This window comes from Herpailurus yagouaroundi, unplaced genomic scaffold, assembly GCF_014898765.1.
Source record: "Herpailurus yagouaroundi ecotype Mexico unplaced genomic scaffold, PumYag 250, whole genome shotgun sequence".
NCBI classification, from domain to species: Eukaryota; Metazoa; Chordata; class Mammalia; order Carnivora; family Felidae; genus Herpailurus; species Herpailurus yagouaroundi.
The window spans coordinates 14,382,307-14,435,207 of NW_024412467.1; the positions used below are offsets into that span (position 1 = coordinate 14,382,307).

Sequence of the window (52,901 nt, forward strand, 5' to 3'; positions counted from 1 at the left end):
AAAAAAAAAAAAAAAAAAAAAAAAAAAAAAAAAAAAAAAAAGGCAGTTAAACTGTCAGTATCTGTTTTTCTTTTTCTTTTGTTTCTCAAGGATACAACTGATTTTTAGCTGACCCAGGGCCACCCAGAATACAAACTACATTTCCCAGTCTTTTTATATCTAGGCGCTTGGACGTGATTACATCTCGATCAGTAGGATACAAGCCGAAATGTTGTGTGCAGGTGTGTGCGACTCCAGGGAAGAGAGAGCAAACCCAAACAGAGCCAGCTAGCCAAAGTGGAGGAGCTAGCCGAGTGGAGGAGGCAGAAATCAGTGTTCCAGAAAGCTGACGTGGCCGTGGTTTGTGAATCAGAATACCGAAGAGGGAGCTGCACACAGAAAGAGTTCCAGAGTTCCACAGAGCACGGCACTTGAGTCATTTGCTGAGTTCTGTCCTACATATGGATTCTGTGTCTCCCTTTCCCCGCTCGTGCCCTGTCTCTCTCTCTTTCAAAAATAAACAAACATTGAAACTTAAAAAAAAAAAAAAAAGAAATAACACAAAATGTAGGATTCAAAAATGTCCAAATCCAAAACACCTAACATTCAACCACAATTTACGAGGCAGGCAACAAAACAGGAAAATATGACCCATAGCCAGGAACAAAAGTTGATCAGTGAAAGCATGCCAAGAAATGACAGAGATGATGGACTTATCAGATAAGTACTTTAAAACAGGTGTAATAAATAATTAAATATTATAAACATTCTCAAAGATGTAAAGAAAAGCATGAAAACAATGAGAAAAGGAATAAAGCAACGAAGGCCCAAATGGAACTTCTAGATATAAAGAATACTTATCTGAAAATAAAACACACTAATTTTATGAAAGTCACGATCAAAAATACACTGGATGGGATTAATTAAACTATGCCTTCCTCCTAAAAAAAATTCAGTGGGTTTGAGGATATAGCAATAGAAACCATCCACACTGAAGCAGAGAAAGAAAAAAAGATTAAAAAAAAATAAACAGAAGCTTAGTGACTTGTGAAAAAACATCAGGAAGTCTCTTATATGTATACGGGTTCCTGGAGAAGCAGGACCATAGTGGGAAAGGGAGCAAAAAAAAATTTTTTTTTCAACGTTTATTTATTTTGGGGACAGAGAGAGACAGAGCATGAAGGGGCGAGGGGCAGAGAGAGAGGGAGACACAGAATCGGAAACAGGCTCCAGGCTCTGAGCCATCAGCCCAGAGCCCGACGCGGGGCTCGAACTCACGGACCGCGAGATGGTGACCTGGCTGAAGTCGGACGCTTAACCGACTGCGCCACCCAGGCGCCCCGGGAGCAAAAATTTTTAAACAAATAGCTGTGAAAAATGTTACAAATCTGATGAAAAATGGAAATCTATAGATGTAAGACTCCAACAAAAACTGAAGTAGAATAAGCCTAAAAATAATTACATTAAGCACATCGTGCGCATTTATGAAAAAACAGCGATAATGAGAAAAATCATACAAGCAGCCAGAGAAAAACAAAGGCACATAATGTGCAGAGGGATAAAGATCAGAACAACAGCTGAATTTCAGAAACAGTGTCAGCCAGCAGGTAGTGGAACAACATTTGTGAAGAACTGCAAACCCAAAATGAACACCTATCGGAGTAGAAATTTAGAGCCAGTAAAGAGCAAGCCGAGAAGCTACTTCCCCTATCCAGCAACCCACCTGCAAATCAGGGGTGTTACTGCATAGAAACGTGCCTCTGTCTCTGTCTCTAGCTGCAGAGCAGAAACACAGAGGTTTTGCCCAGGGGAGAGTCAGACCATAAGAAGAGACAAGCGCTACAGCTCTCATTGAGGGAACTGACTTTATCCAGGAGACTCAAGCCTAAGGGCGCTGTTGAAATCAACACGGATTTTGGTGGTAAGCAGTTAAGAGGAGGAAGGGAGCCCCATGATAGCAACATCCAGTTAGAAGTTTCACAGAGAGAGGCTGGGGAAAGAAAGACCTAACAAGAACCCTCCTGGGGTTGAACAAGACTCAATGCCTGGGCTTGAATACTCCTGAAAAAAAAAAAAAAAAGGCCTGAATAAGAACGTGGAAAAGTGTGTGACCCCAAAAGTTGTGGAGAACAATAGAATAATCAGCCAGAAAGTGGTGGAGGCTAACTGCTGTTGTAATGTCAGTAGAGGCAGACAAACCGGAAGCTTAACAGGGAGATCAAGGAAGAGACACCTTCAAAAAAGAGAGCCCTGCTAAACCACTGTCATCCCAAGGTGACTGAATGCATGCCCAAGGCTGCATCCTCTGAGAAATAGCAGAGGCTGCACAGTGTAGAAGAAATACACTCCACTGAAAGGGTCCAGCCAAATCAATAAACAAATAAAGAACTAAATGAAACAACAGAAGTCCTGGGGGTGGTGTGGTAGCCAGAGTTGCCAAGGTATAGTGTCTAATCTGTCCCACGTTCAGCGAAAAATTACAGGAAATGCAAGGAAACAGGAAAACTGTCACCCACACTGAGGGAAGAAAGAAGAAAACAGAAACTGCATTTGAAAGGGTCCAGATGTCAAAAACTTTGGAGCAGTTATTACAAATACGTTCAAAGAACTCAAGAAAACCACACTTAAAGAAGTAAAAGAAAGCATGATAACATCTCAGCATATAGAGAATAAAAATAAGAGGATAGAAATTATTATTATTTTTTTATTTTTACTTTTTTTAGAGAGAGAGAGTACAAAGAGGGGAGAGAGGCAGAGGGACAGAGAGAAAGAATTGGAAGCAGGATCCACACTCAGTGTGGAGCCCGACACGGGGTTTGATCCCACAACCCTGGAATTATGACTTGAGCCGACATCAAGAATCGGATGTTCAACCAACTGAGCCACCCAGGTGCCCCATGGAGGATAGAAATTATTAAAAAGAACAGTAGAAATTCTGGAGTTAAAAAATGCAATAGCCATAATGAAAAAAATCCATTAATTATTATTAATGGCAAATGCAGGAAAAGAGGGAATAGAACTTCATAGAAATAACATTTCTATATCTCACTGGAATTATGTTAATAGAAATCTAAAGTCAATTCTAATAAGTTAAGATGTATAAGCCTAGAGTAGTCACTAAGAAAAAAGCTCAAAAAATGTGAAAGATTATGAAAGGAATCAAAATGTTACACTAAAAAATAATGCAAAAGAAAGTAGCAAAAGAGGAATAGACGGGTAAAACCAGAGAAATATAGAAAATGAAAAACAAGATGGCAGATGTAAATAGCAAAATGTAAGTATCGACAATGACATTAAATGTGAATAGGATAAACAATATAAGTAGAGATTTCCAGACTGGATTGAGAAAAAAACAAAACAAAACAAAAAAACAACCCAAGATCCAACTATTTGGTGTATATAGGAGACACATGTTAGATTCAAAGATACAAACAGGCTGAAAGTGAAAGGATAGGAAAAGGGAACATCACACGAATAGTGACCATAAAAGAGCTGGAGAAGCTATATAATTTCAGACAAAATAGACTTTAAAACAACCTATGTACTAGAGATTAAGAGGGACATTAACAATGATAAAAAGGTCAATCTATCATGAAGATATGACAATTACAAAAACATATGCCCCTAACAACAGGGCCACAAAATACGTGAAGCAAAAACTGACAGAATTGAAGGAAGAAAGAGTCAATTCAACAGTAATAGTTGGAGCTTAACTATTCCACTTTCAAAAATGGAAAGAACAACTGGGCACATGATCAAGGAAATAGAAGACTTGGAATAATACTGTAAATAAACTAGATCTAATAGACCACCCGACAACAACATAGCATAAATCTTCTAAAGTATGCATGGAACTCCATTGTCGATGGGATTTTAACATGGTGCAGCCACTTTGGAAACAGCCTGGAAATCCCTCAAGAGGTAAAACATGGGGCTACGAGGTTAGCATATGGTCCAGCAATACCACTCCTATGTAGGTATCCAAAACATATGTCCATACAAAAACTTGCTCATAAATGTTCATAGAAACTTTGTTCATATTAGCTAGAATATGAAAATAATCCAATAGAATATAGTCCATCCATACAATGAAATATTATTTGGCAAACAAACAAACAAACAAATTGAAGTGATGATTTGTGTTACAAGATGGATCAACCTTGAACACATTATGCTAAGTGAAAGAAGCCGGTTACAACACAAAAGACCACATGCTGTATGATTTCATTCATACGAAATGTCCAGAATAGGCATATTTATAGAGACAGAAAGTAGCCTACATCTTAGGGAGCTGGGAGGAAATAATGTTTACAGAGTCTTTGGTGTCGTGATGAAAATGTGCTAAAATTGACGGTGATGACGATCACACAATTTTGCGAGTGTACTAAAAACCATTAAATTGCACAAAGTGAGTGAATTATATGGCATTGAGTGATATCTTAATAAAGCTGTGAAGAAATATTTAAAATATCTTATTCTCCTGGACCAGCCTTATGATGAGGTATTGGCTAACGAGGTATAAGGGGTTTCTTGTGAAGGACTTTATTCTCAAATAAAATTATAAAACTCCTTCAGAAGAAATCCCGTTTCCTCTAAGACTTTTTCCCTGCCTTGAATTTTTATGTGATAGCACAAACTGCAGCAGTCACCTTGTAACCATGAGGCAAGAAGCATGACGATGAAAGCCAACCCACTAGAGATAGTGGAGGAAAAGTGTAGAACCTCAATGAGTAGCCTCAATGAGTAACCGGGCCAGAGCCTGCTACCTATCTCCATTCTACATCTTGTTATGTGAAACCATCCCGAAGCTGGTTTTCCTGTTAGTGGAAGACCAGTGCATTCCTAGCTGATAAGAGAACAGAAGGTAAAAGGTTTATGTAAGGAAATGGGTAATACCCACTGAATAACTCCATTAACCATATAAATAAGAAACTAACGTTTCCTCGATTTGGACTTCATACCAGGGACTTTTATGTATGCGGAGGTTGTTCTATTTAAACTTTACAACAATCACATGGAGTAGTTATAAATATCTTCCATTTATAGATGAAGAAGCTAAGGTCCATAGGGATAAATAACTTGTAGAAAATCATAGCAAGGAGCAGAGAGGAATTTAAACACTAGTTTGTCTGACTCTAATGGCTATGCTATTTCTATTCTTGTATACTTTTACTTTGTGCTACTGTTAGGCTTTGTTTTGTGCACAAACCAAGGTCTCATCACTACTATGTTCACCTCTCAATATTTATCCGTATTTTCTATCAGGAATTTTTTTCTTTTCTTTTCTTTTCTTTTCTTTTCTTTTCTTTTCTTTTCTTTCTTTTCTTTCCTTTTCTTTTTTCTTTCCTTTTCTTTTCTTTCCTTTCCTTTTCTTTCCTTCTCTTCTCTTCTCTTCTCTTCTCTTCCCTCTCCCCTCCCCTCCCCTCTTCCTTCCCTTCCCTTTTCTTTTCTTTTCTTTTCTTTTCTTTTCTTTTCTTTCTTTTCTTTCCTTCTCTTCTCTTCTCTTTTCTTCTATTCTCTTCTCTTCTGTTTTCTTTTTTTTTGAAAACCCTCTCCAAATTTCTGCCTCATTTTTAGTGTCTTAGCTGAGTCATATAAACTGGTAAGTCAGTACCTTAGCAACCAGCTCTACCACAGAATCAAATATAAGATCACTTATGTTACAGAACTTTGAGTATTAAAAATATTCGCTTCCAGCAGAAAAAAAAAATTTAAAATTCACCATCTCTCCTAGAGGAGACTATTTCCAATTAAAATTTAAACGGAAATTGTGGCTTTTGTGACTCAAAATTTGATTTGAAGGCAAATTTTATTTTACTCCAGAAAAAATTAATCTCTTTATTAGACATAAGTAAGATAAACTCCTAGAAGATTTAGAAACTACAAAAAGAGTAGTCTAAAGAAAAGGTTTACTCAAATTTTCACCTCTAACAAATAATGTTTGTTTTTTTTTTTTCAACGTTTTTTATTTATTTTTGGGACAGAGAGAGACAGAGCATGAACGGGGGAGGGGCAGAGAGAGAGGGAGACACAGAATCGGAAACAGGCTCCAGGCTCTGAGCCATCAGCCCAGAGCCCGACGCGGGGCTCGAACTCACGGACCGCGAGATGGTGACCTGGCTGAAGTCGGACGCTTAACCGACTGCGCCACCCAGGCGCCGCTAACAAATAATGTTTTAAAATATTTCCTTCTCATCTTTTTGCTCTGCCATGCTTAAATTTGTATAGCTGTGATCCACAATTTTCTAACATTTGTACAATTTTGCACGCCACTTTATTACTGTTTATTATTTGTCATATCATCGGTATGTTTATACATGGCAAGTTTATACAAGATATCCATTCTTTCTTTTCTTCTTTTAAGCTGCCAAAACACTTCCTAAATATTTAAGAATGAATGGTAGTCTTCAAAATGCTTGTTAAATAGGAATACTTATAAATATTTACTTATTGACCACAGCTGATAAACTCCTCTCTCTGAAGCTTAGATATTTTTAGGCATCCTTTTTGTTTAAATGGCTTTGTATATGTTACAAAGGAGAAAACAGAATGTAAAAAAGGAAAAGGAAAATGGACAGTTAACGGAGATTTCTCCTGCGGTAACTTTGAGTACTCCTTCCCACAAGTGGACCCCAGGATAATCACAGGAAAATGGTTGAGGCCGTTTTACCTATTGCTAGAATCACATAGAAAGGACAACAGAAGGTTGAGTCACAAAATAATCCTTCTTTAGAGTATGAATCTTCCTCCATTACCCCAAAGCATGTAGATTATAATTTAGTCATGGTGCATAATGTTGAATAAGGAACATTATGATTTCCTAACTGGTGTGGCATGACGTTGTGGAAATTTTCAGAATTTTTTTTTCTTTTTTTTTGCAGAGCGAGATGTTTCTAAGCAAACTGGAAAGAGGATTGAATATGGATTGTGTTTGTATATAGGTGTGTACGCATACCTGTGGGCATTCCTGCACGAATTGATTTGAATGCCGTAGGAAGTGGTGACGGAACCCCCTTTCTTCTTTGGCATTCACATGTGGGTTATAATCCGGAGATGAATGTTAATAACATTCTAGAACTTACCCTTTCAGTTAAGAACCTTACATACATACCTGTGCATTTTTCTAGATGTCATTTTTCTAGATATATACACACCTATATATTTAAATATAGATAATTACACACATAATTTTATGTGTATTATATAATATGTGCTGCATGTAATTCATGCTATTTCAATTATATCGTACTGAATTTTAAAAGTTAGTCATTGCTACCCTGTCGCAGAATCAAATTAATTAACATGCAGAAATTTGGGGATAGACATGATCTTGACTTACTCATAAACAAGGAAGTACTTGATGGGAGTATGGCAAGTCAGGCTGAAGAAATTGGGTGAGGCAATAAACCCTAAAACAATAGATATTATTTATTAAACTGGTTTTTAAAGATTCATTCCTGTATCTTTATAGTTACCATGGCCAAATAATCTTCTGAATATCTGCAGACTCCGGGCAGATAAAAGGCAAGGGTAAAGAAAAGTTAATAAAGAATAACTTCCGGCTGCTCAGAGAGGAGCAGTTGGCAGAGAGTTTTCATCACATGATTATTATACTCAGAAGGTCCATGTTCCTTGTCAGCATTCCCACTGAAAGGGCTAAACATAAGGCAGGGCATGGGAGGGAGGAAGGAAGTCCTCTGTGCCATACCATCAACCTCCACCCATTTCCCACCTTCCTCCATGATCTCCTCGTGTCTCGTGATGGTGATTCACCTGTTTCTGGTGGGCACTCCCATAGTTTTGCTTCAGTTTTTTTTTCCTATCTTCTACGTATCAACTTTCCCCTTAGAGGTCTGTATCTGCTTCTACTTCCAAGGTGGGTAAGTAGTTAATGGAATACACATATCTGCATTGATCTCTTAAGGGGACTATGATGGCGAGATTGCCTCCTGCCTCTCATCATCTGAATTTGAAACCAGTCCCAACTCCTTTTTCCCTTTAATTATCCTCACCCTTGATCGTTCATCACATCTTTTTAAAATTTCTCTTGACCTTTCCTCTTTCACCATGGCTTGTTTAGAAGTGCGTTGTTTAGCTTAGGGCTCTTACATATTTTGATATCTTGTTTATTGATTTGGGTTGATTCCCTTATGGCTAAAGAACACACCGTGTGTGATTTCATGGTTTAATCACCTCCCATTCATCCCATTGGTGAAGGAGGGACTCCTGCTCTAGGGTTAAGTTGATAGCCAAACTCATGACACTAGACACTGGACGGATGAGAAGGTGAGATTGACAGCAGTTTGTTAATCACATATACTCACAGCCTGGAGGAGGAGGACACTGGGGTTGCATTCAGGAGCAGTGTAAACAACCAGTGGCTGTGGGAGGCAGGCTTTGTAGTATCAAGAAGATGAGGTGCTTCCCACAGAAGAATGTGATTGATTGAAAGTTATTGTTTGAATAATTCCATGGTGGGCAAGGAACTGAAACCTGCCACTCAGGGATATGCAAGAGCTGCAGCTGTTCCCCTTGATAAGAATGGTTGTTTGGCTAGGCGATCTTATCCACAATAACACAGTGGGGAGGGGAACTTGTGGTTAGGCCAGATGAGGCTTTCTTGATTTCACCAGATGTCAAAGCAGAACAGAATATTGGGCCTTAATTTTAGTCCTGACACCACATTTTGATTACATTTGTTGAGGTCTGTTTTATGGCTCAGGACATAGTCTATCTTGGTCCGTGTTCCACAGACACTTGAGATGTGTCTTCCACTGTCATTAGGGGAAGTGTTCTATAGATGTCAATCAGATTCTGTTGGCTGATGGTCGATGGTATTGCTGAGCTCATCAGTATCCATGCTGGTTTCCTGTCTAGTTGCTGTATTCAATGTTGAGATAGAGGTACTGAAACTTCTACTTACAACTGTGGATTTGTTTCTTTCTCTTTTCAATTCTATCAGTTTTTGCTTTACATATTGTGCAGCTCTGCTTTTTGGTGCAGACACATTTAAGATTATTATGTCTTCTTGGGGTGCCTGGGTGGCTCAGTTGGTTAAGCATCTGACTTCAGCTCAGGTCATCATCTCACAGTTTGTGGGTTTGAACCCCGTATTAGGTTCTGTGCTGACAGCTCAGAGCCTGGAGCCTGCTTTGGATTCTGTGTCTCCCTCTGTTTCTGCCGCTCCCCTGCTTGCTCTCTCTCTCTCTCTCTCTCTCTCTCTCACACACACACACACACACACACACACACACACACACACACAAACATTTAAAAAAAGATTATAATGTCTTCTTGGTGGGTTGAAACTCTTATCATTATAAATATCCCTTTCTGTCTCTGGTAAATTTATTTTTTATTTTTTATTTTTTGCTCCCCAGTCTACTTTATATGACATTCATATAGCTACTTCTTCTTTTTAAAAATATTTACATGATAAATCTTTTTTCCATTATTTTACTTTCAACATGACTAACACAGTTATATTTGAAGTGAGTTTCTTATAGGTAGCGTATAGTTGGGTGAAGTCTTTATTCATTCTGCCAGTCTCTGTCTTTTAATTGGTAGACCTTGACCATTTACATTTAATGTGATTGTTGGTAGATTAGGGCTTCAGTTTGGCATTAAATTTTTTGTTTTCTGTTTTCTCTCTCTCTTTCATTTCTGTGTACTTTTTTCCAGATTCCTGTGGGAATTGAAACCTTTTTTTGAATTCATTCTATTTATAGTATTTATAGGTATGTCTCTTTGTAAAGTTTTTTTTTTTTCAGTGATTGTTCAAGGTAGAACATTACACATATAAAACACATAACTGGCATCACCATCTTACCAGTTTGAGCGAAGTGTAGAAATCTTCTTTGACATTCCTTTACCCATCCCCATTTATAATATAATTATCATAAATATTTCCTCTACAAGTGAAACTGTGCCATAATTTTTGCTTCAATGCCCAAACATGATTTAGAGGACTTAAGAGAAGAAGTCTATTGTATTTGCCTCTGTTTTTACTTACTGCTTTCTTTCTTCCTCCCTGACATTCCATGATGCCTTTTTTTATTTGCTCTTTGTTTAGACAGTTTCTTTTAGCCATTCTTTTAGGATAGGTCTGCTGACAACAAATTCTCTTAGTTTTTCCTCAGCTGAGACTGTCTTAATTTTCTTTTTATACCTTAAAATATTTTCACTAGAGATAGGATTCTGAGTTGACAGTTCTTTACTTTCAGCACTCACAAAATGTGCCAATTCCTTCTGGCTTCCTTAGTTTATGGTGAAAAATGTACATTCATTCCAATTGTGCTTCCCCTGTAGGTAAGGAGTTGTTTCTCTTCTTTGGAATCTGTAGGTTTATGTCTTTTGCCAAAGTTTGAAAACTTGCAGCCATTATTTCATTGAGTATTTTTTCAGTCCCACCTTATTCTCTTCTCTTTCTAGGATTCCATTGCCACACATGTTAGGTCTCCTGTAATAGTTCCACAGATCCTTGCTTTGCTCATTTTTTTTCCCCTCAGTGTATTTTAATGCTTAAGATAGGGTAATTTCTTTTTTATATTCAAGTTCACTGACTCTTTCTTATGTCCCTTTCATTCTTCTGTTGAGCCCATTCATTAAGTATTTCTTATTGCAGTTACTATATTTTCTGTTCTAGAATTCTCCATTTTATATCTACTTTATATCTCCTGCTTCTTTGCCGAGACTTTCTATTTCTCTGCTGATACTATTTTTTCATTTGTTTTAAGCATGCACTTAATTGCTGGTTGATAAATTTTTATGATGGCTACTTTAAAAACTCTGTCAAATAATTTTAACATCTCTGCCATTTCAGTGCTGGAATCTATTGATTGTATTTTTTTTTTTTTAATTCAACATGAGAGCTTTCTGGTTCTTGGTATGATGAGTGAATTTATATTGTAACTGAAAGATTTGAGTATTACGATATTAGGGATCTTTTTTAAACCTTTTATTTTAGCTGGCTTTTTCTGACACCACTTTGGAAGGGAATGGGGGGGTGTCCCTTGTTACTCCAGGTGGTATAGAAGTCCATGTTTTCCACTCAGCCTCTATTGACACCCAAGGGAAGAGACTTCTCATTATTGCTGGGTTGATGGGAGTTCTGGCTTTCCGCTAGTCTTCTACACATACCATTTTGGTTACTAGCTGAGAGGAGAAGGAATGCTTCATTACTGCTCCCCATGAGATTTCCACTGCCACCCTGGATGGGAGTAGTCTCATTAGCGCTGGGTGATAGTAAAATCCTGACTCTTATCTGGGGCTCCCTCTGACACCACCCTATAAAGAAGGAGGAGAAGGGGCGCCTGGGTGGCGCAGTCGGTTAAGCGTCCGACTTCAGCCAGGTCACCATCTCGCGGTCCGTGAGTTCGAGCCCCGCGTCGGGCTCTGGGCTGATGGCTCGGAGCCTGGAGCCTGTTTCCGATTCTGTGTCTCCCTCTCTCTCTGCCTCTCCCCCGTTCATGCTCTGTCTCTCTCTGTCCCCAAAATAAATAAAAAACGTTGAAAAAAAATTAAAAAACAAGAAGGAGGAGGAGTGCCTTGTTACTACAGGATAGGATTGGAAGTTCAAGTTCTCCATATGGTCTACACTGGCACCTCAAAGAAGGCACTCACTAGTGACCATTGGGGATGAAAGTTCTGGCTCCCTACTAAACCTTCTCTGCTATGACCCTTGTAGGTTGTTGGAGCATTTCACTATAGCTTGACAAAGATGGAAATTTAGGTTCTCAACTTAGCCTTTTCTGGTGGGTATGGGGTGTGGCCACAGTTTTTGTTCCACCCTGTGGTATTTGGCTATAGTAGAGTGGTTTTTTCCTAAAAGTTTTCTATATTGCTAGAGTACCTCTTTTCTGATCCTTTGGAACAAGAGACTAGGATTTTGTTGGGGCTTCAACAATTTTGTTCAATGACAGTCCTGGCTAATTGGCTTTTCTAGTGCCCAGTTTGGGACACGTAGGGCACAAAGAAAACCTAGGGAACTTACCATCATGTCATTTCTCAGGTCCTGATTCCTAGCTAGTCTGCCTCTTCTCTCCACCTTCCAGAGTCTCCTTATGTTTGTTTCATATATAACGCCCAGGGGTTTTAGTTGTATTTAGTGGCAGGAAGAAAGAAAATATGTCTACTCCACCTTTGGGGGGGAAGCATCCCATCAAGTCTTTCTGATTCTACCACCTAATCACAGGAAGTCTTTGATTATCACAAGCATTTGTACGAATTCCCCAGTTCTTGAGTACATAATAATTATAAACACAGCACACTATCAAATATATCTAATATTTTAACATTTGAAGTATTAGGTATTATATATAACATATTTGTATTAGATACAAGACACCATAAAATGTAGTATCTATTCTTTATTGCATATATATATATATATATATATATATATAATAATACAAAATCCACTATTGTGGAAGTCATGAAAAGGTGTTGCTGAGGTGTTCTGCACCCAGACAACATGATATCTGAGGGACCCCACTGATTCCCTCTGAACCCACTCCCACATTTAAAACCAAGGCCATGTTTCCCGTAGGCTGCTCCCAGACATTGATTGAGCACATGGGGGATACTAACCAATGCAGACCCATTCCTGTGATACTTGGGACTCTCCTGACTGGTGACGTTGACTCAAGGAGTCCTTATCAGCCTGGCTGAATTTTTCTTGGAACTTTGTTACACTCTGAGATTCTTCTTACTCGGTTTGCCTTCCTTCCCTCTCGCCTTCTCAGGTGTCATACCTGCACTGTTGGAAGACTCTGCCTGTCCACCCTCGTTCTTTTCCCCTTTCTTGTTCACGGACATTTCCATCATGCATCCTGGCATACTTTTTTTTTTTTTTTTGAAGGACTCTGATGTTTTATATACCTAGATCTAACTCTATAATCTAGGGGTGCTTGGGTGGCTTAGTTGGCTTCTGACTCTTGATTTAGGCTCAGGTCATGATCTCCCGGTTCGTGAGTTCAAGCCTGGTGTAAGGCTTTGCATTGACAGCATAAAGCCTGATTGGGATTCTCTCTCTTCCTCTCTCTCTGTCCCTCCCCTGCTTGTGCACTCTCTCTCAAAATAAATAAGTAAACTTAAAAAAAGTCTATAATCTAAATCTAGATGTAGGTATAGAAATAGATGATTTCTACATACATAATACGGCATAATACATAATACTGTGTGTATATATATATATGTGTTATGCAGGACAGTTCCATAATCACCAGTTATCATTGAGATGACAGTTTTGGAGGGGGCAGCAGGGACCATATAGCTCACCGATAGCCAAGCAACTACTTCTCGTATATGAAACCACAGTATGGTTCAAATTAATGCTCCTACAATACTACAAATTCTTGTGTCATCAACTTCACAGTTAATCATAAAGTTTTGAAACAACAAAGGCCTTCCTAGCTTTGCCCAATAGAAATTCCTGCAAATGTAGATACATCCTTTATCTTCACTGCCCAGTAAGGTAGCCACTAGCTAGGTATGGTTGTTGAACACTTGAAATATGGCTAGTGGGGCTAATGGAATTTTGAGTGTTATTTAATTTTAATTCATTTCAATTTGAATTTAAGTAACCACACGTGGCTCATGGCTACCATACTGAGCGGTGAAAGCTGTGGTATTTCACGGATACTTACTCTGCCTCCTTCCCAGTGATCACCGACTGAGGTCAAGGCCTTCATCCACACACGCCTGGACCATTCAACATAGTAGCTTTGTAAATCTTGTCCATGTTTCCCCTCTCCTAATGCCCACTTAGTTGCCAGTAGGGTGTTTGTTCTAAAACCCCAAATCACGTCACTTCCTCAATACAAAGCTAGGGATAGCGGGCCTTACTCAATTGCTGTTTTCTCTCCCTTTTTGCTACACCTGGGACTATACACACCCGGCAGCTGTTAGGCCTGATAAATGTCTGTTGGGAGAAGAATGAACATATTTTAACAGCAGGGCATTCTGGAGATAGCTTGCCTTAAATTACCTTAATTTTGGGGACTTGGGGACATGTGGCAAGATAATGAAGGTGTCTTTTTAGCAGGTGATCCAAACAGGTGCCTGCCTCCAGTGCCCTTACGCTCACTCTCAAAGGCAGAATCTTTATGTGACTTATTACATTCTGGGGAGCAAATCATCTTCCCCAGCCTCCCCCAACTGTCATCAACACAACGGTCAGGGGGAAAGACAGGAATTTCTGGACCTCTCCCAAAGTGACCCTCTGTGAAACACCACTGTGGTTAAATGCTAACAAATAAGATCCTCAAGGAGGAAAGATCACACTTGTGAAACATTAGATGCCACTTTTCAACCCAGCGAATCACTGTATTAACAAATCCACTGTTTTTCTTAGTAAAGCTCTTTCCTTTCTTCCCAAGGCAAAACATGACTGGAAGGAAAATCATCACGAGCAAAGCTTATTTAATTCAAAGGTGATCTTTGTCATAAGAAATATTTTGCGTATTGTCAGTATTCCCGCGTCTCAGAGACAAACACACACACCCAACCAGCTTTGAGCGTCTGTTTGAACGTAGCAGGTCTCAGATGCGCCCATGCGTTTTTCTCCCCTCCTCTCCTCCCGCAGCCTCCTGTTTTCATGCTATCAGTGGATCTTCCCACCAGACAACACTCCCTCCCTCCGATCACAGTCTCCTCTATGGGAGATGCACTTGGTTTCTCAGCTCAGTGAACTCTCCCTGTTTCGGCGAGGAAGATTTAATTGCAGGGTTTCACATTTTCAGAGAAAATGTTTAGACTGGGAGGGATCAGCCATATTAGCGAAATGTGGTTTGCGCAAAAATAAGTGGCATAAACCCCCTGCCTTTTGCTGGCAGCAAACTCAGGAAGGAACTCTGGCTGTTATTGAAATAATCCGTAGGTGATTACTTTTTTTTTTTTTTTTTTCCAAACAAGTGCTCGATTCACTTGGAATCTAGTTGTTAGGCTTGATGCATGGTAAAATGAACCTGCAGTCGCATTTGTGGTGCCCATGCATGTGATAAGATAATCCCATAACTTACTTGCTGTAAAGTTGGCCCCTATATATTTTTGCACGCAGCAATAACCTCAAATTATTTCGCGACTTGCCGTTAGGACTCCGACTATTCTGAATCCTTGGCCTTGCGTTACCATCAGGGACAAAGTCGTACTGTTTTAATTCAGCTTAGACATGAAAGATGATCTGAGGATGATGACGATGCTTGTCCTTTCCTTGACCAGACGCTAAGGAAGTCACTTGTCTAATAATGTGAACTACCAACTACAGGAAGTAAGATATCACCTGCAGTGGCCTGTTTATGGGGAACACATACCATCTGCCATCATACAGCAGGCTTTCATCTTCCGTGCTGGTCCATCAACATTGTGTGCACATCACCACCCTTATGCTTCAGTTCAAAGCACAGAGTCCCCCAACTTGGTTTCCCACCGTCCTTTAATTTCGTATCGTGGCTGCACAGCAAAGCCCAGGTTCTCTTCTGCCTTTAAAAAGGCCCAGTGGATGTTCCTTTCCTCCTCTGTTAGAAACCGGATGTGCTTATTGGCAGGCTGAAGCATATAATGCAGCCATGTATACATTTATTTCCGACGTGAATGTCTTTACTTGGTGCGTTTTGAAGAGAGCAAACTGTTGCACCGGGCAGATTAATGGTTTCCTTGTCAACGGGACAGTGATGTAGAAGGTTTGTAATAAGGGCAGATGCATAAAATCTCTGCATAGTTGAAAAAAGCCAGATACGAGAGTCACACTCTCTGATTCCATCTGTACAGAGTTCAAAACGAAGAAAAAAGAACCCCAAGTGTTGGAAGTCGGGGTAGTCGCTCCTCCTGAGAGGCTAGCCCTGGAGAGGGCATGGGGGAGGGTCTGCTGGGTACTGAGACTGTCTTGTTTCTTGATCTGAATTACAGTCACCTGGGCGTGGTCATTTTGTGACAATGTATGGAGCTATACACTTACCCTTTGTGTTTTTATGATGCACTTTTAAAAATTGTTTTTAATTTTGTTTTAACGTTTATTTAAACATTTTGAGGGAGAGACAGAGATAGAGCGCAAGCGAGGACGGGCAGAGAGAGGAAGGGAGACACAGAATCCGAAGCAAGCTCCAGGCTCTGAGCTGTCAGCACAGAGCCCATTGTGGGGTTTGAACTCATGAGCCGCGAGATCAAGACCTGAGCCGAAGTCGGACGCCTAACCGACTGAGCCACCCAGGTGCCCTTTTATGATAACACTTAAAAAAAAAAAAAAAAAAAAAAAAAAAAAAAAAAAGTTTATTTATTTATTTATTTATTTGGGTTTTTTAATTAAAAAAAAATTTTTTTTAATTTTTAAAACTTACATCCAATTTAGTTAGCATAGAGTGCAACCATGATTTCAGGATTAGATTCCTTAGTGCCCCTTACCCACTTAGCACATCCCCCCTCCCACAACCCCTCCGGTAACCCTCCCTTTGTTCTCCATATTTATGAGTCTCTTCTGTTTTGTCCCCCTCCCTGTTTTCATATTATTTGTGTTTCCCTTCCCTTATGTTCATCTGTTTTGTCTCTTAAAGTCCTCATATGAGTGAAGCCATATGATTTTTGTCTTTCTCTGACGGATTAATTTCGCTTAGCGTAATACCCTCCAGTTCCATCCACGTAGTTGCAAATGGGAAGATTTCATTCTTTTGGATTGCCGAGTAATACTCCATGGTATATATATATACCACATCTTCTTTCTCCATTCATCCACCGATGGACACCTGGGCTCTTTCCATACTTTGGCTATCGTTGATAGCGCTGCCGTAAACATGGGGGTGCATGTGTCCCTTCGAAACAGCACACCTGTATCCCGTGGATAAATGCCTAATGAGAGTGCAGGCTGGGGAGGGGCAGAGACAGAGGGAGACAGAGAGTCACAAGCAGACTCCACGCTGTCAACGCAGAGCCTGACGTGGGGCTGGAACCCACCAAGCGTGAGATCATGACCTGGGTGGAAATCAAGAGTAGGACGCTTAACCACCTGAGCCACCCAGGTGCCCCTCTTATGATGTACTTTAACCAGAGTTGACATTTACACTAAAACATACCAAAAATATGCTGCAAATGGTCTCCGTCCAGGTCATCAGAATAGCATTTGTGGCTTTGACTCGAAAAGGGCCTGGGTTCGGAGCCCAGGACGCTATTGCTGTTTTTGACTGCTGAACATAAAAATGCGACACTCCGAGTGACCCGTCACCGTACTTTTTCTGAGAACATGAGCCGATTGCTTGTTTTCCTGGCACAGAAACATGAATAAAATGCGATGAATTCTCTAAAAAGTACTCTACGGCTCAGATAGCTCCAGGAAGAAACACCAGGGCCTCTGCCTACCAAGAGAGCCATTTTAAAGAATACGTACAGCCACCCTCAACCCAACTGCTACCAAACAGTTGAGCTGGAGGGGAAAAACCCACGCGCACTGCAAAACCCAAGAGCAGGAAGTCACAAAGCATGGGTAATGATATTTACTCAGAGCCGGATTCACATCCTACTTAACTCCACGGGAATTCTCAACAGTTGGTCTCGACAACTCCAGCAATTTTGAGGCTCATTAACCTATTTGCAGGTGCTCGGCTCTCTGAGCCGCCTGCGTTCAGAGAAATAACATTCTCAAAATTCTCTGACGCAGCCTGCCATCTCAGTCCAGAGGTAATCATGACGTTTCTCAGGCCTCTTAGCCGGGAAATGAAAGCTCTGGGTGATTCTGAAGTGGCGAGTTTTAAAATGAGTAATCCCATCTAACGTTTCATGTGAACCCCCACGGTAATCGGAGAGGAACATGGGTAAATAGTCCTCTTGAATGATTGGGTAAGCCATCCTAGGCTTTACTGAAAGAATTAGGCTGTGCTAAAACCCCCAAATATCTAAACCGTTTAGGGTAGACGAAAGAGAATTGGAGCATTTCATCATGTCCGTCTTTATTTCTTTAGGACACATGTCTGTGTTTTCCTGCTGAATCGCAAAGTGGGATCCCTGCGTTAAATTGTTCTGCCCAATCAGGCTAAGCCCTGGGGAGCCAGGCAACTCTTGTTCAGTGGATTCTATTACGGGTTGTCTTTGAGAATCACATTATTTCTAAAATGCAAGGGCTGCAAAATATTTTGCTGGGTCCGCTCCTTTTTGAGACATTTTAGGATTTGCAAATTTCTCTAAACCCCTTTTGCTACAAACAAAGCCTTGAATTCACCCTTCATGGTGGGGTCTCTGCTGCACTATAACTTTGTTATAACAAAGTCTTTCCCAGGATTCACAGGAATGAACTCCCTGGGCAGAGGCCAACACCAGCCGGCCTTACACGAACGTCCATGCTGCCCAGGGAAGGGTTGGAGGCAGTCTCTTGAATATTAATCACCATTCTGCTCTGTTTACAAGTCCGTCCTTTCTGAAAATCGCCTTACAAATAACCGTTCCCTCAAGATTATTTAAGAGCTAACTATTTTGATGTATTGAAATCTAGAGTTTGACCTGAAAATATATGGGCAGAAGTTTAGAGTATCCAGGACAAATCATTGGGCCATATTTTTGTGGCCTGGTAGGGAGGGTGGTCAACCATACTGTCTTTTCTTGTGGGGGGGGGAAAGAGGTATTCTCTTTCTTAGCTGAGCAAGACTGGGGCGTAGGTCTGCTGATGTCTTTCTGGACATGCTGCCACCAGCTCCGATCCCGCCTTGTCGCACACTTACTGTGGCAACTTCTAGCGCTCTTCTGGAAGTAAATAATTGACAAATCTGGGCAGTCACAGGGTTACCGAGGTTAACTGCAGTAGTACATATAAAGGTAGCATTGTATGCAGTCTTACAGACAATGCTCTGCTAAGATTCCTTGCTGGATTAACAGAAACGTTGAGAAGCTATTATGCCTTCATGTTGGTTTTCTTATTCGTGTAATACTGAGCCTACGTCCTGTACAGCTTTTAATATATTTAGCAGCACTAATTAAAGCAAAGGAGATGGAAAAATGTTTATCGCACTAAGAGAGATAGCTTTTGTTTTGTTCTAGAGGACAGTCTGAAATAGATTTCATCCAGTTTGCATCTTATTGGGTAGAATTGGACGTTGATGGTGCGAACAGAGATTCCGTTAAGCAGGGTGAAGCTCAGGATCCATGCCAAGGCGAAAATGACCACGTATATAACAGGACTGCCCCGCTTAGGAAGACAGAGAAATGATGTACGTGATATTGTAACTGAAGATGCTACACCCAAGGAACAGAAGAACTGAGGCTACCCACCTAAGCACCCAAAGACGTGCATGGCTGAAGGAATCAGCATTCCTGTCTACCAAACTCACTGCCTCCTATGTGGCGTAAATAGAACGTTTGAGTCTTTGGCTACTTGTAATGTAGACTAGTTATTTTCTGTCTATGGGACCCTCTGAGTATGTGGACCTATCTGAAGTAGGGGTACTCTGCTAGATAAAAAGTAAACTAATCATTGCCCTCAGATGAAATAACTTTGGCTTGAAGCTAAAGCAAAACCTCTCAGGCCATAAAAAATAAAGACTTACAGGGGGCCCCTGGGTGGCTCAGTCAGTTGAGCACCTCTTTGTTTTAGGTCAGGTCATGATCTCCTGGTTCATGAGATGGAGTCCTGCTTCAGGCTCTGTGCTGAAAGCAGAGAGCCTGCTTGGGATTCCCTCTCTCTCTCTCTCTCTCTTTTTCTCTCTCTCCCTGCCCCTCCCCTGTTCGTGCTGTCTGTCTGTCTCTCTCTCTCTCAAAATAAATAAAATAAAACTTTAAAAAAACCACCTTTAAAAAAAAATAAAGACCTACAAATGGAATATAATCTGGCTCCGGTGACTTTCCATCGCTTTCTTCCATGTTCTCTCTGTCCTGGCAATCAGAGCACCCTTATGGGTCCTTTAACACCTAAGCATGTCTTTCTCCAGGGTTCTAGTTGCCTCTGATGTTGCCCCTGCATGGACTTTCCCCTGTAGCCCCCTTTACTTACCTGGCTCATTTTTTCACTTTCTTCAATGTTTTGCGCACATGTAACCTCCGTGAGGGCTACTCTGCCCACCTATTTTGAATTACAGAACCTCCTTCAGCATATTCCACATCCCCTACTTCCCCATTGGTTGCACTCACCCCTGTGATGTGCTCTTAATTTTTCCTCGGAGCACATCCCGTATTCTAAAGCAACATAAAACTTAGTCACTATGTCAGCTTTAAATTGTTTACCTGTTCCCCACTCGAACTGAAGCTGTCAAAAAGCACAGATTTTGGTTTGTTTTGTCCACCGATGAGTCTGTAGGAACTGGTATGGTGCCCAACACAGAGCCGTTACTCAGTACATATTTGTTAAATGAATGAATGAATGAATGAACAAATGGGTGAATATTTTGGAGCATTGGTGAGGAGTTAGGTACATAGAAAACTGAGCAATGAAAAAGTGAGCTTATCACTATCATTGTCTGAAAGAGGAAAACAATCTGGGCTCAGAAACGAACAGTATTTATATAATCAAAATAATGTAAATGCTGAATATTGATTAAATATTTTATTTTTTTAAACTTATTTATTTTGACAGAGAGAGAGAGAGAGAGAGAGAGAGAGAAAGCACAAGCAGGGGAGGGGCAGAGAGAGAGGGAGAGAGAGAATCCCAAGCAGACTCCACGCTGGCAGCACAGAGCCTGACCCGGGGCTAGAACTCAACAAACCGTGAGATCATGACCTGAGCCGAAATTGAGTTGGTTGCTTAAGTGACTAAGCCAAACAAGTCCCCCTTAAACATTTTATCTTACATTTTATCTTTTTTTGGGAAAATGAGATAAGAGGAAAAGGTGAAGTTGACATAAGGGAGCTAATCCTGAACTACTGTAATAGAAAGGCAATAAATTATTCTAAAATTGATAAATGGAGAAATCTCAGAGAAAGCATGTTATTCAGCAGTATGAATGTAAATACCAGAGATAACAATGAAAAAGTTCAAAGTATTGTCTCTTGGGGCTTGGGGAAGAGTGGTGTTCATTATAAAATGTATTACTATTTGAGTGTGTATATATTACCTTGATAAACATAAAATGTCATAAAAAAGGAAATATTTCCCATAAGCACCTTTTACAGAAAGTACTACATTTCTCTCCAAATTCTTTTAAACTGTTCTCCTTGAAGAACGCTTTTAGATAATTATTCATATTTATTTGATGAAATATAAAATGAGATATCATGAAGTATTAAAACGATTGGATTGGTAAAACTTACAAAATTATTCTAAGTCAATTTCAGAGAGACTGGTCAAATATTTTTTAAACATTTTTTTTCAATGTTTATTTATTTTTGGGACAGAGAGAGACAGAGCATGAACAGGGGAGGGGCAGAGAGAGAGGGAGACACAGAATCGGAAACAGGCTCCAGGCTCCAAGCCATCAGCCCAGAGCCCGACGCGGGGCTCGAACTCACGGACCGCGAGATCGTGACCTGGCTGAAGTCGGACGCTTAACCAGCTGCGCCACCCAGGCGCCCCGGGTCAAATATTTTTAATGTGGGATGGATGTTTAGGTTTTTAAAATAATGTATTTATGGGGAAAAGTTTCAATTTGCTATTATTAGCGGAGATGCAGCTTAACATCCAAAGAAAGGAAAAGTAGATTAAAGAAAATCAAATACATCAGTTTGGAAAACACAAGGATTGCATTTTGGCTGAAAGTTACAATATCATTTAGGCCAATAAATTACTCATATTAGGCATACCTCTATACCACATATAAGAGCTTTATATACAACAAAACAAGCAATAACAATAATAAAATAAAAGTCACCACTCACAAATATATGCATAAACATAAATATGAAAAGAATTCATATATATTGTACTAAAGAATGTGTATATATATATAGTACTAAAGAATGTATATATGCATATATATACACACATACATATCTATGTATATAAATTCTTTTGTACATTGCTTTCGAGCACAGAAGACTAATACTCAAATTCCATCATTCAGAAGATATCCACATGGACCATGAGAAGACCTTGAGAGAGTCATCCAGAATGTCTGATTACCTGCACACACAATTTGGATGTGCTCAGAATTATAAGCCATCTAACAAATAGCATATTACTATCAACTGAGTCATTTAAATACTTACTGAGGCCATGAAAATGACCTCCAAAGAAACATTATATATTTACCTAATTATAATCATCTCTAGGGACACCTGGGTGGCTCCGTTGGTTACACTTCAGCTTTGGCTCACAATCTCACAGTTGTTGAGTTCAAGTCCTATATGGGGCTCTCTGCTGTCAGCACAAAACCCATTTTGGATCCTCTGTCTTCCTCTCTCTCTGCACCTCCCCTGCTCTTTCTCTCTCTCTCTCTCTCAAAAATAAATAATCATCTCTATATATGTGTGTTGAGATAGTTTGATTTCTTTCTAAATATTAGGCTAAACACATATACATGTGTATATATAGATACACAGGTATAGATATGTGAACATGATTATGGCAATATTAGGATACACATACATGCATATAATACCTAAGTATATTACTTTTAGTTGTTATCTAAGTAGTAGATTGGCATGAGATGTGACAGCTTGTAATTCAATCAGCCTGTGAGCATAATTTATGTACATAGATGTACATAACAGAGAATACAAATTATTTACGATAATAAATTATTTATGATGATTTCAATAGGTAGTTACAGGCTATTTTGTTATAAAATTAACATTTTTAGTTTTTAGCTTAAAAGGTATGGTGAGGTCTTTCAACTGTAGCCATGCAGAGCATGTAGCCTAGCAGAGCAACCATTGCCTAGTATTGCAACTGATGCTTTCTCAGTGCCTGACTCATAAAAGGAAGGGAAGAAGGAGAAAATGAAGGCTATGAGGGAGTGAGGGAGAAGAAAGGAAGGAGGGAAGGAAGGAAGGGAGGGAGGAAGAAAGGCAAGGAAGAAAAAGAAGAAAAAAATCAGGAAGATATTCCGAATGAACATTTTGGGCATCTTATTGAACGAGATGAGAGTCACACGGCTAATAGGAAACAGAAAATTATTACCTAAGTCTGTTGTTTTTGAGTAGCATACTGTCCAGGTCGTTAGTAGAAAGCCCAAGTGAAGTTGTGGCGCAGTCGGTGAAGCGTCCGACTTCAGCTGGGTCACGATCTCGCGGTCCGTGAGTTCGAGCCCCGCGTCGGGCTCTGGGCTGATGGCTCGGAGCCTGGAGCCTGTTTCCGATTCTGTGTCTCCCTCTCTCTCTGCCCCTCCCCCGTTCATGCTCTGTCTCTCTCTGTCCCAAAAATAAATAAACGTTGAAAAAAAATTTTTTTTTAAAAAAAAAGAAAGCCCAAGTGAGGCACACATTTTCTTCTTCTGGAGACTTACAAGCTGACCTTTGCATCAAACAGAAAGTACACAGAGAATCAAATTAGAATGATTCAGGGAAGGCTACTGCAACAATCTCTAAAAGGACTATATAAGTCCTGGAGGGACAGTCGAAAACCTGACTTCAATTTTTTTTTCATCTTTATTTTTGAGAGAGACAGAGACAGAGTGCAAGTGGGGGAGGAACAGAGAGAGCGGGAGACACAGAATCCAAAGCAGGTCCCAGGCTCCGAGCTGTCAGCACAGAGCCCGACACGGGACTTGAACTCAGGAACCGTGAGATCATGACCTGAGCCGAAGTTGGACGTTTAACGGACTGGGCCACCCAGGCGCCCCAAGCCTGACTTCAGTTTAATGGGGCACAAATTGACGAGCACTGTGGCATCAGGCAGACAAATCTGGCATAGAAGGAACATCACACATTGAAGAGGGATTGCTGAGTCCCTTGTCAAGTTCTTAGGTACGTCCTAGTGTGAGTGCTCCTATTTAACGTTGCTGAGTTATTTAAACTCAGGATAAACCAGGAGTGACCCATTCTGGGACTTCACATGTCCAACTTGCATTTACTCTAAACAGATGAGTGAGAGTCCACCAGTCTTTGAGGAATTGGGGAGGCATATCCTGGAGCCTGAAGGCCAGTGTGGCAGTGATAAAGGACCCAGCCCAAGTCTCTGGCATACAAGGAGTCAGGAACCTGGAAGAACATCCATGTGAGAGCAGAGCCAAGTGACAGTGACTCCAAGGTGAGCAACCAAAGCCTCCAGGTATCTCCATGTATCTTCCCATGGCCTTGATGGTGCCTAAGAAGGACCCTTACCATGATGGCAAAGCGGACCGACCACTTGGCCAAACATTGAGGGGTGAGAACACCAGGAAGAAGCTCTTCTGAAAACTGGACGGTCGCGATCATCTTCCAAAGTGAAGAGGGGGGAGCTGAGGAATCAAGGGGACATTACGCTGCTTTTTAAGGGTTGTCAATTTCTTTCAGTCTGTTTTTCCACCCACGATGAGTAGGAATGTAGACCCATCTATAGTTGTAGAGAAGCTGAACCAGATGCCCCAGGCTTAAAATACCAAGGCTTCATGACCGTTTGCTTGCTTTGCACTTGGCCCAGCAAGCTGGCTTCTGGGAACCGGACCATGCAGTTCTCCCTCCTATTAATAGAAGATCCTTTTTCTGTGGTATGCCTTCGAGTCTTTAAGATGTATGAAGGTACCCCGTTAGATAGAGTACAGGCCAAACCCCACCGCAGCGAAGTCTCAGAGAATGTCCTAGAATTTGGTTGCATTTCTTGAAAGAAGAGGGCCATCAACTGAAGATCAAGAATCTTATGATGATGTGATGATGACATCTATTGTAATGCGATTTGTCCTGTGTGAATATTGGTGATTAGGCAGAGAAAATCTTAAAGACGATTTTTTTTTTTTATGCCGTCATGTATTGAGCTGGGCTAAATTTAGCTTTATACTTCCTGCATCTGGGACTGGCACTTTGGCTTTGGGTCGGATTTTCTTCCCAGTTTCTTGGGCACTGGCTCCATGCTGTAGTGTTTTGGGTTGCAAATATTGCAAGGGAAGGCTTTAACACAAACAGAATATCTCACCGATTAAATGTCAGAATGTGGTTTGCTTGCTGAAACTCAGTGAGAGGAGCCAGAGGCCTGGGCTCCAAGCCCAGCTCAACCACGCTTTATCCAGGCGGCCTGGGGGGGGGGGGGGAGGATTATTTAACTGTTTCCTGCCCCGTGGCTGTGACACCGGGGGTGTGGGAGGGCATTGCAGACACAACCCTGGGGTTGGTAGGTTCTTTGCGGATTTTTGACAAGTGACTGCATGGGCTTTTCTCCCTCTTCTCTGTCCGTTAGTCTGTATGCACACATGAGGCCCTCTGGGAAAAGTGTTCACGGGGGGTGCCAGATATTAGGCAGTTCTGGGATTAATGATGTCATTAGTGACGGGATAAACATCTCTGAGAAGGAAAAGCAACGCGTGAACATATACAATGCTTTTTCTTGTAAATATCATTTTCAACCAATTTGTGAGAAAACCTGTTTTTCCTGTAAAATAAGGCAAACAAACCTACCCATGGCATGCAAGAAACACCATTTGTCCATCGGCTGGGGTGTCATATGGTGAACTGAGGAAGAACTTGGACTGGAGTCAGACTCCCTGCATACCTTTACTTTGGCAATTTACTTAGCTTCTCTGTGCCTTGGTTTTCTCTCTGGTAAAGCTGTACCCACAGCATGGGCCTGATGTGAGGACAATTTATTTCATACACCTAAAGTTCATACGTTCCATCCCATGCTTGGAACCATGCTTGGGTCTTAGTAAGCACTTGGTAAATGCCAGCCCTTATTGTTCTCATTCCTGTTGTCATTCCTCTATCTGGCCCTAGGACAGAGCACAGGTGCTTAAATTCAGAAAACTCGATTCAGAACATTTGAATTGGTTGTCCAAGGTGGACGGAGCAAGAAACTCCGTGACAAAAGGAAAGATGTTGCTTTGAGTCAGGAGAGGGTTGGAAGAGGCAATGGATCTTGGTCAGTCGGTGGAGCGGGAATCAATCCCGGGCTAGATGCCCTCCAAGAGTTGCACGGACCCTGTCAAACAGCTCACGATATTACCTAATTCCCTTCGCAACGCAGTGTCTCCCGCTGTGCTGAACGCAGGAGACCCCAGCTGGGACCAGGAGCAAAGGTTTAATTCAGACCAGGGCTGAAGTCCGACCAGGCAGGGGCTCTGGGTGCTGTGTGCCAGACCCACGAGCCCCCAGATGCCCCCGCAGCTGGCCAGCCCATCGCCCGATGCCTGCCACACTCCAATGAGATCAGGAACGTGTGCAGTGACTTTCTCCCTCAAAGGAGCTTCCCTGACAGGCTGGGTCGGATCCGGTGCTCAGAACCGCTGCCTCTGGATCCACCCACAGCCCCAAGTATCCCACTGCTCGACATCTTTGTTCTGTGTTCTAAAACGGTAGGTGAGTGCGTCTGAATGTTGTGGGAAATCTGGGGTTGCATCCTGCTGTCGACAGAGACGGACGCTGCTTCAGAGCTCAGGGGTAGTTTAAGTGGTGGGATCACTGGGGGGTTGGGGAGAGAAGAGACAAATTAACGAACTTGTCCAATTGTTTTATTCTTGCACAACTAGGCAGTTTCCCACGGTTGCCCAGTATCCATTTTTTTTTTTTTTTTTTTTTTTTTTTTTTTTTGCTTCTCTTTCTGTTCCAATTTGTGGTTCTGGAAGCACTCAGGAATTAGCCAAGTCTTTTCAACAGTGGCACTTGGTGACTAAGAGACGTTTTGCTATGTTAAACAATACAATCCATATTATTTTTAGTTTATGTAGAGCTCTAGAGGTAGCCCAGGTGTTATCAATTCTTTACATTGACAACTAGATGGATGTCGAAAGCTACGATTGTGAGCGGTTTTCATAAAAACATTTAATAAATTTAAAATGTCAGTTTTAAGTAGTTTTATTTAACAATTTGATATTGATTAATCGTGATTTCTATTTAACTTTTATTATACTGTTTTTCTTTTATAACTCGTAACTTCTATTCTTCTTTTAAATTTTGATAGATGATCTAGAATCATTTAGAAGAAAAATAACTTAAAATGCGGGAAAATAACTTTAAATTTTCAACTGAAACATTTATTTCAATTTGCGTTCATATAAAAATATATTGATACTTTGCATACATGGCACACAATTACATTTTTAATCCTTTGGCTTATTCCTGGATGTAGAATAAATTATATGGAATTTTTATTATAACAACATTATAAGTGTCTTCGCTGAGATGAAGGCAAGAGAAAGAAAGCATATAGGATACATGTGTAATAATGCATGAAATATGCATGTTTTCTTTTTAATTTTTTAAGTTTATTTATTTTTGAGAGGGAGAGTGAAGGTGGGGGAGGGGCAGGGGAGAGAGGGAGACACAGAATCTGAAGCAGGCCCCAGGCTCCGAGCTGTCAGCACAGAGCCCGACCCAGGGCTTGAACTCACAACTGCGAGATCATAATCTGAGCCAAAGTCTCACACTCAACTGCCTGAGCCACCCAGGCCCCCCTGAAATATGTATGTTTTTTTTTTTTTGTTTTTTTTTTTTTTTTAATTTTTTTTTTTTCAACGTTTATTTATTTTTGGGACAGAGAGAGACAGAGCATGAACGGGGGAGGGGCAGAGAGAGAGGGAGACACAGCATCGGAAACAGGCTCCAGGCTCTGAGCCATCAGCCCAGAGCCCGACGCGGGGCTCGAACTCACGGACCGCGAGATCGTGACCTGGCTGAAGTCGGACGCTTAACCGACTGCGCCACCCAGGCGCCCCTGAAATATGTATGTTTTTATGGCTCATCCAAGCATTACCAGCCTATCTATAGCATACCAAGACAGTCATGAAAACCTATATTTCATTTTCTTTGATATTTCTTTTGATATTTTAGGTAAACATTTTTAGACATCTAAGACCCATAGTTTTGCACGTCGTCTTTTATTTTGTCATTGTGACTGTACATTTGTTAAAGTATGAAGTTAGTGCAGTTGATTCTTATTATTTATGATAGTCTTATTCTATAAAGTCCACTGGGTCAATGAATTAGCAAATACCGAATTAGTGCCCTTGGGGAAAGATATGGTTAGGGTCCTGTGATCCTCTGCTCACACTTTCGTCAACCTACCAATATACAGTCTTGTTTTCCTTGTGTTTCTGTTGAAGGACACCTTGCTTAATGTACATTGTTGATTCATTAACATTGAACTTCCGGCCCACAGTACTACCACTCGGGCCTGAAAGACGTTCATTGAAGCTCATGTGTAAAGACACGTCACATCCTTCTTGAACCTAGGAGCCCTAGACAACACTTCATCGCTATGCTTGGGAGCCATTTTAAACAGGGAAATCACCAGCAAAAGGCACACACATGTGAAAAACATGACGCTAATTAGACTGCCAAAAGGACACTCGTCTACAGTATGAGGTGAAACAAAATGGCCGAGCATCACCCTGTTCAGTCTCAGCAGGGAACATGCACGTCAGGCAACTCAAACTTTCTGCCTCTCTGTGCACGTCCACAAATACCTGTGAAAGCACTGAGAACATTGGTTTGGGGCTACAAACAAATGCTGGTGGGCAAACTGGCAAATACAGAGTGTGCAAATAATGATGATTGGATGCACACATTTTATGTAATAGTTTTCTAGTTTCACTGATCATTTTAAATATTTAGTCATATCGTATCCAAACTTCTCTTTGGGTCATGGTCCCAGGGTCGTGGGATTGAGCTCCGTGTGGGGTTCCGCACTGAGTGTAGAACCTGCTTAAGATTCTCTCTCTTTCTCTCTCTCTCTCCTTCTGCCCCTCCCCCACTTGCACCTCTTTATCTCTCTCTAAAAATAAAAAAGTCTTCTGTTTGTACCCTTTAGCCCCATTAATTTAAAAATGGGACTGAATTCACAGAAAGTTTCTAGGTAAGGGAGTTATATAAAGAAAGAGAAGGGGGAGAAAGTGTTCATTGTGTGGGAGGGTACCTCCTGAGGAAATCCTGGCAAATCCCTTTATGTGTTACTACCATATCATTACAAATGGCTAAATATCAGGATTAGGCAACTGGAAATACAACATTCGTTGCTGAAGTTACACATTTTGGTCTGTTTGAGAAATTGAAAGAAATATCGTAAAAGAGATCATTTTGGAATAAAACTTTTAAAAAGAGATTAATTTAAATGCTAATGAAGATCCGCTGCAGCCAATGCTCTAACAGAAAAAGTTTAACAAGAACCAAAAATTCACTTTGCTGTTTTGCTGACTCCATCATCAATTTCAGCACTAAATGAATGCGTCTCTTGACACCGGTAAAATAAGTGAGTGTTTTGTACTCAGAGCAGAGAGACATATATTGCTGCATTTCAGACAATTGTGAAGAGTTTTGTGGCAGTGGGTGAGAGAAAATAATTCTGGGTGCATGGAATGGACACAGGAGATTAGGCAAAGATAACAAGAACCAGGCAACTGTTTAGGAATGGCCTCCAAAGCTGGCCCCAGAGAACCCCAATTTCTCAGATGATAGCGGTGAAGAAAGGGAGTTATAAATCAGCTAGCTGTTTAGAGGCTAGAGAATGTCATAACCATGGTAACCATGGTAACGATGGATGAGCGTGTGTGTGTGTGTGTGTGTGTGTGTGTGTGTTTGAGACAGAGAAAGAGAGAGAGAGACAGAGACTGTAGATGGATAGAGAGACCGATAGAAGGTCTGCACAGGTTGATGACTGGACAGACATCATTTAAGAAAAAAGTCATCTCCAGTCCCATTTGTGTATTTATGCTTTGTCGCCGTACTTTCTGTGTCGTATCCAAGAAAGGTTCTGCACATCAAAGGAAAGAGTCAACAGAGTGAAAAGGCAGCTTACAAAATAGGAGAAAATATTTGCAAATCTCCAAATATCTGATAGTTAATACCTCCAACATATAAAGAACTCATACCACACAACCACAACAAAACAATCTGGTTAAAAAATGGACAAAGAACTTGAAAAGACATTTTTCCAAAGAAGATAGTCAAGTGATCAACAAGCAATATAAAGATGTTCAGCATCACTAATCATTAAAGAGATACAAATCTAAACCACAACGGTATATCACCTCACACTCATCAGGAAGGCTTTATCAAACAAACAAACAAACAAAACATGACAAGTGTGGTTCTGGATACGGAGACATTGGAATCCTTGTGCACTGTTGGTGGGAATGCAAAATGGTGCAGGCACTGTGGAAAACAGAATGGAAGTTGTTCAAAAAATTAAGTATAGAATTCCCATATGACCCAGCAATGTCACTTCCGGGTGTATATCTAATAATTGAAAGCAAGATCTTGAAGAGATGATCGCATGCCTATTTCCAGTGCAGCATTATTCACAACAGTCAAGAGATGGAAATGACTTGAATATCCATTGGTGGAGAAATGGGTAAATAAAATGTGATATATACACACAAGGGGACACTAGTCAGCCTTAAAAAAGAAGAAAATCCTGACACATTCTACAACATGGATGAAGCTTGACTACATCATGCTTAAGTGAAATAATACGGTCACAGAAACACAAACACTGATTCCATTTATATGAGATTATCTAAAATAGTCAAGCTCGTGGACGTGGACACTAGAATCGCGGTTGCCAGGTTTGGAGGGGGAGGGAAAAATGGAGCATTGTTCAATAGAGTTTCTATTTTTCGAGATGTAAAAGTTCTGGGCTTCTTTGCACAACAAGGTGGATATACTCAACACTATACGCTACACTTAAAAATGGTTATGATGGAGAATTTTATATTATTTGAGGGTTACCACGAATAAAAAGAAAAGAACTACAGAGGAAAAGACAAGACAGTCATCTGTAAAAGACTGGTTAGTATTGGTCCACTTTTCATCCTAGTCTTCATGAAATGAAATTTATCCGCGGAGATCTTCACCCTTAAAAATATTACCCTTGGGAAAGAAAGGAAGAAACAGTTTCAGTCAATATAATCAAGAGCCGAGTTGTGGCTGACGATAGATGATCACACATAAACAGCCTAAAAAGATCAGTTAGAAGGATACTTGTAATAGGGATTTAGTCATAGATAAATGATTGAAATATATCTGGTTTTCAAGATCTACACCATCCTAATCTAACAGTTCCAACTTTTCTTTGTGTTTTTTTCCCTTCATTTTTTGGTGTAATGTTCACAGAGTTTCCTAATACTAACTTATTCTTCATAATGACCCCAAAACAATGCCAGTTTATTTAAAAGGAATTTAAAATTGCCCTACAATATCGCAGTCTGCAATGGCTTACTACCAACACAATACTGTGTTCTTCAGAGAAAACCTCCAAGTACTTATTTAGGTCTCTGTTATCTGGAAAACACTGAAACAAAACCAATAATTAGAATTCTTGCCTGTACTTAAAATAGTGACATTAAGATCATCTAAAGTAACTCTCATACTTGGAATAAGTTTCATGAAGCTAATTTTGATGTGATAAGAAAATGCAATCCTAATGACAGAATCAGGAGACTCTCATTTGACTGGCTATTTGTAAGAATCTAATGTTTCAAGAGGGTCAATGTTAGTTCTCTTCATTATTTGTCCTCATCCTTGGTGGTGTTAGCAATCTATTGCTGCATATCAAATTACCACAAATTTAGCTACTTGAAAATAACACTTATTATCTCAGTTTCTATGGGTCAGGAAGTCCTGGTTCATAGCTTAGCTGAGTTCTCTGCTTCAGGTTTCTTAGAGGGCTGCAATCAAGGGGTCACCTCAGACTGTTGCATTCCCAAGGCTTGACTATGGGATGATTTGCTTTCAAGATCATTCACATGATTGTTGGAAGGATTCAGTTCCTGGCTAGCTTTTAGCTGGAGGTGTCCTCAGTTTTTGGCATCAGAGCATCTCACACGGGCACTGGATTCATCAGAGCAAGCAAGAAGACCCTGAAAGAAGAAGTCAGTGAGATGGAAGTCATAGTCTTTTATAAACTAATCTCAGAAGTGTATTCTATCACTCTTTCTGCATTCTGTTCATTAAAAGCAAGTCACTAGGTCCAACCCTTCAAATAGAGGAGATTACAGAGCGTGAGGACCATGGGGAGCCATTTTATTTACTTAATTTATTTTAAACTTATTTATTTATTTGGAGAGAGCAAGTGGGGAGGGGAAGAGAGAGAGGGAGAGAGAATCCCAAGCAGACTCAGTGCTGTCAGCGAGGAGCCCAATGTGGGGCTCGATCCCATGAACTGTGAGCCGAAATCAAGGGGCAGACACTTAATCGACTGAGCCACCCAGGTGCCTGGGAGCCATTTTAAAGACTACAAGCTTCTACACAGGTATATTTCATTGGAATCCCAAAGGCAAATAAAGAGATTTGTTGATAGGTTGGTGGAGAAGTAGGAATATAATCAAAGATAAGTCCATAGAAATGGGCTACAGACCCAACAAATGCCGAAAGAGAAGAGCTTGAGGAAGTTACTGGAATTCTGACCACTGAACAGATAAGGTTCCACAGAGGAGCTTTGGGGCCTGGAGAAGAGACATTTTTGGGGAGGGCTATATTAAATACCAGAATGATATCATACAGAAGAGGAATTATGTTTCCTGGTTCCAGAAAATAAAAGCAGGACCAACGGGTAGGAGTAACTGAGACAAATTTCTGCTCAACTTTAGGAAGTACTTTCCGGCCAATGGAGATGTTGACCAGTGGATGGGCACGATAATGGCAAAGTGTCCCACTGCAATGGAACTGTTCAGGGTCGCTCTGGAAAGGGATGGGTACAGGTGAAATTGGGAACCCTATTCCTACCTCCAGTCCCTCTGCCTTTCAGCTTCCCTGCTATGGGAGGTGCCCACACAAAAGAAGACAGCCAGATAAAACGAGAGATTAATTTGTTAGTGGCTGAGCAAGGACCCCACCATACCCAAGGGTTTGCTCTGACAAGTCATCTTAAGCATGAAACGTACATCAAGTGTTAGCCGTCCCCTTCCTCATCTTCCCCGCAGACAGATGGTTAGGACTGCAGGGCTGGCACAGTGCATTTCATTAACCAGCTCCGTGAAGATCAGAGTTGAGAGCACTTCTCTTCAGGTCAGAACCTGTGAGTCTACAAATCAAAATGAGGGAGATATGGATCTACCTTAGTCTTAACCATTGCTGTTTAATATTCTGGTGTGTGGATGCTTAATCAATCCACTATTGGTAAAGGTGTTTTTAAAATATTGAGACGAAATAAAGTAATATTTGCATGTAGAAAAAAAAATCGTATTGTAGAAGGGATCCAAGAAGAAAATCCAGGTCTTTCCTGGAATGTATTTATTGATCTTATTAGGTAATTATGTAATATGTAATTACACAAAGGTGAACTTGGAGTCATAACCGTCCTAGCCCTGTATCTTTTACCCTCCCTCCTGACTCTATAGGGAGCTCTATCTTTTTATTGTGGTACATTTTCAGAACATAAAATTTACCATTTTAACCATTCTAAGCATACAGCTCAGTGACGTTAAGTGCTTTCAGGTTGTTGTAAAACCAAAATCAACATCCGTCTCTAGAACTTTTTCATCATCCCCCAAATGAAATTCTGAACGCATTAGATAATCAACCTCCATTGTTCCGTCTCTCACAGTCCTAGCAATCTCTATTCTGCTTTCTACCTCTATGAATTTGATGACTCAAGGAACCTCATATAAGTGGAATCCTTTGTGTCTGGCTTATTTCACTTGGCGTAGTGTTTTTATTTATCCGTGTTTGAGCAGGTGTCAGAATTTCATTTATTTTTAAGACTGAGTAATATTCCATGGTATGTGTATACTCACATTTTGTTTGTCCATTTATCCATCAATGGACATTTGAATTGTTTCCACCTTCTGGCTACTGTGAGTAAAGTCGATATTAACCTTTGTGTACAAATACCTGTTCATGGGGCACCTGGCTGGCTCAGTGAGGACAGTATGTGACTCTTGATCTTGGGGTCGTGAGTCTGAGCCCCACATTGAGCATAGAGATTACTTAAAAAAATAAATTTAAAAAATAGTCCAATGTATGTTTAAGTTCTTGCTTTTAATCTTTTCGATACATACCCAGAAGTGGAATTGCTAGATCATATGGCAATTCTAAATTTTTGAGGACTATAGGCAGCCACTTTTATTATTCTTTTTTATGCTTCTAGTAGTTCTTTATGCAGGTAGAGCAAAAACAAAAATGTGTAGTCATCTCCCCCTTTCTTACACAAAAGATAGAATATTGGATTGATATACTACTCATATTTTCTGAAGACATATCCGTATCAGTACCCAGAGAGCTTCCTTGTTCTTTTTTTCTATTTTTGTCTTTTGTTAACTGCATAATATTCCACCCAGTGGCTGTTCTATAGTTTAATTAACCTGTGCTTCACTGAATGACATTGTTTTGCCCTTTGGCTATAAAAGAAATGTCTCAATAAAACATCTTGTAAGTATGTAAATATTTAAATATGATGTGTCTGCATAGGGTAGATACCTAGAATTTGATTACTGGATCAAAGAGGAAGTGTATTTTTAATTTTGGCAGATATTGCCAAATCACTCTTCTAGGGGATGTGCAAATGTATGTTCCTCACTGGCACAGAATGCATTTCTACTGTTTCCCATATTGTTCATGGATTTTGGATTTTTGCTAATCTGCTAGATGAAACCTGGTAACTCAGCATAGTTGTAACTTGCAATTCTCTTATTACTGGTGAGGCCAAACAATGTTTCATGTTTAAAGGCTGTTTTTATTTTCCTTGTGAATTTCCTGTTAATATCCTCTGCCCATTTTTCTGCTTTTTACTGTCCATTTTCTTACTACCAGCTAGGAACTCCTTATACACTTGGGAGATTAACTGTTTGTTCTGTGAAATGAGTTAGAAATATTTGTCCCAGTTTTAGTCTATCCTGTGACTTTGCTTGTGATATTTTGCCCTGAAAAAAGTACTGATTTTTATATAGTTAGAATTATGTATCTTTTGTGTGTGTGTGTGTGTGTGTGTGTGTGTGTGTGTGTACCTGGATTTTGAGTCATAGTTGGTTCGGAAGAGTTTCTGAATTCCAGCTTTATAAAAAATATCGTCTGTGTTTTCTTTTAGTACTTTAATTGCTACTTTTTACTTTTTTAAAACATTTTACTCCTTGGTCTTTTGGGAGTTCTCCGTAATGCAGTGAGTCGTATGGATCCTTGTTTACCTCATTCCAGATGGTTACTTGTTGTCCCTAAAATATCTGTTAAAAAGTCTTCTTCTACTCCAGAGGGTGCTTGGCTGGCTCAGGTGGTAGAACATATGACTCTCAATCTCAGGGTCATGAGTTCAAGCCCCATGTTAGACATGAAGCCTACTCAAAAAAAAAAAAAGAAAAGAAAAGAAGAAAGAAAGACATTCTTCTTTTACCCCATTCTTTTGAGATAGTATCTTTACTATGTACTAATTTTAGGATATTTTTTTGACTATGTATGGGTTTCTATTCATTTTGTCTGTCTGTATTCATGCCACACCACCACACTATTTTAATTATTGAAGTTTTATAGTGTATTTCAATACTTAGCATGAATAACTGATCCTCTTTATTGGAGTTTTTCTGGATAGCTGGTACTTTGATTTGGATCCCGTTACATTTGTAAATTAACTTTGGTGGAACTGACATCTTCGTGGTACTGTTTTCGTGACATTGAGTCTGTCCATTTGTTTGTTTTTACTTTTGTTATTTTTTACTTAAAAACTTTTTAATGTTTATTTATTTTTGAAAGACAGGGAGAGAGACAGACAGACAGACAGACAGAGTGTGAGTGGGGAAGGGGCAGAGAGAGAGGGAGACACAGAATCTGAAACAGTCTCCAGGCTCAGAGCTGTCAGCACAGAGTCCCACGTGGGGCTTGAACTCAAGAACCGTGAGATCATGACCTGAGCCGAAGTCAGATACTTAACCAGCTTAGCCACCCAGGTGCTTCTGTTTGTTTTTACTTTTGTATCCATCAGGAATGACTTAGAATTGTTCTCATAAATGTAATACATATTCCTCCTTAAGTTTTTTCTTGGTAATTTATCTTCTGCAATTTTCATAAATACTGCGTTTTTATGCTTTATTATGACCTTTGATTTCGGATATATTCTACTAATTGTTGAACTAATTTATTGTTTGCAACAGTTTTTCAGAAGATTCTCTGGAGTTTTACAATTACATAAACATTATGTCTACAGATAATGACAGTTTTTCTACCTCCTTTCCAATTCTTACCTCTAATTGTCTTATGAAATTGCATTGCTTAATAGCTTCAAATATTAAGAGTAATAGTGATAATGGGGATCTGTATCCTGTAGTTCTGTACTTCTTGAATTGTCTATTTTAGACAGTATCTATTTGATTTCTTTTTTTTTAAACTTCTTTTTTTTTTAAGTTTATTTATTTATTTTGTGAGAGAGAGGGTGAGCACAGGAAGGGCAGAGAGAGAGAGAGGGAGAATGAGAATCCCAAGCAGGCTCTGAACCATCAGTGTAGAGCCTGATGTGGGGCTAGAACTCATGAACCATAAAATCATGACCTGAGCCAAAACCAAGTCAGACACCTAATCATCTGAGCCACCCAGGCACACCAAGATGGGATCTACTGATTTCTATTACAGAACATTTAAGACTTTTGCTAAAATATACTATCTTGCTTACCTGCACCATTTCATGACTGTCTTTTGATTAGCCATATAATCTTTTATTTTCGAAGTTCGTAACATTTAAATTCAATTAGTAATCTTTAATTAAGACTTACCTGCTTTGTTCTTAGAAATTTGTGCTATTTTTTAAAGTTTATTTATTTTGAGAGAGACAGAGAGAGTGCATGGGAGGGGCAGAGACAGAGGGAGAGAGAGAGAGAGGGCTGTCAGTGCAGAGTCTGATGTGGGGCCTGAACTCACAAGCTGTGAGATCATGACCTGAGCCAAAATCAAGAGTGGGATGCTTAACCGACTGAGCCACCCAGGTGCCCTTAGGCATTTATTCTAAAAGAGTATTTAACTATTATGAGTATATAAAAGGTATTCATAAAGGGATCCACAAAAGAGTAACATGATCCTTTGCCACTAACCTTTGCTGCTCCAAAGAGAATGTCCAATTGACATATATTTGATTCTTCAAAATTTTTTTTGCAGTCTTGTTCACCTCTTCTAAGTCACACTTTGTCGTTATTCTTCATTGTGTCTTGTGTTATTCTATTTTGAAAATCCCTTTATTTCTGGAGCAACCCTCAGATAATATTTTCATGTAAGTTGTTGAGTAGTGTACTTTTTGCATCATTGAAAATCAGGAAATGTTTTTATTTTATCTTGTGCTTTACTGATTATTTGGCTGGGTATAAAATTCAAGAACCAAGGTCAATTTCCAGCAGAATAAAGATTTACCTCACTGGAGCCTACTGTTGCTAATGGAAAGTCTGAAACCTATTTGCTTTTCATCCCTTGGCATATGGTCAGTTTTCTTCCTCTCTTGAGAAGATATTAGAATTTTCTACTTATTCTTTGGGATGCTGACATTTCATCAATTTGGGTCCAAGAATGGGTTTTTGTTTCTGTTTCTTCCATCGATCTGCTTTACCCTCAGCAGATATTTTCAATATGAAGACTTCTAACCTTTTTTTAAAACTCACAACAACTCTGTAAAGTATGATTGTTATTTCCAGCTTACAAATAAGGTTTCGAAAGAGAAAACAATCTTTCCCAGGTCACTGCCTGGTTTCTCCACGCTCTTATACTTGTATCTTGAAATACATCTGATAATCTTAATTAGGATCACTCATGTCACAAAGGATAAAACACTTTTATTTTAGATTTAGAAAGTTGGACAGTTACAACCTTGAAGTGTTGGTGTGTGTGACAGTAGTGATTAATAAACTGATAAGTTTATATTTGCAAGTTCTGTCTACTGTAAAAAAAGAAAAAAGAAAGAAAATACTTGAATAATTACATCCCTATGAGCCTCTTCCCTGACTATACCTCGAGCAAGTCACTTCTTTTTGGTGCCCTAGAGTGAGAAGGAAGTGTCAGTAGTGGAAATAAGATTTGCTGAAGGAAACAATAGTAGAATTTGGAGCTCATCCTCTAATCAAACTTCCCTTGTAGGTGGGGAGAAAAGGTAGGCTAAAATATGTTATATAAAGAAATCATAGTTATTTATTTATATATGTGTTTATTTAGAGCAGGGGGGGGGAGCAGAGGGAGCGAGAGAGAATCCCAAGAAGGCTCCATGTTCAGAGTGGACCCTGACACAGGGTTCAATCCCATGACCCTGGGATCATGACCCAAGCAGAAATCAAGGGTTGGTGCTCAAACAACTGAGCCACTCAGGTGCCCGGAAATCATAGTGATTTAACAACAATGAATTAGAATAATAAACTAATAGAGTCAAGACCCTGTGCTCTAAATATGTGACAGATTCTTAAGAATTTATGAGTCACAATATTTTTAAACCAGGGAGTTCCCTAAGGTCATGTTGCAAATCAGCGGTAGAGTAAATAATAAGTTTTTTTTTTTTAAGTAACAAATTTCTTTCCCATTGTATCAAATAAAGACATATTTCCTTGCCTTCTTTTCTCCACTGGCAGTCAGGAAAGTTGCCATGACCAATAAGGAAAGCACCAAATTCCCTTTAACATACAGAACATTGTTTTAAGTTTATTTATTTATTTTGAGAGAGAGAGAGAGTGGGCACGTGAGCTGGGGAAGGGCAGAGAGAGGGTGGGGAGAGAGAGAATCCCAAGCAGGCCCCACACAGTCAGTGCAGACAGAGTCCTATGCTCCGACACAGGGCTCAATCTCACAGACCGCAAGATGAAGACCTGAGCCGAAATCAGGAGTCTGACACTTAACTGACTGAGCCACCCAGGTGCCCCGGGGCTAGAGAATTTTTTGCCGTGAGAGGCCGTTCTGGGCATTATAGGATGCTTTGCAACAACCCTGGCCTTTATGTACTCGAAACCAGTTGTGAGAGCCACAAATGTCTTTCTCATATTGCCAAAAGCCCCTTGGGGGTGGGGGGATTCAGCCCGCATTGAGGACCACTGACCTACATAGATCCGATAGAAAGTTTTTTAGTAAATAACTCTCTGGAAAATACATAACAGGCTTTCTGAAATACTTTCTGCCTTTCACACTGGAGTTTTTGAACAGTACGTGTTAAAACGTAAACATTTCAGGCTCTGGCAAAAGGCAAAGACTCTTTATATAAATAATACAAGTGAACCCTTGGGATCATCAGATAACAAACTGAACGATGCAACATAAAATTCTGTGTGGGCACAAGAAATAGTTTTCTGAGCAGATTATTAATCTCAGCCTTGAGTTCCTAACAGCACAAACACAGTAACTTATCTCTCTGTGCCTGCCTTTATGCTACATAATGTCTAAGCATGATTGAAAAAATATATTCTTACTTTGAAAATAGAACAACTATTTGTAAAGATGATTCAGTCAGCAGGATGCTCTAGTTGGCACTCCCTAAATTCTATTTTTGCTGAGAGGAGCTGTTGCCTTGAAGAAGAGATACTGAAACTTAGAATATGCTAAACCGCTTTTGCTGCACATTTTTGCTTGGATACGTTTGGTTAATGGTCATAACTTCTGCCCTGGCAGATAATCTTGTGCCAAATGTTTGGGAGGTGAATGAAGGAATTACTAACTAGGCGGCTGAGCTAGAACAATTTCCAGAAAAGCATTTGAATTGCTTGACTGTTGCCTAACACTTAGTTCCTTCTGTTTACCGTATTGACAATGGAATGTTGCTTAAGTTGCCTATAAAAGGACTTTTCTGTTACTTTAACATTGAGCCAACCTATCTTTCCTAGGCAGGGGTGAGGGAGTGCGCTGAGGACGGCAGGGTGGGGCGGAGGGTGGGAAGGGTGCAGTGATGGAAAGTGATAAAACGTGAAAAGATTTTAGTGAAAGAAAGGGAATCTTTAAGTGACAATGGCTTCAGCATATATAAATCAGTGGGTGTATATGCATGTATATATACACACATATTACATATACGTATTCTATATTATAATATCATTACATATATTTAGTAATATATTTACTAAGTACTAACCGTATATATCTTTCTGTTTTTCTTTGACAACACCTAGTCCCGAAAAACCACCGTTACAGAGCCCCGAGGGAGATGGTTACTGATATGGAGATGTTGGGGTTCAGAGCGAATGGTCAAGAGAATTCTTGGGACATCTTCAGTGCAACCCGGTGGTTTTATTAAAGTGCAGGGACGTGACCCGTGGGCAGAAAGAGCTGCCCTGGGGTTGTGACAGGTGACTGATTATATACTTTCAAGTGGGGAGGGGGTTGGGGATAGCATAAGTCTCTAAGGAATTTTGGAAGCAAGGTTTCCAGGCCCTTGAGGGGACTAGGTGTTGTTAGGAAAAGGTCATTTACTACCGTCCAGTAAAACCTCAGTCACGAGACCCTTCCGATGGGTATCAGTGGGCCATACGCTTGGAGGATGATTGCTAACATATATCTTGGGAGGTAGAGATAAAGGAAGTTTCCAGAGGAATTTCTGTATGTTTAAAGTAGATTCACAGGATCCTGGGGGCTTGGGCTGATGTCCAGCTAGGATTGCCTTTTGCCCGGAGCAAAGTGTCATCATTCAGGGGGGCTGAGTTCTTAGAGGGAGGTCACTCTGCCTACCTTGAGGACTTGTCAGTGGGCTGTAAGTTATAAGGAAATTTAATTTCTCCCTTTTGCCTTCGTTCCCCACATCAGATACTATTTAGTTTGTGGGGTGATGAGATTGTTCCATCACTTAGCATTTCAATAGCACCTTCCTTAACGCCATCTGCTAAATCAGACAGTCAATGCATCAATCGGTTGCCTCCGAGGGCTTGGAGTTCTGCAGTAGGATAAGACTCCTGAGCTTCCTGAAAGAACTTGTATCCAAAACTTCAGTTGGAAGGAAACCCATCAACCTAAGAACCATGATTAGAAGTGCGTTCTCTGGCCGGCATGTCTGAATATTTAAAGACTCTTATTTAGAGAAAGGATGAACACAAGATACATGTATTACCCAAGAGAGTGCAGAAACACAAAAAGCACCTTTTTTACTAGCAGGGCCGGGAAGATGAGAAGCAAAGGAAGGAAGAAAGGCAGCACAAAATGAAAGGAGAAGGGTGTGCCCAACAGAAGGAGTTCAAGGCTTTGATAAGATCCAAAGAACCCATTTTCAGGCATCTGCCCGGCCTAATCTGTTGGAAGGAGAAAGGGCATTTTCTTTTTTCTTGGTCGTGGCTCAGAACATACAAAATTCAAAAGGAGACTTGAAATGAAGCAGCAGCAAAGGTTACGTTGTTTCTTTCATAACAGGCAGAGCAGGCTTCAAACGAGGCCTCGGGAAGACAAGGAGACATGTTTCCTAAAAATAAATAAATAATGTTTCCTTGAGATGCTCTTGTACCCAGGGAAACAAATAAGGGAAATGGGGTGTTAGGGAGTGTTCTTCCAAACCTGAGCCGCGTGGGGACCCTTTCTTTCCCAGCAGGCAGGTGTAGGGGTGCGCTGGGAGGGGGCGTTGCCTTCATCTTTTAGCCTTTTCCCCTCCTCCCCACCCCCACTGCACTCTGCTGCAGCGAAATAGAAGGCACAGTTTGGTTTTCTCTGTAACCCCCCCACCAAAATGCATCTGTCTTGCATGCCTCTAATATGCGGGGTGTGAAATGCTGACTATAAATACCCGCCGGAAAGGATGTAAAATGTTTCCCTAAACCCAAAAGTGCTGTGCAAAGTGGAGTTATTAATATCAGCGATGATAATGCCACCTAAAGACCTGGTCATCCAAAGTTTAAACCGGCCCCGGTCGTCAGTGGGAAATGTGTCGTCTGCAAGAAGCCCAAAGGTGAAGCAACATTTCTTTGCACGCTCACGTGTTTGGTGACTATTTTCATTCCTGCGGTCATTTGCGCTGCTCTAAACCCTCCCGAAGCTTAGTGGCGTCAGGAAACAAACATCCATTAGCCAACAATTTTGAAACCGATCTGGACTGGGCTTAGCATGGCGGTTCTGGTGGCCTCCCCTGAGCTCACTCATTCACCTCGGGTCAGCGGGCAGGCGGTCTAGTGGCCGGTTGGTCTAGGATGGTCCCGCTACCTGTTTGCCTATTGGCGATGACTGTCACCTAGTGTGAGAACCCACACTTGCCCAAGTGTCTCCAGCAAGCGGCCTAGGCTCCTGGCGGCTTCAGGCTTCCTAGGGTCAGCAACAGAGAAAAACCCTGATCTGCAAGTACTTTTCAAGTCTCTGTTTTAGTCAGAGGAAGTCGGATAGCCACGCCCAGGTTCCAGAGGGTCAAGAAACAAATTCTTGATGGGAAGCCCTACCAACTTGATGGGAACCATGTTCCCGCGAAGGAGTATGCATAACGGATGGGACGAGTTTGGGGCCATTTACATTTTTTTCTTCTCCCACATGTGGCTAGCGGTATATTTTTTTTAGCTGGAGATCGGAAGGCACATGAAAAGTTCATTCAAACCCATCTCCCATCAAAAGATTGAGTCAACAACATATCGTAAGTGGATTTCCGATGATTGCCATGATTATTACAAGCCCCTTGCTGAGACCAAAATGTGACTGAATCCGTATATTGGTCTCAGCTCTACCTTTGAGACCAGACACACAGACCGAGGAAGATCTCACTTTCATGTGACAGCCGTTCTGATGTGTAAGGTGGCTGCCTTGGCCCCTGGCCCGTCCCTTCAATGGGCTGCTCTTCCCAGACCCCTTCTGCTGTTTCTCATATATGGTTGCAACACCCTAAATATTCAACTTGCCCTCCGCCACCTTCACCCAACTTGAAAGTCTGATGTCAACCTGAGGTAAAAGCAATATTCTAAGTGTGATCCACCAGCATGCCGAGAGGGGACTCTCCTCCCCTTCGTTCTATATCCTTTACTTCCCGTAAGGAAGGCTGAGATCACTCCGTTAACTCAGATTATATGGGCAGCCACAAGTTTCCCAAACCTATACAAATGTGTTATCATGGAAGAAGATACAGGTTCTCATATTCTTGTTAAATGTAATTTTGCCATGCTGATCCCATTTAGCCACGTTGCTGAGTCCTCCCGGGATCCTTATATTTGCTGGCAAAGTATTTTGACATCGCGGATGTCATCCACGAATTCAGCCAATGTGCTTTTGGGCTCTTCATTCAAGTGTTGAATAAACTATTGAATAGGACAGGGCTGAGGACAAAAGTCTTCTGCAGGTCACCAGGAACCTACATTCACTGGCAGCCAATTGGCATCAAACTAATGGGTCTAATGGCACTGTCATCTTGCTTTCATGTGTCTACCTCACTTCAGGATGGAACAGTGGAAACTTTGTCAAATCCATCACTAAAATCTAGTTCTGTGGTGCCTTATCTCTTTCTTCTCTTTCACCAGACAGGATAACCTGCCCAACAAGAAGTGAGATTAGTGTAGTTCCTAGTGGACACAACTTCCTTTTACTAATTTTTCACCAGATATCCTTAATTGTAATTATTTATGAAATTGACATTAATCTAAGCAGTCGATATTAAAAATTATAACACTGTCTCCTCTGATTTCCTGATATTTTTTACTGTGCTCCACAGGTCATTCCCCAAGCAACACTGGCAAAACGAGTTCTAATTATTCTTCAGTAAAATCTTTCTCCATCTCCAGGGACATTATTCCCCTAGGCCAGCAGACCTGCTCATGCTCATTAGGCAGCTGTATGTGCCCTTTTCTTAGCTCAGATATCAAAACCCTCATACAAATGTATTCCCCCATTCAACATGCGTTTATTAAACACCCACTATGTGTTAGGCATGGGAGCCTTCAGCTGTAGGGCCGTTTTGAAAGATCATGCCTAGAAATGAAGCCAAAGGATTATTTTGTATGCCAAGCTTTGGAGTTTGAAATTCTTCTGTACACAGTGGAGATCTGATGACTAGTTTCAAGGAAGAAGGTGGTATAATCAAGTGGTATAATCAAACCTGTAGGTTAAATAGATGTCACTAGAAGGAGATTAGAATAAGATGTAAGGGTACAAGTGAAGAGACCCCTATAGTAACCTATGAAGCATGTAGCGAAAAGCTGAATTAAGGCCCCGGTAGTGGAGACAAAAATGAGACACATTTAGCAATGGAATGTGTTTAGAAATGGAAAGATCTTGGCAATTGATTGAATGGAGTGGGTGTGAGAAACAAGATTCTAGAATAACTATCCTTGGCTAACTGTCCTCAATTAATTGAATAGATACTGAGAATGAGGATAAGTTATTGATTTTATGTTACTCTTTTCAGGGCTTCCCATATTTTATATGAAATTTATATTTTATTTATAATAAATTGGAATTATTCTCAGAATATCCTAAGTAGTCACAATCATTTCCTGTTTCTCTCCTTCTTTCTTAACATTTGGTGTCTATTGTGATTGAATAATCAGGTGGAAATATTCTAGAATATCCTAAAACAGTTAACTTAGCCCCTTTTAGGATCTCATGTGGTTGATATATCTTAATATGTTTCTTAAACATTTTAAAATTTGACTTTTACTTGACCATATTTCACCTTCCTCACCACGGTTACTAAGAATTCTTGTTCTCTAAAAGCTCCCATCATGTTCATTTTGCCAGTAATTCTAATTAGAATTCTCTCATTTTAAAAAAAGATCTGGATTACCTCCTCCCTTACCTTCTGGGACATGAAATGATCGATAGTCGGCAGTAGAATTTCTCAGATGCTCTACTTTTTTGATGAATGAGATTTAGAGCTGGTGTCTTGATGCTTAAAATTCATTACCAATTGCTTATGTTTCTTGTTTTTGTGTCAACTTTATGATTTATTTCAAAAGTACATGATCTGTGTCTTACATCTGGCCGAGAAGTCTTGTACGATACAATCCAACCACTTATCCAACTCAGGGAGACATTCGATTGGATTTGTGGCATTTCAAGACTCAAAAGACTTGAAGAATCCACCTAATGCTCCCGTTACAGATACGAAAATCCAAGTCCAGTTAGGTTCTGTGATTTGTGTAAGGCTGCACAACTGGTTAGTTAGGGGCAGAGCCAGGGCTGGCATATATGTCTTCTGACGCTTAGCCAAAATTTTATTACGTTTTTCCCTTGTCAGGAAGTCAGACACTAGTACTCAAAGAATTTAGGGTGAATCCTTCTTTCAGCACTGCAGGAGACCAATGACCCACTAAGACAATAACTTAGAAGTGTGTGATTTGGTGATGCTGTGAATCCGTCCTTATATTGTAATAGGGAGACCCTTGGGTACCGATGTGGCTTTAGCTACATGCTTCAGTCCAAAGAGCTCACAGCTCTGGCATCCTCGATCCAACAACTTCGTTACTTCTCAGGGGTTGTCCTGAACACTACAGAGATCTCTGTGAAAACCAGGGCAGCATCAAGAGCTGCGTCCACCCACTGCATCGTTAATCACATGTGTTTTGTTTTGCATTGCTTTATCTGGTTCAGTAGTAAATCTAAAAGAAGGTGCCATTTAACGAAGCCCAAGTTGTTATTCTTGTTCATCTCTAAAACCTGAACTAGTGCTTTGTGGTCAGGTCTATTTCAAGGGACTTCCAAAAAATCCCCTTTTACTGAAGTTCCCTGGAAACAGAGTACCAATGATATCTAGCAAAAATAGATAGATAGACCCCAACAGGAAGAAGGGTGTGTTACTCTGAGAGAGGTCACATAGAATCTGTGCCTGGCAAGGCTGTCTGTAGGAGCCATTGAGCCTTGAGTAAAGGGGGGTGACTCATAAGATGAACCATGTACCATGCTCTGGAAACTGCTCCTGGGGAGAAAAAAAAAACCCAAAAAACATCTGGATGATACCAGCTCACCTGCCTGAGGGAGGTGTTGTAATTGACTTGGAAGTCTGAGTCAGTCATGTTGTTCAAGATCTTGGCCCCCCGGAGGCCAAGAAATAATGTGAGCATCCAGCCTCAGGGTATGGTGCCAGGTATCATACAGAGTGCCCTCTATTTAAGGTCCTTGCCTCTGGGACATTGGAGTATTCTTGTGGGACCAGGAAACTTTACAGATGTGATGGCCCTTGCATATACTCTCTATAGAACAGAGAGTAGCCATTGAATCTTTGTTCTTTTAATTTTACTGCCTTTGGGCAACTGAAAATGAAATATCTTGATTCTCTAATGTGAAAAATTATCTAGATTTGGGGAGGGAAAAATGTGATACCTCGATCATTTCTTTCCCCCTCACCCCGATTACTGACCTAGGATGTTCTTGCTTTAAGTGATTGGTATTAGAGGCAGTCATCTGAAAGTGAGAGTGAAAGTTGGAAGCTAAAATACTCTAATCTTATTTCCTGCTCTGCCATTGACTTATTGCCTCATTAAATGTCCTTTGACAAGAGCAGTCACAGACCTGGGGACAGATGCCCAGTCACCCATTGATAAAGGGTTTCAATACAATCCTTTCTTCTTTTTTTAATGCTTATTTATTTAGAGAGAGATAGCATGTGCACGGCACATGGGGAGGGGCAGAGAGAGAGAGAGAGAGAGAGAGAATCCCAAGCAGGCTCCATGCTGTCAGCACAGAGCCTGACACGGGGCTTGAACCCATGAACCATGAGATCATGACCTGAGCTGAGGTCAAAAGTTGGACACTCAACCGACTGAACCACCCAGGCACCCAACAATAGTGTTTCTTCTTAAAGCAAATACATCATTTTTTTTAATATTGAAGAGGAGAGATGCTTACATTACCTTTTGCTTCAAAAGCATTTTAGTTCTTTCAAAAGACATAATATGAGAACATCATACTCATTGCTGATTTAGTTCTTCAAGTTTGCTTTCATCTCTAATGGGCCACCTCCGGTTTACCAGTTGTCTGTCCCAGTTCTACACACATGTAGCTTGAATCTGTGCAATGATTATTGTACTCTTTCATTCTTTTTTAATAGAACTAGTCCTTCGGGCTGCCAGTCAAATTCTTTGAGGCTGTGAGGACAATGTTCCCATAGATCACATAACAGTAACATGAAAATTGATTTAAAGTATCCACAGAAATCTGGGGTAGAAAGGATAATTTTCCATCTCCTTGTCAATTGGGTTTAAATTCTCCTGATTCTGGAGTCTGTGCCATATTTTAGATTCTACCAAGATCATACCTCAGGCTTCCTAGGAAATGAACTTGAGCTCAAGTGACCAGACCTTTCTTTGTTCACCTTGCGCTTGAACTCTGGGGGCCCCCCCCCCCCCAAATAATCTGATTATATTACCTCAGCGTCAAATACCTCTATTGGCTGGTTGATGCCAATTACCTATTTATAAAGTGGAAGATATCTCTCAAGCCTAGTGACATTGGCCAGAACACCTGTTCTCATCTAATTCCAATCAGCTGTGTTCAGAGTAAACATGTTAACTTGGCCTTCCAGGCCAAGCTTCCCGTGCGAGGCAGAACTCCTGAGACAAGACAAGAAGGGGACTGTGTCTTTGGAGGCACCTCTTTCCCCTGGTACATCCACTATTCCTGCACCCTATGGGATTACCCCGACCCACTCAAGTGCAGTCACCATTTAAAATCACCTAAGCCTAGACTCCAGAAGTGGTTTGTGTTACTGCAAAGTCTGCCGTCACCACACATTTTGAAAAGAAGGTCATCAAAGGACTTACCTGTTACAGCCCCCCTCTGAAGTTCATCAGAGAAAGTTTCAGATGGCCTTGTGATTTCCCAGATGAAAGGGACGACAGAAGTGCAAATCATTGGCATTAAATGGGCAAGAAGAACATTCAGATCAAGTGCAGTTTGGGGGGAAGTGAAAACCAAGAACAAAGGAAAGGAAATTAAATCCAGAGGCTGTTCCTTAAAAGGTTGGCTTCTGATTTTTGATCTCGAAAAAGAAGTTTTCGAGGAAAAGCCTTTTCCAACTCTGTCCATCTTCCAAGCTTTTCTGTCTTCCACCTAGTGCGTGAATTGGAGGGAAGGAGGGATTTGATGGTGGTAAACTGATCATCAGATTTAATATTTAAAAATAACAGCTTGTTTATACACAGTGATGGCAGTCTACAAACCTGTCACCGATATCTAGGTCAGTGCAAACAAAGAGGAGAAAAAAATGACTTGCAGAAGTATAAGAAAACAGCACAGCAATTATCATTACCATTCTGTTGGTCTTTTACTATTTGTGTTGCTGGTAAAAATACAGTGTTTTGAGGGGCGCCTGGGTGGCGCAGTCGGTTAAGCGTCCGACTTCGGCTCAGGTCACGATCTCACGGTCCGTGAGTTCGAGCCCCGCGTCGGGCTCTGGGCTGATGGCTCAGAGCCTGGAGCCTGCTTCCGATTCTGTGTCTCCCTCTCTCTCTGCCCCTCTCCCGTTCATGCTCTGTCTCTCTCTGTCCCAAAAATAAATAAACATTGAAAAAAAATTAAAAATATATATATATATAGTGTTTCGATTCAGGTAGGAAAAAAAATCAAGTGGAGGCCTCGGAAGGAGCATTCATAATTGAATTCTTTTAAGAATTAATGTGTGGCTCTGTCTCCTTTCCTCTTCTTTTCAGCCTCCCTGGGGAATTCCAGGAGGGATGTTGTCAGTCGGATTGGCAGTTCGATGTTAAGGCAGAAACAGTTTAGGCTGCAAGATGTTTGTAAGATTGTTATAGTCAATGCCCTCATTAATAAAAATTGAGCTGGAGGGGCTTATGCTCAGCAGAATTAGTCAGAGCAAGACAAATATCATATGACTTCACTCGTGTGAGGACTTTAAGAGACAAAACAGATGAACATAAGGGACGGGAAACAAAAATAATGTAAAAACAGGGAAGGGGACAAAACGGAAGAGACTCTTAAATACGGAGAACAAACTGAGGGTTGCTGGAGGGGTGTGGGAGGGGGATGGGCTCAATGGGGAAGGGGTGTTAAGGAACCTACTCCTAAAATCATGGTTGCACTATATGCTAACTAATTTGGGTGTGAATTAAAAAAGAAAAATTAACTTAAAAAAAAATCGAGACCATTTCCCAAAAACGTTTGCCCGGGATAATTTTTTCTTTCTTTCTTTTTTTTTTTTTTTTAATTCAGCATTGGTCTCAGCAAATGGAAGACAACCGCGGCTTCCCTTTGTGGCTGGAGCACAGAGTTGTGGGGCTGAAGATCAGTTTCCCTGCCTCATTTTTGTCAACGGTCACGGAGATTGTATCATCCTCCCTGGGTTTCTCAAAGGTGCAAAGAGATTAAACAAGGCAAAAGGTGTGATGATCCCCTGGAAAATCTTAGTTGATGTCCAGCGCGGAAAGACATATGGCCTCAGGGCCGTGTGATTCTATGTGTGGTTGTAGTCCATGGTGAAGACACCCATTCTGGATGGTGAAATGGCAAGCAGCACTGAGGAAAGCACTGAGGCATTATGTAGGTGCCACTTCCTGTAGGGTTGCTGGTGAGAACCACACACTAGCCCCACCAAACACAAATATGGCTTGTCCTCCAACCGGACTCCTTTGTCCCTGTCTCCCCCCACAGCTTTCTTGTCTCATGACTCTTCAAAGCAACTTGAGATGCTGTGCAAATGAGGTCAGACATCACTATCCCCTGGGGTCTTTCTGCGTTTTCACATGGAACAGTGTTCTTAACCCATAGGAATGGCTTTAGTGACAGGGATCTTGGTTTCCTCTTCATTCATTCCCCGCTGTGTTCTTCTGGCCTTTGATCACTAATCCAGCAGATGTTTCTGGGGGTGTTGACTACGTGCCAGGCAATGTGCTGACACTGGGAATACTAACTGGGAACAAGAGGAACATGGTCTGGGCCCTCATTAAGCTGCCTTGGACATAGATATCCAAATAGACACGAGTGCTGTGGCAGGGCAGCCTGGGGTGCTGTGGGAAGCTTCTAGGACTTGGGACAGGCTTCTTGGGAGACCCTGGGGGCAGCATGTAGGTTTTGATGCCTACGACTTAGGAGAGTGATGCCTTCGTCTACAAACAGGGCCAGTTCTGTCCAGAAGAAACTCATTGGGAAAGGACAAAAAGTATCCGATTGGAGGTCAAATGCCCTAAATTGTGCCTTAGATCTGCTTAACCAATTATGTTTTTCTGGAGAATTCCTTTAACTTTTCTGAGCTTCAGCTTCCTCCTCTGCAACACAACACAAAACAAAACAAAAACCCAAGGCAGAAGAGGTGAGTTTTGTGGTCCTTATCGGTTTTATACTTTGATTTTTTTTTTTTTAACATTTATTCATTTATGAGAGACAGAAAGTGCGAGCAGAGTAGGGGCAGAGAGAGAGGGAGACACAGAAGTTGAAGCAGGCTCCAGGCTCTAAACTGTCAGCACAGAGCCCGACATGGGGCCTGAACTCACGAGCCACGCAGGAGATCATGACCCGAGCTGAAGTCAGGCACTTAACCAACTGAGCGATGCAGGTGCCCCATCAATTTTATACCTTTGTATCAAAGTGTTTTCCTAATACCTAAATTAACCTTTTTAAGCCTAAAGGTCTACAGTGTGGCTCTCCTTTGACTATTTCCAAAGGGTAAATTTCATTGCCCACCTATTTTTTTCCAGTGAAACTATTTCTTGGCCACTGATCATTGCTGTGGGAATAACTTTCTTGGAAATCTCCCGTAAGGACCTTGCTCAAATGAATAATAACCATGTGTCATCTGTTGTAATCCCACAGGCGCTAAAGAATGGGCTGCTAACCAATCTGGGATGTTCAACAAAGCCCAGCCTTCCCCATCAGATGTCTTATCATCTCAGGATTGGAATGCCTAGGTCCATTGCATATGGCAAACTTAATGAACCTAGCCAAGTGGGGTAATGGGAAAGATTAAAGGGAATAAGTAATTCTAGGATAGATAAGCATACTTCGTCATGCAAGCTTTCCTTGTGATACAGCTTTAAAAAACATGACCCTCGTAGAGCCAAATCAAAATGACAACTTCTCTCACGCATATCATTATAAAAAATGAAAGGCATGTTAAAAGCCATTTGATCCAGAGCCTACACTTCAGAGATGAGGAAATTGAGGCTCAGATAGGATAAAATGTTTTGGCCAAGAACCCATGGATGGCTGGAAGCAGACCAAGACCAGAATTCAAACTTTCTGATTCCCAAGCTCTGGGATTCTCTCTCTCCTTCACCTTGCTACCATCCCCAGATTGTACCGTTTGTCTTTAAGTTGTTCATCTTCCAAAGTGACCCCAGTCTGTTTTAGAGTCTCTTCTGGGTCCTCACCTCTGGAGAGGAAAAAGGATTTCCTTACTCATCCTTAAATGTGCTACCACTTTAATTTTTTTAATGTTTATCTATTTTTGAGACAGAGAGAGAGAGAGAAAGAGAGAGACAGAGTGGGAGCGGGGGAGGTACAGAGAGAGAGGAAGACACAGAATCCGAAGCAGGCTCCAGGCTCTGAGCTGTCAGCACAGAGCCCGATGCAGGGCTCGAACCCACAAACTACGAGATTAAGACCTGAGCCAAAGTTGGACGCTTAACCAAATGAGCCACCTAGGCACCCCACTATCACGTCTTTAGATCACTCAGCGCTCACTCTTTGGGTATCTCTCTTGCTGGCACCTCTGCTCATGGCCTCTGGATGCCCCATTTCCTTAACTGTCTTTCTCATGGCCCAACAGTGTCTCGGCTTCAACCAAATGCATTCAGATTCAACACAAAGCAAGAATGTCGGGGAACCAGTTAGGGGAGTTGTTTTCTTACCACACATTACTTTTGTGTTTTTGTGAACCTCTTGAGATTTAAACGGCATCTCTGTGGAACAAATGCTAGAACCTTCAGTGGAACCACCGGGACCAGAGATAGCACCCTGCGCCAAGTCTGTGACGCCTTTGGTTGAATTGGGGCCTGGGACAACCCCTTCCACTGTTTCCTGCATTTAAGAGGGCATGTGGTGGGGGGGGGGGGCACTTGGGTGGCTCAGTTGGCTGGGCATCTGACTCTCAGTCTTGGCTCGGGTCATGAGCTTGTGGTTCATGGGATTGAGCCTCGTGTCAGGCTCTGTGGGCTTCTCTCTCTCCCACTCTCTCTGCCCCACCCCCACTCTCTCTTTCGCTATCTCTCTCTCTCTCTCAAAATAAACAAATAGACTTAAAAAACAATAATAAAGAGGTCATGTAGTAGGACCCGAGGGAAAGGTGACCGGCCCAGCAACCCTGAGCTCCAACATCAGCTTTTGCCTCCAACAGTGAACGTTCCAGCCCCAGGAGGGAACAAGAATGCTGTGCCACTCTTCTTTCTCCTGTACAAGGGACGTAGACTTTGATCAAAAGGATTTCTGCAAATTCATCCCCATGTTTTCCGAGAGAGAGGAAATGTGGGCATGTTCTGCATTCTCTTAAGACAAGCAGCAAACACTTGGCAACCCACGTTATAGGAAGAAAGTCAATAAGCAACGGGAACAAGATAAACAGAGGATCGGATCGGCTTACACAGAGCCCGGACCACTTTCAAAACCATAACCTCCGCACACATACCCACACTTACAAGCTCACTGTCAAGAATTGTTCGTCAAGCAGGATGCAGGCATTTACTGACGATCTATGCGAATGGCACTGGACTAGTAATGATCCTTGGCATCTGAATTCCAAAATTAAGGCGGGTTTATAAGCAGAGAGATACGGTATTATCTAAGCGAGAGGAGAAAGAAAGCCCTCAAGTATCCAATACATGCGTTGACATGATGTTCGCAAAGGCCAGGTCACCCACCTGTTGCTTATTTTAAGAGGGAGAATTCGGGCAGCAGCTGAGGCTCTGCCAGAAATAACTTGCACACCGATGTTCCCACACTGAGCCCTTCTTGTCATCTCTTTCCAAGGCACCTTGATTTGGGAGGTGTCTCAGGTGACCATTCTCTCTCCAGAGCCGTAGAAAATGACAGAGGCCACTCTGCAGCCATCATGTTTCTTCCTGCCGGCCCCTTCCAAGTGCAAGCTGCCTATTGGCTTCGAGAGACTTTCCACTGTTGGAGGCTCAGAAGCACAGCAAAGGCACAAGAATGATCACTGTCATGGAGGTGCCCTCCTCAATACCCATCACCCACGC

The 52,901-nt window shown here is 41.1% G+C and overlaps 1 long non-coding RNA gene across 1 annotated transcript; it reads right to left on the reverse strand.

Moving 5' to 3' along the window:
* Positions 1-16,789: 16,789 nt before the first annotated feature.
* LOC121020581 (uncharacterized) lies at positions 16,790-20,283 on the reverse strand. The gene is made up of 3 exons (XR_005786209.1): positions 20,173-20,283; positions 17,043-17,230; positions 16,790-16,834 (listed from the first exon to the last, which is right to left on the reverse strand). It is a non-coding gene; the product is annotated as an uncharacterized LOC121020581 (long non-coding RNA).
* Positions 20,284-52,901: the final 32,618 nt, after the last annotated feature.